Source organism: Musca autumnalis, unplaced genomic scaffold (assembly GCF_047663935.1).
Source record: "Musca autumnalis isolate F117 unplaced genomic scaffold, ASM4766393v1 scaffold_5, whole genome shotgun sequence".
NCBI lineage: Eukaryota > Metazoa > Arthropoda > Insecta > Diptera > Muscidae > Musca > Musca autumnalis.
In genome coordinates this window covers 77,134,953-77,207,041 of record NW_027412088.1, presented here as the reverse complement: position 1 = coordinate 77,207,041, position 72,089 = coordinate 77,134,953, and the positions used below count along the sequence as shown (strand labels likewise).

At 36.6% G+C, this 72,089-nt stretch overlaps 5 protein-coding genes and 1 long non-coding RNA gene across 10 annotated transcripts; 4 read left to right on the top strand and 2 right to left on the bottom strand.

The window, feature by feature from the left end:
* Positions 1-39,390: 39,390 nt before the first annotated feature.
* On the bottom strand, positions 39,391-48,332 carry Pabp2 (poly(A) binding protein nuclear 1). Of its 2 annotated transcripts, none has more exons than XM_073991378.1 (6): positions 48,203-48,332; positions 47,717-48,069; positions 43,116-43,514; positions 42,909-43,048; positions 42,771-42,835; positions 39,391-40,343 (listed from the first exon to the last, which is right to left on the bottom strand). In XM_073991378.1, the coding sequence occupies exons 2-5, from the start codon at positions 47,807-47,809 to the stop codon at positions 42,796-42,798; spliced, it is 672 nt and encodes a 223-aa protein (XP_073847479.1). In that variant the 5' UTR covers positions 47,810-48,069; positions 48,203-48,332; the 3' UTR covers positions 39,391-40,343; positions 42,771-42,795. The 2 variants fall into 2 exon arrangements, with proteins under 2 accessions (XP_073847479.1, XP_073847478.1); XM_073991377.1 differs by having other exon boundaries at positions 42,771-42,838; positions 48,203-48,327.
* LOC141406184 (uncharacterized) lies at positions 48,028-51,727 on the top strand. Its single transcript, XM_073991379.1, has 4 exons — positions 48,028-48,162; positions 48,324-48,578; positions 49,482-49,847; positions 51,711-51,727. Exons 2-3 carry the CDS (start codon positions 48,416-48,418, stop codon positions 49,799-49,801), a joined length of 483 nt encoding a protein of 160 aa, XP_073847480.1. The 5' UTR covers positions 48,028-48,162; positions 48,324-48,415; the 3' UTR covers positions 49,802-49,847; positions 51,711-51,727.
* Pbp49 (proximal sequence element A Pbp49) lies at positions 48,033-53,169 on the top strand. 2 transcript variants are annotated; one of them, XM_073991373.1, is made up of 2 exons: positions 48,033-48,162; positions 51,711-53,169. In XM_073991373.1, exon 2 carries the CDS (start codon positions 51,724-51,726, stop codon positions 53,008-53,010), a length of 1,287 nt encoding a protein of 428 aa, XP_073847474.1. In that variant the 5' UTR covers positions 48,033-48,162; positions 51,711-51,723; the 3' UTR covers positions 53,011-53,169. The 2 variants fall into 2 exon arrangements, with proteins under 2 accessions (XP_073847474.1, XP_073847477.1); XM_073991376.1 differs by lacking the exon at positions 48,033-48,162 and adding an exon at positions 49,797-49,847.
* Positions 53,170-56,597: 3,428 nt separating this feature from the next.
* LOC141405353 (uncharacterized) lies at positions 56,598-62,766 on the bottom strand. Its single transcript, XM_073989583.1, has 2 exons — positions 62,665-62,766; positions 56,598-57,299 (listed from the first exon to the last, which is right to left on the bottom strand). Exons 1-2 carry the CDS (start codon positions 62,731-62,733, stop codon positions 56,598-56,600), a joined length of 771 nt encoding a protein of 256 aa, XP_073845684.1. The 5' UTR covers positions 62,734-62,766.
* On the top strand, positions 62,118-63,278 carry LOC141405354 (uncharacterized). 3 transcript variants are annotated; one of them, XR_012413188.1, is made up of 5 exons: positions 62,118-62,265; positions 62,327-62,521; positions 62,708-62,945; positions 63,011-63,066; positions 63,143-63,278. It is a non-coding gene; the product is annotated as an uncharacterized lncRNA (long non-coding RNA). The 3 variants fall into 3 exon arrangements; XR_012413189.1 differs by having other exon boundaries at positions 62,118-62,521; positions 62,708-62,775; positions 62,848-62,945; XR_012413187.1 differs by having other exon boundaries at positions 62,118-62,521.
* Positions 63,279-68,681: 5,403 nt separating this feature from the next.
* LOC141387803 (SET and MYND domain-containing protein 4-like) lies at positions 68,682-71,661 on the top strand. The gene is made up of 5 exons (XM_073957996.1): positions 68,682-69,502; positions 69,630-70,112; positions 70,195-70,735; positions 70,805-71,135; positions 71,205-71,661. The coding sequence occupies exons 1-5, from the start codon at positions 68,811-68,813 to the stop codon at positions 71,465-71,467; spliced, it is 2,310 nt and encodes a 769-aa protein (XP_073814097.1). The 5' UTR covers positions 68,682-68,810; the 3' UTR covers positions 71,468-71,661.
* The last annotated feature ends 428 nt before the right edge of the window (positions 71,662-72,089 follow it).

Here is a 72,089-nt window from a genome sequence, read left to right as displayed (position 1 = left end):
CATATTGAAATACCTACATTCAGTATAAATTCAGTTTGATTTTGTGCATTAAGAATGTGGATAATGCACGAATTAATTCGGTGCAAATGTGAGCAAATATATAATTGATTATTCAACATATCGAACTTGGGCGGAGAGTTGCTTTCTCAATTATCTCAAACAGGGAGGAGTGTTTGACAGTGTCAAAGGCTTTTGATAAGTCGAGCGCCATCAACACTGTCCTATCGCACGGCTTGCTCTGGTTTAGTCCTCGACTAATATGAGTGGAGATGGCTTACAACGCTGTTGTCGTGCTGTGCTGCTTACGGAACCCATGCTGAATATGGGCAACTGAGAGGAGTAAACCCTCAAAAGTCTTTGCTACGGGCGAAAAGGGCAAAATCGGTCTCTACGATACACCTTTGCTGGCATCCTTGCCTGGTTGCAGTAGCGAGACCACCCTGCCCATTTTCAAGACTTCGGTTGGCTAGAGACAGGATGAGAACTTGGTGAGATATTCGACTCCCGGCTTATTCGGCTGTTGGAGATTGCATCAGGACCCAACGCTTTGGATGAATCAGCGTTTCTGATGACATTCGCAACATCATCCATTGTTAATTGTGGTGGGTCCTCCTCGGCCAGAAGAGATCTAATGCGACGTAGTATTATCTATTTGCCCTACTTCCGTCATGCTGCTCGACAAACTGTCTATTAAAATTAATTGACTGAGGTCCTGTCTTCCTTTTTCCAGGGTTCGAGAGTGACCTTACCGTTACCCACAATTCACTTACTTCGGCTTCAATGTTGCAAGTTGCAACTCATCGGATGGTTAAGCCATCTTTTCCGCTTATTCCCACCGACCAACCTGTTAACTTACAGTTTCAGCTAACTGACTCTGGAGTCACTGGGGTTGAATCGACGAAGCTCATTACGCTCATTTGTTGATCCCGTCGCCTTTGCTAGGAAATTTGGTCTTACTTTGGGTTTTCGACCATGCTCGCTATAGCAAGCGACTGCAACAGTGATAATCGGATATGTTCTGAGACACACCTTACCTCTCACTTTACGCCTCAAGCATTTTGGGCCTATAACATGGGGCGACGTAGGGGATGGAAGATACCAAGGAACGGTCCTGACCCGCTTTAACATGGCAACGCCCAGGATTTATCTTGGTCCCTCTTTCATCTCAAGTGGACACTGACCTCCCCGTGGTGTCACGTGGGGAACTGCCTTTAACACCCGTTAAAGGTAGTGAGCTAACATGTGCCGCACGTTCACCCAAAAGAACGTTAAAAACTTGGGTTTGGGCGTCGGGTTAGAAACCCTCCACTAGAAAAAACAGCCTACTATGAAAAAACGAAATAAAAGAAAAACAAACCCCTCTAAAGTTGACGAACCCGCAAACGTTTTAAGGACCATGATCTGCGTATCTGCACCGGGAATGTTCGCACTCTTTATAGAGAAGGTGCAGTTTACGCATTGGCAGATGTACTCGAAAAGTACAAGGCCGACATTACTGCCATACAGGAAATACGATGGAACGGTAAAGGCGTCACAACACCACCTAAAGGTGACGCACTGTATTATAGCTGCCATGACACAAAGCATGAGTTTGGTTGCGGATTTGTAGTTAGTCGGAGACTAAAACATCTGGTATCCAGCTTCACCCCAGTGAATGAAAGACTTGCTGCAATTCGAATAAAAGCTAAATTCTTCAACATCAGCTTTATTTGCGCTCTGAAGAAAAGGACGAACAGACCAAAGATATATTTTACGAGCGCTTAGAAGAAACATATGACCGTTGCCTTGCCCATGACATTAAAATCATTCTAGGCGATTTTAATGCCAAAATTGGAAAGGAGAATATCTTTGGCCCAACAGTCGGGAAATTCAGTCTCCACAGTGAAACATCTGACAATGGTATGAGGCTGATAGACTTTGCAGCTGCAAAAAACATGGTAGTTAGCAGTACCAGATTTAATCATCTCGATATTCATAAGGGCACCTGGCTGTCTTCAGATCAAAGAACAAGTAATCAAATTGATCATGTTGTGATAGATGGAAGACATTCATCCAGCGTGTTGGATGTACGATCGTTCCGAGGCGCAAACATTGATTCGGACCACTACCTTGTTGCAGGACCACTACCACGTTGCAAATAAAGCACGAACAGACACAACGCGGAAGTTGGACATCGATAGGCTGCAAACACAACAGATAGCCACAGCATATTCCACTCAACTAGCCCAATTGCTTAACGCGAGCACTCCTTGTCCCGATAACATAACAAAACAATGGCAAAATATTGCCCACTCCATGCAAACAGCCGCAAAATCCATACTTGGATTCCAGATACCTCCACAAAGGAATTCATGGTATGACCAGGACTGTCGTACTGCTACCGAAGAGAAAAATGCGGCATATAGAGCTACTTTACAATCAGTAGCAACGCGTAGCGCACGAGAGAGATATCGGGAGATAAGGAGAGAAGAGGAACGTCTTTTCCGCAAGAAAAAGAGAGAAATGGAAAAGCGGGAGTGTGAAAAAATCGAGATGTACAGGAGCCAGAATGAAGTCCGAAAATTCTACGAAAGAGTGAAACATCAAACAGATGGCTTTGGTACAGGCACATCCTCCTGTAGAGACCAGCAAGGTAATCTGGTAACAGATACAGATAGTGTGCAAAGGTTATGGAAAGAGCACTTTTCCAAACTGTTGGTATCCAATAGTACTGAAGACGACGAAGATACCACATATCCAATCCCAGAAGATGGTATTGAATGTATACCACCCGGCCAAGATGAGGTAAAAACAGCAATCAACCGACTGAAGAATAATAAAGCAGCAGGAGCCGATGGCTTACCAGCCGAGCTGTTTAAAACCGGAGGCGATACGCTGATAAGGTGTATGCATCAGCTAGTTAGCACCATCTGGCAGGAAGAACGCGTACCCGACGATTGGAACCTGAGCATCCTATGTCCCGTCCACAAGAAAGGAGATAAGACTGTATGCTCCAACTATAGGGGCATAAGTCTTCTCCCTATGCCTATAAGATAGTGTCAGGGATATTGTGCGAACGACTAAAGCCAATGGTCAACGAAATAATTGGACCATACCTATGTGGCTTTAGACCTGGCAAGTCCACCATTGACCAGATATTTACCCTGCGACAAATCCTAGAGAAGACCCAAGAGATGCAGATCGACACATATCACCTTTTTGTCGATTATAAAGCAGCATTCGACAGCCCGCTACATTCAAAGGTATTCAAAGCCATGTCTGAATTTGGTAACCCCGCAATGCTCATTCGGCTTTGTAAAATGACTCTAACTGACACAAGATCTTCAGTTAAAATAGGAAAGAACCTCTCCAAAGAGTTTTGTATCAAAAGAGGTTTCAGACAAGGAGACAACCTTTCGTGTGATCTTTTCAACATCCTGCTAGAAAAGGTTATACGTGAGGCAAACGTCAAAAGAAGTGGCACAATCTACACCAATAGCCACATGTTACTTGCTTATGCTGAAGATACAGACATCATGGGACGATCAGTAAAAGAAGTAACTGATACCTTTATGAAGGTCGAAGGAGAATCTGCTAAAGACCAAGTTGATGGTGTCGATGCGCCATGTGTCCATTGAGATCGGACCAACTGTTGAAGTTCGTTCCTATAATTTTGAGGTAGTAAAAGACTTCGTATACCTCGGCACCACCGCAAACACAACAAACGACATCAGTTCTGAAATAAAATGAATTGTATTTGTAGAACTTCAAAAACAAAGCCACACCTCAAACAAAAATAACGCTTTACAAAACACTGATACTACCCGTGCCGTATAAATTCGAGCCACATGGCGGTGCACGCAGAATTGGCAGGCCAAAGAATAGATGGCGCAAACAAGTGGATGAAGAGATGACAAGGCGCGGTATTTCAGAAAGCGAAGCAATAAACAGAGAGAATTGATCTTTTCTTAGTTCGGTCCATGGAACAAATATTCTGTAATGGGTCAGCTAAGTAAGTAAGTATTACATGGAGTACAGCCATTTATCGGCGTGATGCATATGTTAAGGAACTCTACCTCGGTAGTTCCAACCCAAATACATTCCATGTACAACACATTAGAGTCTAATAGAACAACTGGTGCACCGTCACCTCCACTTCTTCTGCGATGCATTTGTTGTTGAGCTTGGTTTCCTGCAGCGCCGCGATCCTGATATTCTTCCGCCTCATGAAAACCACATTTCCTATATCTTACCTTGGAGTCCATTGCAATTAAATTGCAAAAAGGATACATTTCCAGGGATTTGTACAACAACGGCTGTGTGTGTGTGGCTGCTGTTTGGGGTCTGCGAGGGAGTCGCGTAATCTGATGACAACGACGACTCACTTGGGGCTGTGTTCACGCAACATGCAGCAGCATAGTCCCTGTCCTAGTCTCTTGCAGAACAACACCTAAGATGCATCTACCACTAAAATTTGAGTGTGGTGAATGCTAAAGCCAGATGCCAGATGACCTATGTGGAATTATCTAGTTCACTACGCAGTTCCAATGACCCCCATCATTTGTATAAACAAAATGCGTATACGTAATAGTACACGCTATATTTTATGACGCTACTCATACTTTTGGAACTAGTACAGTGAACTAAGAACTAGATTACCCAACTCCAGTGAATACGTATGTGACAAACTGAGCACAAATAAATAGTCCTGGGTTTTCGTCCATCCCCGCCACGGTCCAAAATAGTACAGAGCAGGCATTTCGGGATATGCTGCTCCAAACACAGAAATCCGATACAAATACGAACATGTATACACTGAAGTTTCAGCCGCTGGCGGGAACACAGTTGTAATGTAGTTCCGGGTCAATCCAGTATCGAAGAACCCGCCGCCATGGGATTGCTACAAGTGGTGTTGTAAGACACACCGTTCGAACTTGGCTATAAAAAGTAGGTACCCACTTCATTGAACTAATGTGAATCGGTGTGCACCCCTATACCTTTGGAATGTTTGTGGGTACTTTTGAACGTACAATGAAATATGTCTCTATATTTGAAAAAATATAAAGAGCCTATAATAAAATCTAGGCATGTATTGAAAAACGTTTGTCACCCCTTAAGAACGATAAAAAAGAGTATATTTTGATACCGAGTTTGGTTAAAACCCCTGATATCTTTGGGCATCGTAAGTTCTAGTAACTAAAGTTTGAATTTGACTAAAACGTAGTATCTTATGAAAAACAAGTAAAAAAGTATCAATCGACATTGCCGACAGAGATAGGTAGCCTGTGTGGATTGAAATACTTTTTTCCAAAAAATAACTTACGTATTTAGGGGGGTTTTCAAAACAATATTAAAGCGTAAATATTTGCGGGTATATCGATAGATAGGGCTTTTTTAAACTGAGTTTCGACAATATTTAGAGTACCATTTTAGGGAATATTTTCGAACTTTTGTGGGGGAGGTATCGGAAGATCCACTCCTTCCACCTTCGAATTTCATCATTTCATCATTCATCTAATATTCGGAGAAATATTACGATATCCAAAGTGTGGACGAACGCAGTATTCGGTTCGAGCTCTCCAGTCACAACATATGGTGCCATAGGGGGTTTTTACAACTTTCGGACTTTTACTGTCGTAATTGAGGCAGCGAATGCAAGTTGCTTCAACAAAAATTAAAATGATTCGAGAGTAGGTCTTAAAGTGAATTTATCCAAAAATGTGTGTGGGAGGTACCCGTCGGAGTGGACAAATATAGTCCATATTCGAACCTGACCTATACCTGGTAGATATATTAGGATGTGTAAAGTATGGACCAAACCTGTCACTCCCATCAAGAGTTATCGTGCGCACAATTTTTCCGAACAGTTCTGAACTTTTGTGGGGGAGATACCTGGAGGAGTGGACCGACATAACCCATCTTCGAACTTAAACTAAGTTTTCACAAAATATTACGAAGACCACATTTTGGACCGAAACGGCAGATACGTTCGAGAATTATCTTACGCTCCAACCACTACACACGGTGTCATAGGGGTTTTTTGCACCATTCAGGCTATTTTCTCAGGAAGTAAGGACTTGCCCCTGATGAAACTTGTACTGTCGTATGGGGGGCAGTGAATATAAGTCGCTACAACAAAAATCAATGCGATTTGAGAGCTGTAGTGTGATTCTCTAACTCATTTTATGAGTTACCGACAAATGTCGGTAAAATTAAAGTGCTTATAATTTCGGTAATTAACGATATTATTCGGTAAGTTAGCGACCAATAAAATGTAGTCGTAAAGTTCAACCGATAGCAATAGTGTTGTCAACTTTTATTTGAACTTTTCACTCATAATTTTTTGTTTTAATGTTACCGAGTTTTGTCGGTAACTCGAAAAATTAGTTAGAGAATCGCACTACAGGCCCTAAACTGAACTTTTCCGAAAATTTGTGTGGGAGGTACCCGAAGGAGGGGACCGATTGAGTCCATATTGAAACCTTATCTAAGTCTGGTACACATTTCACGATGTGCAAAATATGGACCAAATCGGTCCAACCCTATAAATCTCCTGGACCGGATGGCATTATACCGGCTATGTTGCAAAATACAGCTGACTCGGTACTGGCAACCATAAAGGAAATTTACAGGGCCTGCCTGCGTCTGTCGTACATACCTAACTCATGGAAGAAGGTAACGGTGACTTACATTCCCAAAGCTGGGAAGCCTAGTCACACACTACCTAAGGACTATAGACCTATTAGTCTTTCTTCCTTCCTCCTTAAAACTCTAGAGAGACTACTCGACCACGACATGCGGTCTCATCTAGATTCCAATACTATAAGCAACTCGCAGCACGCCTATATTAAAGGCAAGTCGGTGGACACCGCCTTACACGAGGTGGTTGGATATATTGAGAGGAATATGGAGGGTTCGTGCTTCACACTTGCAGCCTTCCTCGATATAGAGGGAGCCTTCAACAATGTGAAGCTGGAATCCATTTATAATTCGCTCACTAACGCAGGAGTTTCCTCTAACCTTGTTAGGTGGGTTGATGAAATGCTGAAGAGCAGAATCATCAACTCCCATCTAGGTGAGAGTTCCGTAAGGAAAAAGGTTTGCAGGGGTACGCCTCAAGGAGGAGTTTTATCACCCCTCCTCTGGCTCCTTGTAATAAACGAAATTCTTGTGAATTTCAACCAACTAAGGACGAAGGTGGCAGCCTATGCTGACGATGTTGTTATCCTCATAAGCGGCAAATTCTTGTCGACCATATCAGACCTTATACTGCGTGCTTTAGTGCAGCTGTCTCGCTGGGCTCGCACCAATGGACTTGGTGTGAATCCAATGAAGACTGAGCTCGTTCTCTACACGAAGAAGCGCAAAATTCCCGATTGCCCGCTACCAGAGCTGGACGGTGTTGCCCTGAAACTCTCATCGGAAGCCAAATACCTCGGTGTTATCCTGGACCAACGCTTAAATTGGTAAAGGAATACTGAGGAGAGGGTTAAGAGGGGTTTTATGGCACTCTATTCCTGTAAGAACTCCATTGGTAAAAGTTGGGGTCTCAAACCAAAGATCATACACTGGTTGTATGATACCGTGGTTCTCCCAATTCTTACCTATGGTGGGCTTGTCTGGTGGCATGCACTCGGGAACAGTGCACTTCTGTCCAAATTATCTAGTGTTCATAGAGCCGCATCTCTGCTAATCTCTGGTGCCATTAGAAGTACAGCTCAAGCCGCCCTGAATGTGATACTTGATTTCCAAACTCTGGACATCACTATCAACTTTCAGGCGGCGAGGACGGCTTTCAGGCTTAGAGAGGCAGGTATGTGGCAGTGTTCACGATTTGGAAATGCAAAGGTCCACTTCCCCTTCACCGATTTACTTGAGTTCAGTGGATCCGATCACATCAGTGATTATATACCCACTGCACTCAACTTCAACCAAATCAACGTCACAATCCCAAGCAGAGATGCCTGGTGAAGTGGTAGCCCTCCTCTTGGTGGTCTGGCCATCTACACAGACGGTTCAAAGATGGAGGATGGCACAGGTGCCGGGGTCTTCTGCGAAAACTCACAAATTAAGCAATCCTTCAAACTCAACGATAACTGCAGCGTCTTTCAGGCAAAGATTTTTGCAATTAGGAAAGCAGCGGAGATGATCAAAGAACTTGGGAGTCTCCTTAAAGGACCGGTGACTATTTTTGTCGATAGTCAAGCGGCCCTTAAGGCTCTCAAGTCATGGACCATAAACTCAAAAACTATCCTCGACTGCAAAAACGCTCTGCTTGAAGTACGCGGCTTCGTTGGTCTTTGCTGGGTTCCAGGACACAGTGATATAAAGGGAAACGAAGAGGCGGATGAACTAGCACGGGGTGGCTCTCAGTCGACTGACTTACCAGTTGAGTCATCTATCAGACCACCAAAGTGCTACTACATCCGGAAACTTCGCGGTTACTTCCTTGAGAAGGCGGGGCAAAGATGGCAAATGGAAACTGGCTGTAAGGTATCCAAGGCAATCTGGCCCAGCTATTCTCAGCATAGAACCAACTCTCCTTTCTCACTAAATAAGTTAAGGATAAAGACCACTGTAGGTCTCATTACCGGTCACATCATGGTCAGGTCCCTAACTTCTAGATGGGACAACAGTAGTGTAGACTAGACAGAAGAAACAGAGACGGTCGAACATCTACTATGTAGGTGCCCCTCGTTACTCACGAGGAGACATCGATTCTTCGGTAGATATGAGATAAGTACTCTGACTTTCTTCTCCGACATAGAACCCATCTACTTGTACCAATTTGCCAAAAATCTCACAAGGCTGGCAAACAAAACTATTTAATCACTGTTTTTCTTTCTCCTTCACACAGGGGGATAGAAATCGGCTCAACTCTGAACAACACCCTCAGCGGCAACACACCCACATCACATCCACTACATCAACAGCTTTGCCACAATCACAGCAGCCGCGCATCCATATCCATTACTCATCGCACCCATCACACCAAACCACTCTACATCAACAAACCTGAAATAGACCAACCACCGTATATTACTTCAGAATAGACCAGTCACCACGTTCAACACCCATCTTATAAATCAGCATCCATAATTATCACATCCAACCCACCAAAACCACTCTACATCAACAAATCTGATGCTTACCAATCACCGTTTCATCTTTACTATAAACCGTCACCTGGTGTCTATCATCATCGCAACCTAAACAACAATACATGAATATCTCTATAATAGACCAACCACCGCACATCACTGCAGTATAAACAAGTCACCACACACAACAACTTGATTATAAACTTACATCCACCATCACAACCTCAGCAACAACCTATAAACTCACATCCATCATCACAGCATCACCTACACACTCAACTTCACAACAAATCCGCAATAGTCCAGCATCTATCATCATCACATATAGTCCAACCACAACACACAGTCTCTTTAAGGATGATCACAATGGACCTCATGGTCTCCGAGTGAAGTAGCTGCCAACAACGGTAGCTGCGCGTCCTAAAACCAAACCAAACCGAGAGTTTGCATATTCTTGCTGGACAATTTTCTTCTAGCAACAACTTGCAACTCTTCTTATGTTAATGCAAATTGAAAATAATTTTATTGTGGAAATAAGAAAATCAATTGTTTTGTTTTTTTGGAGAACCAAGATGCAAAATGGAAAATTTTTTTTTTCGGGTCATTTTCTGTTTTTATTTTTAATAAATAAATACAAAATTAAATAATACAAAATTTTTGCTTGTTGGGTTCCTCTAATGGCGAAAAAATTGTTCTGCTTTGGCAAATCAGATGATTGCTTTTATTGCAAAAGAGAATAACAACTCCTTACTCTCCGAGAAAGTTCTTGCTGGGAAAGTAACCAGACAGACCTAATGTGATGTGGTCTTAGCGAAAATCGAACCTTGGCACAACTATGCCACATAAATTTTGATATTTTATCAGATTTTTCTGATTATAAAAATCTTTGAAAGAAATTTCGATTGTTGTTTATATAAAGAAACAAAAAATATGTAAATGTTTATAACTTAATTTTTATTACTTTGTAATTGTTATACATATTTGTTTAATTTTAACTTAAAACTAAATGAGAATTATATTCTCATGATTAATCACATTTTCAATTTGATACTTAGTAAATTTTCCAACAATCAAATCTCATAAACAGGAAACCTGTTCAAAAAATCGCTAATACTTTCTTTTTCACATTTTGTACGACGTGAACGTTTTGCCCTTGAATCGACCAAATCTTCCAAATAATTTTCCCATTGCCGTGAACCACTGGGGATGCGATGTAAATAACTTGAAGTTAGGATGGTTAGACTAAATGTTTCCATAACATTGACGGCAGCTCTTTTGGGGGTAAACGCGTCCAAGTAGTCCTCATCCACAGCCATTGGTTCGCAACAAGGAGCTGAGGCATTTTCACTGCTTAGAATTTCGAAAGTTGTTGATTCGGGAAGCATTTTGCTATGTTTAAACAATAGACTTTGTAATTTTAAATATTTATAGATGTTCTTTAAGGAACGTTTTGCAAGTGAATGATGCTTTTGGCCAATTTCGCCAAGGTTTATATAATCCTAAAGAGTGGAGGGTTCTGATTTGTTTAGCATCTACCTGTTTAGTCGGTGTGTATTCTAAATGGTGCTTGCTCTTAGTACAGGTAATAAAGGGTGTCATAAGACATTAAATTGTGTTAATGTATATTCTTATAGCAGGCATAAAATCTTAGCAATTTTCCTAGAATTAGTTATTAAAATTACCAAAAGATTCGCTGGGATTTTCCCTGTCTTATTAGTCGTCATAAAACGTTTTCTTTTAATCTGCAGTTTCCCGTAATTTGTTGTAGATTTCTTCAAAAAAAAAATACTGCTAATAGGATTAAACATCTGTATTTTCCTGAACACATCTGCATTTACTGCATATGGTAAAGAAATAAATACAACTGTATTACTGCACATGTGACGTAAGGTCCGTGACGGTATAGAGAAGAATCTAGGGACATGGAACTGTCAACATCGGTGAGATGTAATGAATGCAGGGAATGGGTGCACTTCCGAGGCTACTCTGGTCTTAGTCACCTCTAGAACTACTGCGATAGGAGTTATGGCTGACTTTCGAACCAGTAGTTGCTTTGTAGTAGTGCATGGGTTTTTAGATTGAGTTCCACACTAAAGTAATTTTATGAACCTCAGGTTAATGCACGACTACAAAGCAATTGACGTTTCGGAAGTCAGCCTATTTTGCTGCTTGCTGCGCCAGCGCATCTTCTATCGGGTCTATAACTCCGTCATCGGAATTATCGCCGTCGTCGCAAAACGAGATACCCCGCACTCTCCCCAACAACAACAAACAAAGCATCGGACACCACATGTTGTTCATCTTTCCTGCAATTCAATTGCAATGGTCTTCACATTAAAGTAAGCGAAATTGTAGACTTTAATAGTGGGTGGATCATGGTAGCGATCTTGTAGCTGGTAAGTAAGGATCGTACAAGAAACGGAGGAGGACTTGGCTTCCTTATACACCAGTATGTCCAGTATAGGCCTATCTCGCTCGAGCTTGACACTAATGACCCATAAATAGATGTATGGGGATAGAAGTAAAGTGTGGGACTGCCGAGGTAGAGTTGCTTAATGTGTATATACCGCCTATGAATAGTTGCACCCTAAGTTATATGCCCGACATTGGTTCACTTTTAGAGGACAATAACGGTCTGGTGCTAGGGGACTTAAATGCATTCCATCCTAGGCTATGACCATAGAAATTCATCGCTGCCCGAGCTAATTGATAGCCTCTTATCCTCATAAGAAAGATTGCCACAGCTCGCCAGACATCACCCGGTGATACCCGGTCTGATAAATGACGTGTCCTGGTAACCCGTTATTTCCCTTAGCTCGGACCATCTTAAGATCATCGTCTCCGTAAACATACCAACCGACTTCATAAACTCTGACCGTCGTACTTTTCTGAACCGCTTCAGAGAGCTTCCCATTCTTGCAGATTCTCGGGAAGCTGAGAGAATTTTCCAGGACATAATCATTGCTGCAGCCGCTCCCTACATACCTGCTGGTCGAATACCCGAAATCAAAACCTCTGACCGTCGTACTTTTCTGAACCGCTTCAGAGAGCTGCCCATTCTTGCAGATTCTCGGAAAGCTGAGAGAATTTTCCAGGACATAATCATTGCTGCAGCCGCTCCCAACATAATACTTCACACATTTGCAGTCATTTGCCAAGCAACTGACTATACGGAAGTCAGCCTTACTTTCAACTGCGTGCCAATGCGCGCCATGAGTGCGCGTGTTGTTTTAACCGGCAGTTTATAAAGCAACCCAAAAGTGATAGGGCGAAGAGAAGTGTGCTTTTATACGCAATGTTGCATTTTTTCAAAGGAAAGTCCATGGTTCCCGACCTAATGAACCAAAAATCTTTGTTAACTAAAGTGGCTGGTGGGCACGATAACTAGCGAAAGGAGTGACTGACATTGGTCTAACCATTGCAATATTGTTCTCAAACTTAAATCAAGTTTCAAGATGGTCTACATATTGGAGAACTTCTTCCAGTATCTCCCCCACAATAGTTTGTTCATCGGTCCTATTTGCAACGATATAATGTGGGTTATTCTGAACGAAAATTCCCCTTTTATCTGCCGTTTTAACTTAAGGGAGAAAGTGAAAAAACTCAAGGGAAATTTTCGTTCAGAATAACCCCAACTTTTTTTCGTGGAAAACTTAAAATTCCAACAACTCCTTTGAAAATATTGAAATAACTAGAAAAAATATATGGAAGAATACTCTAAAATATTTTAAAAATCTTAATTTTAAAAAGATTAACAATTTAGAAATCCATACATAATTTTAGCTCTGACTAGCCTTCCACAAAGTTCGAAATTATTAATTATACCCTACACCACTATGTGGAGAGGGTATTATAAGTTGGTTTTGGCCAAAAAGTTTGTAACGCATCGAAATAATGGTCGTAGACCCATACATATGTACAGTTGAACCTCGATTATCCGTGAATCGATTATCCGGGAACCTCCATTATCCGTGATAGAAAAGAAATGTTGGACGTTTTTCCATTTCTTCTATTTTACGTTATAAACTGCATTGTCCGGAAGTAAAAACACACTTCCCAAATAATTTGATTAAGCAAACAAAAGGAAAACAAACGAAAACTGGAAATTCTCACGTATTACATAATTTTTGTATTTATGGTATCTCAAAAACCATGGGGGAAAGTCAATTCAGATGAATCTGATGATGATGATGATATTATGTATCCTTCTAAAATTTGGTGGATTAACTTAACACATTTAATAAAAATGGCAGATTTTCATATTATTGTACAATATTATGCCATTTTTACTTAAAAACATGTTCAAAAACTGCATAAAAGCATTGCCTCCATTATCCGGGAAAATCGATTATCCGTAATGCCTTCGGTCCCGACCATCACGGATAATCGAGGTCCGACTGTATATATACCAAAATGAATGTCTCGACGAGCTGAGTCGATTTGGCGATGTGTGTCCGCCCGTCTGTCCATCTATACATTGTAATCACGCTACTGGTCGCAATGGCCGACTTCCGTATTGTCAGTTGCTTTGTATTCGTGCATGAAACTAGGGGTTCTTAAATCGGTTTCCCCACTACTGAAATTTCATAAAATTACTCTAGTATGGAACTCGATTTAAGAACCCCTAGTTTCATGCACGAATACAAAGCAACTGACAATGCGGAAGTCGGCCAATTGTAATCCGATCGTCACCAAATTTTGGGTGTTGATGAAGGTCCCAGAGGGGAAGAAGCCTATTGATTTTGGCGATGGTCGGATAATATTCAGTGGTCGGAATGGGCAAAAAACTTATTTGGAGAAAAGGCCAACGCTTTATTTAAATCGAATATCTTCTGTAAGAGGTATATCGAAAGCAAAACCTGGCAAGGAAATTAGAAAATATCACCTTTACAACGATGTGAAGTAGGTTGTCATAGGTGGGCAAACAACAGAGATATCGCAATAGTCGGTAATGCATCCCTTTTTCCATTATTTGTGCAATCACACTACAGGTCGGAATTTTGATCGGATCCTCACCAAATTTTGGGGGTTGATGGGCGACTCACAGAGTAAGATACTTATTGATGGTTGGCGTACATCCCACTTTTCCATGTTTATACCCTCAGCATTTATGCTAACGAGGTTTTAGAACCCAAGTATGTTTGGACGAAATGTGTTTCAGACAATTTGAAGTCGATTTAGCAATGTCCGTCCGTCTGTCTGTCTGGCTGGCTGGTGCGCACGATATCTCTAGAACGGATGAATTTAGTCCAAAATTTTTACCAAACTTAGATGAGGTTCCAATATGGACTCCATAGGTCCACGCCTTCGGGTACCTCTCACACAAAATTTCGGATAAGTTCAGAATAGGACCTGCTCTCGAATCGCTTTGATTTTTGTTGTAGCAACTTGTATTCACTGCCCTCCATACGTAGGTACAAATTTCATCAGGGGCAAGTCCATACTTCCTGAGAAAATAGACTGAAAGATGCAAAAAGCCCCGTGTTTAGTGGTTGGAGCGCAAGATAATTCTCGAAGGGATCTGCCAATTCGATCCAACATTTTGCCTTCGTAATTTTTTGTCCAAACATAGTTTAAATTCGAAGTTATGCCATATCGGTCCACTCCTTCAGGTACCTCCCCCACAAAAGTTCAAAAATGTTCGGAAAAATTGTGCGCACGATAACTCTTGAAGGGAGTGACCGATGTAATCCATACTTTGCACATCCTAATATATCTACCAGATATAGATCAGGTTCGAATATGGACTATATTTGTCCACTCCTTCTGGTACCTCTCACACAAAATTTCGGATAAGTTCACTTTAAGACCTGCTCTCGAATCACTTTGATTTTTGTTGAAGCGATTTGCATTCGCTGCCTCCATTACGACGGTAAAAGTTTTTTCAGGGGCAAGTCCATATTTCTTGGGAAAACAGCCCGAAAGGTGTAAAAAAACCCCTATGTCACTATATGTGGCGGTCGGAAAGCACGATAACTCTCGAACTGTTCATCCGATTTGGTCCAACATTGGATCTTTGTCATATTACATCCAAACATAGTTTCATGGGGCAATACCGGTCCACAACTTTCGGTACTTCTCCCCAATATCTAAAAAATGCCACTAAAATGCTATGACGATATCACTTGAATGGCGCTACCAATTTGGTCCAAACTTTGGATCTCGTTATATTTTTTTCAAAATTTAGTTTAACTTCTAAAATGGCCCATATCGGCCCTCCCTAAGGGTACCTCCCACAAAAGTTCAACATTTGTGTCTTAGTGTAGTTAATTCCTAATCCATTTTTGTCGGCAAGCTCAAATATCCAAAAAGGGGCACAAAATTCTGAAGAGACCTTAAATACATTCGATCTGTCCGTAGGTGAAAGTTTCACTTCACATTGGCTCAGGGTAGGTTAGGTTAGGTTTCGGGATGTGTAGTCAATATATATATATTGACTACGCCACTCGGAGACCTTTCGGTCCATTGTGATCATCCATAAAAAGAGGTTCAGAATTACCTGAAAAGACAAGAGAAGAGAAAAGAGAGAAGAATAAAGAAAAGTGGGTGTGGTTTGGAAAGTAGTAATAAATGAATTATTAAAAAGAAAAAAAAATGAAGATATAATAAAGAAAGAGAGGGTGGTTTATTTGGTGATGGTAGAAAAAACTGTCAGAGAAGTAGTTACGCTTATGGGTCGAGCCGTCCCAGCCAATTCAAATTTTTGATGATGTTGTTTATGATTGTTGGTTCAATGTTTGAGTAGAAGGTTAAGCTTGGAGGAAAGCATATTGCTGTTAATCTATATCGCTTTCGAGTTAACATCGGGCAACGACATAAAATATGCTCAATCGTCTCCGTTGTCCCTCATCTTCACAGAGCCTGCAATAGTCCAGTCCAAGCTCGGATGTTGCAATGGCCGGTAATGACTCCCGTCAATACACTGATTTCTGACTTACTCAAACTTAAAAGTAAAGTTGTTCTCTTTGTTGAAATAGTCGGTCAAATGACCCTTGACACGTTGCACCTTGGTTCATTCTGCCATAGTTCCTTGGCTTGTTCTTCAAAGAACGTCTCCACCTTCCGAAAAACGGGACATATGGGTGCTTTGATAGAATCATTGATAGCTTGACTTGTTGATTGAGATCCATGTCTTGCCAGTTCATCTGCCTTCTCGTTTCCCACAATATCACAGTGTCCCGGTACCCAGCAGAGTCGGACAGCGTTAGTGAGGTTCGCCAAAGCAGTTCTACACTCAAGAACGGCCTCAGACTTGATACTGGGGGATTTGATGGCTTTAAGAGCCGGCTGACTATCAACGAAGATAGTCACCGGTTCAAAGATGTCAGCATCCAGACTTTTTATCAACTCTGCGGCCATTATGAGTATTCGAGACAAAGCTTTTCGCAGTAGACGCCAGCTCCGGTACCTTCTTCCACTTTGGAACCGTCTGTATAGAAAGCCAGACCGTCCAGAGGAGGGTTACTACGGATCCAGTCATCTCTACTAGGGATAACGACCTCAAAATCATCAAATCTATGGATTGGTGATAAGTAGTCGCTGAATTTCCCCTGCTGATTCAAGCTAAGGTTTGGCCCTAGCTCCCGAAGAATGCATGCATAACCATAGGTGCTGTCACGCCAACGATTCAATTCATGTAGCCTTAGGGCACTACGTGCTGCTTGACCTTTGATGCTAAGTCTCGTGGGCAAGAGGTTTAGCATCGCATTCAGAGCTGCTTGTGGTGTACTTCTAAAAGCTCCAGTTATCAGGATCGAGGCTGCCCTTTGCACCTTGTCTATGTTGCCAGAGTTCGATTTATGTCGAAGAGTATGCCACCAGACAAGGCATCCATAGGATAGGATGGGTCTCACAACAGTATTATACAACCAGTGTATAATAGCTGGATTTAATCCCCAACTTTTCCCAATCGAATTCTTACATGAATAGAGTGCGATCATACCTCTCTTCGTCCGTTCCTCGACCATCCTCCATCTCAATTGAGAATCCAGGATTGTACCTAGGTATTTGGCCTGTTATGTCACCCTGCTTTGTCCGCCACCATTTAAGGGTCACCCTAAAACAGAGTTGTATGTTGATCATATGGTTGATCCCAATTTTCGTTCATTTTAGCATGTGCCGGTTGGCAGCTCTGCCATTTAACGAAAAAAGGAGAACGAAACTGACGAACAACTTCGGCAGCTCAATTGCAATAATAAAAGTTCAACCGGCAACATCAAGTGTTCGTACAAAGAAATTTGCAAGTTGCAAATTTTCCACGTGTGTGCAAAAAAGTCAAAGTTAAGTGCTGTACGATAACTATATCACAACTTTCAGTAATTATTTTTAATATTGTGTGGCGCAAAAGAAAAGGTAATCTACGGGAAACAATCACCACTTATAAAATGCAATAAGCATTTTAAGGAGTCTTTCCAGAAATTGATGAATATATTTATTCTATTTCTAGACGAATCATCTGCCGCTAACGGTACCCAAAACAGCGTGGCGCGATACCTGGGTACACTTATCAGCATAGTCCAACACGTGTGGCTACCAATCATTGATTTGTAATAGCCAACCATTTGTGCAGAAATTAATTCGACCAAGAATTAATAGTGACTTCCAGCAAATTTATTTTGATTGGCGAAGTACCCAAGGCATTCGCCGTGTGCTGTTAAAATATTTGTCAGTTTTCCCCGCCAGAATTCCGTTGGCAAACAAGCACGTTGTTGCCGGTCATTTTTTTTTTGCCACCACACAATCACGTCTTCAGCGGATTGCTTTGTTTAATTATTGCAAAAACATAATTCGAATTAATGCAATATATTTGCATTAATCAACAAAACCACACAACCTTGTTCCAAGAAACAAAATTTTATTTGGGAAATTTCCACCAGACCCAACAATAAACTTTTGCACCCCAATCAGCCATAACGCTGAGGCGTCATTCATATAAACATTTCGAGCTTTCATGCCGGCCCCTTTATGGCGCAAAACACCTCAAGTTTTCCAAAGGGATTTGAATTCTGATGTCCGCAATATCGGAGACAGATGTTCAGAACAATTAGTGACCGTTTTTCCAGAAAATTTAACCACCACGTGGACCATACACTGCAGTGCACAATTGAATTTAGATGAGAATCCAATTCATATCAACTTTAGTCGCAGCCATCATTCATCACATCATGGCAATAGCCCATTTAACAGCAATAGCACAGATCATCATCATCAATAGACTGGACATTAAGTATTTTTCATCATTATACCCATCATTATCACAATCATAGTTCATCATCACCATCATAACATAGCCTAAATTCTCTGGATGTACTGTAAGTAGAACCGTGATTGAATTGAAGACCTAAGTGAAGCCGCAGTGCAGCAATCGAATTATTGAATGTTTTATGTGATTTTTTTTGTAGTTTGGTTATAATTTTCTTCACGGAATTATAATCAAACACATTTATACATAAACAGTTTGGCTTTGATTGAGCATATTAAATCTTTCATGTGATTTTACTAAGAACTGAGATAAGCTTGGTTATAATTTGGTTCACGGAATTATAATCAAACGCATTTACGTATAACAAATTTTGTATGTTTAAATTAAACACGTATGGATTTTAAAGTGTGTTATATTAGAATCAACATTCAATAATTGCGGTCACATACTATCCATCTGTATGAATATAATTATCTAGTATTTTATATTGGATCTCATCGTAATTATTAAGTACAATTATTGCCCAATATCATAACCTATAGATCAGTCACACCTTCTTTCTGAATATATGTATATATATTTATATATATGTGTACCGATCGAGTAACAGATTTGAATATAGAGAAAAATTGATGAATAATTTCATTTATACACCCGAGTGTAATTATTAACATACTTATAATTGTGCATGTGTTTAATTATACCATTAATTGTTGATTATACCCTCATGGATGCATTTATATACGGATTTTTTTATATGTGTTCAGAAAGGTGTTAATTGTTGATCAGATATATTGTTAATTTTTTTATTGTTGATAATACCAAAATATTGAATCTTTCCATCGATACGAAATTATATTTTTTTAATCTTGTACGATGCACCTCAGCGATACCCCTATTTAATTGATTTTTCCAAATTCATATATAAATCCATGGCTTCTCATGGACAAAAACCTATACCATTTCGAGCTCGATAGGGTTAAGAATTTAAATTGGCATTAGTCTTCACTTGATACTGTGCGTAATGGCACAGGATAATAGGGAGATCACCAGAGAGTGTATCCTTAACTTTTTTTAGAACCACATAGTTTATCATTTTTACATTAGTAATATTATTTCATAATATTACTTCTTCAATTCACTTAAACAAAAAAAAAATGGAATTAAAGTATTACTAGACTTAAGCATAATAGCCTTAAGTAATCATAAGCCTTAACCTGAATTGTTTTATACGTACATGAATAAATGTAGTGATGAATCTTGTATATAAGGAAAACGATCAAAATATGAATTAATTTGGAGAAAATAATAATAAGGTAATGTAAAGGTAACTGGGCAGTCATAATCTACGTTTGGGGGTCTTCATAGTCATGAGGCCCATTAGGGGGTTTATGCTAGGAACCCATAGGGAGGGCAGAGGGTACCCAAATTCCACCTAGGGGTACCAGCAACAACAACAACAACAACCAAATTCAATACAACAGCAAGGCTTTTCCTGGTTTTCTGATAAATTGATATATTTTTTTTTTGTATGTGCCCAAGTGCACCTCCTCGCCGCTAGAGCTTAAGCCGGAGCCAAAATAGTCAAATGCCATTGTCACCTTGGTAACCAATAGAGGTCATACTTCCCGGGTACATAACAAAATGGCGCCCAACGTGCAAGCCGATGTCTTAGGTTCAACTCCCATCAATGGGAATTGTTCCTGAACATTAGGTGTATGAATTTTTGTTTGATTGGTTTTCAGTATGTCTTGAGTTGTTGTTATATTACAACATACCAATTGCGACTTAAGGTCAATTAAATTTTAACATCATTTCTTGAATGTCAACTTAAAGGAAAAGAGTTTTAGTCGTCTTGCAAGCCTGAGTTTATGTCAAGCTGCAATTTTGCGACAAAACTTCTACATTATTGAATTCATACTTCGACTTTCTTTAAAGCTTTATAATATATTGTCATCTGCAGTTGATTATTTATGATCTTTTGTATGATTTGCTATATTATAGCTGCTTTAATATATTGATTTATTAGAATTGAAATTTTTGGGGAAAATTTTTGACTGCGCTTTTCAAAGATAATGAAGATTGTTTGTTGTTGTTTATAATTAATTATGACTGACCCAAACCTCTTTACATTAGCCTTCTTATTATATATGAATGATAAACATTTAAAGATTTGTTTTCCGAACATTATCTGATTTAATTTTCTGAAGAAGAAAATTGGGATAATCCTTCTTGATATTTTAAATCCTATATTCTTGATTCTTTGCGATTTGCTGTTGATGATTTGAGACTTCATGTTGATTGATTTTGGAAATTCGGTTAAAGCGAATATTTTGACGAAATTGCACTCAATGTTCGTCAGTGTAGTAAACATTGAATTTGGATTCAAAGCTTATTTTTGAAAAGAGTAATTTTTTTTGTTGAATACAGTTATTGACTTTAATTGTCGCACACTTTAAGACTTTGTATTTCGTTTTCTTTACTTTCTGGCACCTACACTAGAGGGAATTTTTGGCACAATTTTATTTCCTGTCTGGTTTGAAAATTGAATGTGAAGCATCGTCGTGGAACCTGGTGAAATTTTTTTTTGAGATTTCTGTGGGTGATCTGCAGTGCATTAGTCTTCTTAGATTTCTTCATTTTCTACTGTTACCATTCTTTTCCGATTGCGTGAGGCAAAGGGTCGTCGCCCTCAAGACATTTGTTTTTCTCTTTTTGATTAAAAGACTGCAGGAGGGGTTTAATAGGCTCAAACTACTGATTGCTAGTTCTTACTTTTTAAAATATACAGGCTTTAAGTAGTAGTATATTTTTGTTTGTTTTCACGTACACACAGGGTGTACACAGAACTGGACTAACTGTTTCCGAGGACTGGTCTTCAGTTCGACTCGAGGTCAGCTGAAGTACCTTAAGGTTGTAGGGGCGGTTAGTCTGGAGAGCCTTCGGACGGCAGCGCTCAACCTTGAGTTGGAGCATTTTCCGTAGGATTGGTTGTTGTCTGGTTGTCGATTTCTCAGTGTATCTTTAGAAAGCCGTTCTATGCTTAACTAAAGATACACTGAAGAGACCTCGAGAAACTCTTTGAGGAAATTCTAACCGGCAACAATCACTCCTACGTTTTGAACAGTTTACCTCATAGAACAATAGGGGTAGGCGAAGAGGACTGAAGAGCCTATCGAAGTCCTATATATATATTTTTTTTTCTTCACCAGCTAAGACCTTTCTTTTTCTGATTCGTATGTTATTCCAATTAATTTTACCCGGACTTACAAACTTTTACCCTGATCTACCACAGCCTAGATAATCTACTGTCTCAATTTATTCTGTTTTCAGGATTTTTGAGTTTTTTTTTTCTGCTTATGAGAAACTTTGCAAGATTTATTGTTTTTTTGGTTCGATCCTTTTTCGAAATACCTGACCTGTTGGAACCATTTAAATTTTCATATCGAGTTTTGTTGCGTATGAGATTTTCTATATTGGACTTTTCGGAACCTTAAGGCAGTAACCGTGATTGACTGTTTCATCTATATATCTTTGGTATTTTTGTTGAATTTGCGACATCATACCTACCTTTTGGATAACCTGTTGATCATTGGAGAAGACATACCATTGAATTTTGATTTCTTGAACTTTTATTGAGATTTTTATTCGGACTGGTCAGTACAATAACATTTTTGGAAAGTTTATTGTTTTTTTTTTTGGAGATTTCGTTTTGATTTGGACATCATGCAGCCTGCTACAGGGGCCAAGCCAAAAACTTACGGCATTATTACCAGGTCGACAAGCCAAGCAGTAGGAGAAGCTGCTGGAACAGAACAAGGTACTGAATCTGGTAACCCTGCTAGCGCTGATGGTAACGATCCGCCGACACCAAACGAATTTGCAAGTCCACCTACTCTTGCGCAGGTAAATGAGCAACCAAGTACCATTACTAGGCCTTCGTTTAGTCCTTTGACAATTCGAGGCAATGATGAAGATCAGGTTGATAGACTTAGTAGCACAGGGGTTCTTGACGTTGTTCAGTCCGCTTTAGAGGTCACCCAAGCATCAATGGTTGAAACCATGAAAAAAGAAATGCAGACAGCAATTGCTGCTGCAGTTAGAGAAGCTTTTTCTAAAACAGTCCCTCCAGGGAATCCAAATGATAGGCGTGAATTACCTTCTCCGAGCATTGATTGGCCCAGAGAGTTGCCACCTTTACGAACTGAAACAGCACATGCAGGTTCAGGTAGTCGTAGCAATGAAGTTCCAAATCGTTATAGGGAAGATTTTTGTAGACCCAGACATCCATACCTCAGCAAGTGGGGCATTAAGTTTGATGCTACCCCAAAGACACCGAATGTTGAAGATTTTATATTTCGCGTTGAACGACTTCGGCGAAGCTATGGTTGTCCCGAACAAGAATTAGTAGACGAATTTCACCACTTGTTAGAAGGCCGTCCTTGCCAATGGTATTGGGGAAAAATCCGACAGTATCCAAACATGAACTGGGAAAGTTTAAAGATCAGTATAGTCCAGGAATTTCAACGTTTTCAATCCAACTTAGATGTGATGCGGCAGATTATGGATAGAAAGCAGGGGAGAGATGAATCTGCTACTCAATATATAGATGCCATAAATAATCTGCGTACTCAATTAAGGGAACCTTTGAAAGATTTTGAAGTTATAGACATCCTCAAAGCTGGATTGAAACCCAAACTTGCCCATTTAACATTTAGTGGCACTTTTTATTCGGTGGAACAATTCCGAAATGAAGTTAGGAAAGCTGAGGAATTTCTGGAAAGGGAATCATCACTGAGATTTAGGACCAACCAACCCCCTCGAATGATAAATGAAATTAACGATTCTGATTTTGATGATTTAGTCCATGATGTTGAGGAGTTGCGTTTACGGCAGAAGCCAACTGGTGTTTCCAAAAATGAGCCTTCACGGTGTTGGAATTGCGGCAGCAATGGCCACATTTTTAAGAACTGCTCTAGTTCACATCGTTCAATATTTTGTTTCCGCTGTGGATCACCAGGGGTTACCACTCCACAATGCAAACAAATTAGTCGTCCTTCTAATGTTTCTAAATCCGAATCCATAGCTACTCAGACAGTGGATTGACTAGCCTCTACTGATGTTTCCACTCATACAGATCCAATTTTTTCTGATCCATGTAAAGTATTACCCAGACCTTCCAATAACTCAGCCAGAACCAAACCTGATTTGACATTACCTTTTCACGTCCGCATGGCCAATTATATGAAGACTCGTGATAGAATTTTCAATTCCGAAATAACGGCCGATACCACTGTTTTTGTTTCCAAACGTATTATGAAGACTCGTGAGCGATATAAACGTAGGCGACTTAAAAGGTTATCAATATCGTCTGCTCAATTTTCTGATTTTAGACCCAATGATCCTCGACCATTTAGAGAAGTTCTTGTTAATGGAGTATCAGTTTTAGCTCTTTTTGATAGTGGAGCCAGTGTCACCTGCTTAGGTAAAAATTGTTTTTCTTTGGTTGATAAATTAAATCTGAAGGTTAATCCTGTATATAAATGTAGCGTCGGTACAGCTAGTGGCCAGCGAGTTTCTTGTTCTGGTAAAGTTAGTGTTGAGCTCTCGTACGACGGTAAGACGAAGACCATGGATGTTTATCTTATTCCTGGTCTCGAGAATTCCATGTACTGCGGGGTAGACTTTTGGAAAGAGTTCAGTGTAGCACCAAAACTTATTAGCAGCTTAGAGATCCATTCCGATAAAGTAGATTCCGATATGCATATCTTGTCCGATGACCAATTAGCCATGCTTGAGAAAGCTAAGGAAAGTTTTAGAGATTTTGAGAAGCATGGTCTCGGCAAGACAGATCTGGAGGAACATGTCATCGACACTGGGGATGCTGTCCCCATAAAACAGCGACATTATCCAGTATCGCCAGCTGTCGAGTCTCTTATATATCAGGAATTGGATCGCATGTTGAGTCTAGGTGTTATAGAACCGAGTACAAGTCCATGGAATTCGCCAGTCACACTCGTACGTAGAGGCGAAAAGAACAGGCTTTGCTTGGATGCACGCAAGCTAAATGAAGTTACCGTAAAAGATGCGTATCCGCTACCATTTATAGATGCACTTTTAGGCAGGCTACAAGACACTTATTATATATCAAGCATAGACTTGAAGGATGCATTTTGGCAAGTGCCTCTGGCAACAGAAAGCCGTTCGAAGACTGCGTTTACAGTTCCGGGGAGACCACACTATCAATTTACTGTCATGCCGTTTTGGTTGTGCAATGCAGCCCAACGGTTATGCCGGTTAATGGATAGAGTGATCTCACCGGAACTGAAAAACAAGGTTTTCGTATACCTCGACGACTTGTTAGTAGTTTCTCCGGATTTTGACTCACATGTCGAACTACTTCGTCAGGTAGGTGAAATGTTGACCAAGGCAAACTTGACCATCAATCTCAAGAAATCCAAATTTTGTCGTCGAGAGCTTAAATACCTCGGGTATATTGTCGGGGCAGGAAAATTAAAGCCTGATCCATCAAAGATTAACTCAATCACTGATATTCCAATTCCAAAGTCCGCTAGAGATGTTCGTAGGTTCCTAGGGATGGCTTCTTGGTTTAGGCGCTTCATCAAAGATTATGCCGAAATAACCGCTCCTATGACTAGCACCTTGAAGAAGGGCAGAACTTTTTCATTCGGTGATTCCGCAATCGAGGCTTTCAATAAATTAAAAGTAGCTCTGACTACAAGTCCTGTTTTGAACCATCCTGTATTCGATAAAAGATTTTACGTCCAATGCGACGCCTCCAATCTTGGGTTAGGCGCAGTGCTGTTCCAGCTAGACGCTGAAGGTCTGGAACGCCCCATCGCCTTTCATTCCGCTCAGTTGACGAAAGCTGAACGGAATTATAGTGTCACTGAGCGGGAGTGCTTAGCCGTGATCAGTGCAATAAAGAAATTCCGTCCCTTTATTGAAATGATGCCTTTCACGGTTATCACTGATCACAGCGCTTTGAAATGGTTGATGGGGCAGAAAGATCTCAGTGGTCGGTTGGCGAGGTGGAGCTTGAAGCTTCAGGCTTTTAACTTCGATATACAGCACAGAAAGGGATCGCAAAATGTAGTCGCGGACACTTTATCTCGTTTACACATGGATGAAGTCAACATGCTCATTGATGAAAAGCCTTTGATTGATTTAGATTCGCCCGATTTCAAGAATGAAGAGTACACTCAGATGTTAGAAATGGTACGCGAGAACCAAGACAGTCTTCCGGACTTAAAAATTGTTGATTCATTTGTATATAAAAAGACGATTCCGTCTGATGGCACTCCCGTACACGAGAATTTCGTATGGAAACTATGGGTTCCCACTGTTTTAACCGAAAGTTTGATTGAAAACGCTCACAAGTCTATAGTAAAGAGTCACTGTGGTATTGGTAGGACGATAGCTGCTCTTCGACAATATTTTTACTGGCCGAAGATGGCAAAGCAAGTTCGCGATTATATTAACTGTTGTGTTTTGTGTAAGGAGACTAAAGCTCCAAACAAGGTGTTACGACCGAAAATGGGAAACGAAACCGTCACTGATAGACCATGGCAGAAAATTTTTATCGATTTTATAGGACCTTTTCCACGGTCTAAATTAGGCAAGGCGTATGTTTTCATTGTGTTAGATCACCTGACGAAATTTGTCCTTTTGAAGCCTTTAGCGAAGGCCAACTCGCGAAATGTTGTCCGATTTTTAGAAAGTGAAGTGTTTCACAAATTTGGTGTTCCGCAAACCGTTCACTCGGACAACGGGAAACAGTTTATTTCGTCCGAATTCACTTCCTTTCTAGATCGTTATGGTTGCACTCAAATCCGAAACGCGGTATATTCTCCACAGGCGAATGCATCGGAGAGAGTCAACCGAACAATTATCGCGGCGATTAGAACGTATGTGTCCGAAGATCAGAAAGATTGGGACCGATATTTATCAGCTATTGAATGTTCACTTCGGTCCACAATCCATACATCCATAGGATGTTCTCCATATTTTTCACTCTTCGGAACACACATGATCACACACGGTAGCGCGTATGCTTTAGCAAAAAAACTAGGCACTTTGGAAGATGGATCGGTCGAAATTCTACCGAAACACAACGTTCACGATTTAATTAAAACTTCGATTAAGGAAAAACTTCACGATTCGTACGAGAAGTCAGCGGCTCGTTATAATACACGGACACGCGAGGTTAACTTTCAGCCAGGACAGGAAATACTTAGGCGGAACTTCATTTTGAGTGACGCATCGCGCCATCTTAATTCAAAGCTCTGTCATAAGTTTGTCAAATGTAGGGTTGCCAGAAAGGTAGGAAACTCACTTTACGAAATCGAAGATCTAAAAGGACGGAAAGTAGGGGTCTATCATTCGAAAGACCTTCAACACATGGTTCCGATTAAGTAGATGCCCGGCGTTTGTTTTGATGTTTTCGGTTGTTTATCTCAGGGTCGCAGTTCTTCCCCACCTTTTCTTATTCAGGATGACTTCCCGAAACAGTAGCTTCCGGCAGGCCTTCACCGACATGTTCGGGTTTGTTATGTCACCCTGCTTTGTCCGCCACCATTTAAGGGTCACCCTAAAACAGAGTTGTATGTTGATCATATGGTTGATCCCAATTTTCGTTCATTTTAGCATGTGCCGGTTGGCAGCTCTGCCATTTAACGAAAAAAGGAGAACGAAACTGACGAACAACTTCGGCAGCTCAATTGCAATAATAAAAGTTCAACCGGCAACATCAAGTGTTCGTACAAAGAAATTTGCAAGTTGCAAATTTTCCACGTGTGTGCAAAAAAGTCAAAGTTAAGTGCTGTACGATAACTATATCACAACTTTCAGTAATTATTTTTAATATTGTGTGGCGCAAAAGAAAAGGTAATCTACGGGAAACAATCGCCACTTATAAAATGCAATAAGCATTTTAAGGAGTCTTTCCAGAAATTGATGAATATATTTATTCTATTTCTAGACGAATCATCTGCCGCTAACGGTACCCAAAACAGCGTGGCGCGATACCTGGGTACACTTATCAGCATAGTCCAACACGTGTGGCTACCAATCATTGATTTGTAATAGCCAACCATTTGTGCAGAAATTAATTCGACCAAGAATTAATAGTGACTTCCAGCAAATTTATTTTGATTGGCGAAGTACCCAAGGCATTCGCCGTGTGCTGTTAAAATATTTGTCAGTTTTCCCCGCCAGAATTCCGTTGGCAAACAAGCACGTTGTTGCCGGTCATTTTTTTTTTGCCACCACACAATCACGTCTTCAGCGGATTGCTTTGTTTAATTATTGCAAAAACATAATTCGAATTAATGCAATATATTTGCATTAATCAACAAAACCACACAACCTTGTTCCAAGAAACAAAATTTTATTTGGGAAATTTCCACCAGACCCAACAATAAACTTTTGCACCCCAATCAGCCATAACGCTGAGGCGTCATTCATATAAACATTTCGAGCTTTCATGCCGGCCCCTTTATGGCGCAAAACACCTCAAGTTTTCCAAAAGGATTTGAATTCTGATGTCCGCAATATCGGAGACAGATGTTCAGAACAATTAGTGACCGTTTTTCCAGAAAATTTAACCACCACGTGGACCATACACTGCAGTGCACAATTGAATTTAGATGAGAATCCAATTCATATCAACTTTAGTCGCAGCCATCATTCATCACATCATGGCAATAGCCCATTTAACAGCAATAGCACAGATCATCATCATCAATAGACTGGACATTAAGTATTTTTCATCATTATACCCATCATTATCACAATCATAGTTCATCATCACCATCATAACATAGCCTAAATTCTCTGGATGTACTGTAAGTAGAACCGTGATTGAATTGAAGACCTAAGTGAAGCCGCAGTGCAGCAATCGAATTATTGAATGTTTTATGTGATTTTTTTTGTAGTTTGGTTATAATTTTCTTCACGGAATTATAATCAAACACATTTATACATAAACAGTTTGGCTTTGATTGAGCATATTAAATCTTTCATGTGATTTTACTAAGAACTGAGATAAGCTTGGTTATAATTTGGTTCACGGAATTATAATCAAACGCATTTACGTATAACAAATTTTGTATGTTTAAATTAAACACGTATGGATTTTAAAGTGTGTTATATTAGAATCAACATTCAATAATTGCGGTCACATACTATCCATCTGTATGAATATAATTATCTAGTATTTTATATTGGATCTCATCGTAATTATTAAGTACAATTATTGCCCAATATCATAACCTATAGATCAGTCACACCTTCTTTCTGAATATATGTATATATATTTATATATATGTGTACCGATCGAGTAACAGATTTGAATATAGAGAAAAATTGATGAATAATTTCATTTATACACCCGAGTGTAATTACACTGTACAACACTAAAAAATTTACAAGATAATTCGACCAGATTATGAAAGAGGACCGAAAAAAAGAATACACGTGTATCGGCGTTTTGAAAGTTTACGTCGGGAAGTAACCTAAATAGGCGTGGCAAGTTCCGCCCATTTCTACAGGTTTTGAAATATTCGACATCAGATTTCGTGGAATCCTTGCATTTTCGGTATAAAGTGTCTTTGGCAATATTACTGACAACAATACGCGGTATCTTTTTATTAAAAAATGAACCCTCATGCGAGTCACCAAAGGGGTCTTTTTGGTCCATTTTTTCAGAAACGTTTAAAAACTCCTTTAAAGTGTGTTCGTATCAAATCAAAATATTCTACAAAATTATTTTTCATAAAATTTAACCATAGGTCCCCGAATACACCAAAACTCTAAATCGTACCTAAACGCCAGGAATCTGCCAAAAGTAAAATCACGTTTTAGGGTTAATGTTGTAGTTTAGCTGAGTTTATTAAGTTTTGTCCCACAAAACTTCATTCTAGATAGAACACGTCAAAGACAAAAAAAAATTTCCATCAACTTTCAATATAAGTCGCCGAATAAATGATATATGTATTTGCAATATATATCAATAAAATATATACATTAAGTTTGCCAACAAAACACCCAAATATTTTTTGAATAAATTTGTTTTGCTCTTTTTTCGAGTTGATGCATGAAAGTAATATGAAATTTAGTTTTAGACGAAAGTTGTTAAAAGAAGAAATATTCTACACAAAATTTCACTATAAGTCCCAAAACAAACTATATATCTAAGTAAAACACTTTGATAAGAAAATGACGTTACAAAATTAGATATTATAGATAGAAATTATTTGTTAAACTTTTAGACTCTTAATTAAAATTTATTCAATACTGAGTCAAAATCTCCTAAAATACTTCACTTTTTGCGGATTGTGTCAAAAGATAAAATATTCCAAATCAAATTTCATTATGAGTCTCTGAACAAAAGAAATTTGTAGCTATAATATTTAACATCTCCCGAAGCTTTCGCTTTTTATATACGATTTAGGACCATATTCTACCGTTTTTATTCACATTTTCGTTATCTGCGGCGACAAAATATATGTTATTGAAGTTTTTTGATAATAAATTCTTTCATAATATTATGTGTGCTCGATCCAAACTATTTTTGAAATATCTATGGTGAATATATATAGGGAAAATATTGATATCCCAGATCGGACTTTAGAAAATTACGTATTTTAGTACCATAAACTAAAATAACATCGTCAGGATAAGTCATATGTTCCTGATATTGTATGTGAAAATACTGGGATAGTCTACGGCTATTGTCCAGTGAATATATATCTGACATATGAGTCCTAACATCCATGGTCCTAAACACTATAGTGATGGCAGCTACTCCTGCTCTAACAAAATTGACTGAATTAACTCTAGGAACTGACATACATGTGTGTATAATGAACGATCACAAAAAATTAAGTTAAGATATGACTAGTTCCTTCGATTTCAAGGGTTAATTCAGTCAATTTTATCAGAGCAGGAGAAGCTGCCATCATTATAGTATTTGGGGCCATGCCAAAACCATGAATGTTAGGGCTCGTATGTCAGATATATATTCACTGGACAATAGCCGTAGACTATCCCAGTATTTTCACATACAATATCAGGAACCTATGACTTATCCTGATGATGTTATTTTAGTTTATGGTACTAAAATACGTAATTTTCTAAAGTCCGATTTGGGATATCAATATTTTCCCTATATATATTCACCATAGATATTTCAAAAATAGTTTGGATCGAGCACACATAATATTATGAAAGAATTTATTATCAAAAAACTTCAATAAAATATATTTTGTCGCCGCAGATAACGAAAATGTGAATAAAAACGGTAGAATATGGTCCTAAATCGTATATAAAAAGCGAAAGCTTCGGGAGATGTTAAATATTATAGCTACAAATTTCTTTTGTTCAGAGACTCATAATGAAATTTGATTTGGAATATTTTATCTTTTGACACAATCCGCAAAAAGTGAAGTATTTTAGGAGATTTTGACTCAGTATTGAATAAATTTTAATTAAGAGTCTAAAAGTTTAACAAATAATTTCTATCTATAATATCTAATTTTGTAACGTCATTTTCTTATCAAAGTGTTTTACTTAGATATATAGTTTGTTTTGGGACTTATAGTGAAATTTTGTGTAGAATATTTCTTCTTTTAACAACTTTCGTCTAAAACTAAATTTCATATTACTTTCATGCATCAACTCGAAAAAAGAGCAAAACAAATTTATTCAAAAAATATTTGGGTGTTTTGTTGGCAAATTTAATGTATATATTTTATTGATATATATTGCAAATACATATTTCATTTATTCGGCAACTTATATAGAAATTTGATGGAGAATATTTTTGTCTTTGACGTCTTCCATCTAGAATGAAGTTTTGTGGGACAAAACTTAATAAACTCAGCTAAAGTACAACATTAACCCTAAAACGTGATTTTACTTTTGGTAGATTCCTGGCGTTTAGGTACGATTTAGAGTTTTGGTGTATTCGGGGACCTATAGTAAAATTTAATGACAAATAATTTTGTAGAATATTTTGATTTGATTCGAACACATTTTAAAGGAGTTTTTAAACGTTTCTGAAAAAATGGACCAAAAAGACCCCTTTGGTGACTCGCATGATGGTTAATTTTTTTCATAAAAAGATACCCCGTATTGTTGTCAGTAATATTGCCAAAGACACTTTGTACCTAAAATGCAAGGATTCCACGAAATCTGACGTCGAATATTTCAAAACCTGTAGAAATGGGCGGAATTTGCCACGCCTATTTAGGTTACTTCCCGACGTAAACTTTCAAAACGCCGATACACGTGTCTTCTTTTTTTCGGTCTTCTTTCATAATCTGTGCGGGGTTTCTTGTAATTTTAAAAAAAGTTCGATTTTGTTGTACAGTGTTATTAACATACTTATAATTGTGCATGTGTTTAATTATACCATTAATTGTTGATTATACCCTCATGGATGCATTTATATACGGATTTTTTTATATGTGTTCAGAAAGGTGTTAATTGTTGATCAGATATATTGTTAATTTTTTTATTGTTGATAATACCAAAATATTGAATCTTTCCATCGATACGAAATTATATTTTTTTAATCTTGTACGATGCACCTCAGCGATACCCCTATTTAATTGATTTTTCCAAATTCATATATAAATCCATGGCTTCTCATGGACAAAAACCTATACCATTTCGAGCTCGATAGGGTTAAGAATTTAAATTGGCATTAGTCTTCACTTGATACTGTGCGTAATGGCACAGGATAATAGGGAGATCACCAGAGAGTGTATCCTTAACTTTTTTTAGAACCACATAGTTTATCATTTTTACATTAGTAATATTATTTCATAATATTACTTCTTCAATTCACTTAAACAAAAAAAAATGGAATTAAAGTATTACTAGACTTAAGCATAATAGCCTTAAGTAATCATAAGCCTTAACCTGAATTGTTTTATACGTACATGAATAAATGTAGTGATGAATCTTGTATATAAGGAAAACGATCAAAATATGAATTAATTTGGAGAAAATAATAATAAGGTAATGTAAAGGTAACTGGGCAGTCATAATCTACGTTTGGGGGTCTTCATAGTCATGAGGCCCATTAGGGGGTTTATGCTAGGAACCCATAGGGAGGGCAGAGGGTACCCAAATTCCACCTAGGGGTACCAGCAACAACAACAACAACAACCAAATTCAATACAACAGCAAGGCTTTTCCTGGTTTTCTGATAAATTGATATATTTTTTTTTGTATGTGCCCAAGTGCACCTCCTCGCCGCTAGAGCTTAAGCCGGAGCCAAAATAGTCAAATGCCATTGTCACCTTGGTAACCAATAGAGGTCATACTTCCCGGGTACATAACAGGCCTCAGGAGATAGATGTAACTGCACTCCATCCAATGTTGGTGGCATGAAGTCGCCGAGCTTACGCTTTCTGGTGAACAATACCAGTTCCGTTTTCGTTGGATTTACACCAAGGCCATTTGTGGTGGCCCAACGGGACAGCTTTGATAAGGCTCCTTGCATAAGCTCCGAAATTGTGGACAAGAATTTGCCAGTTATTAGTGAGGGTATATATCTGTCGGCAAAGCCGACTGACACTTTTTGACTTGTTTTATTTGAGTTGTACTGAAGATGCCCTTACAAAAAATCTAAATCTATTTTAAAATCTCCTCGTTTAAAAATTATTCTCTAATGTCATTTTCACACAAGCGTTTAAAGTACGTTGTTCGCCTCTCAAAATACGTACATGAATTAACCCGTTTCCACGACACCATTCGTAATTAAGAGAAACATATGCTCTGTTCCAGAACCTGCAAGAATCTACTATTTTTTACTACGATAACATATTTTTCTTTATGTTATCGGAAAAAACAGTAAAAATTAGTAGATTCTTGCAGTTCAAATGCTGAGGAATACATAGAAAACCAAGCAAAATTTTGTGGAAGTCGTTCCATGCGATGCCAATATCTCACTGGATCTTTTGTATTAGTTCAAATGAAGTTGTGAAAGATCCCATTTTCAGCATTTGGAAGGAATTTCAAGAATTGTAAATAAATACAATACGTGAAACATCCGATCCTTTCTCCAGCAATAGGACCAATTATAAGAACGCTAAGTACAATTCGGATCCTATTCAACATTTGAACCAATTTCATGGATTTTAAATACAATTTCTCAGTCTTGTTCACTTGTTACTCGACTACAGACGTGTGTTTTTCTTTCGCATTAACAAGTGACGTTTCTTTGCAAACATCATCACACAGTTATCTTTTGTTAATTCTTAAACAACTACAACATTAAGCGCTCTCACGGTGAAGGAGCCGTTACTCATGGCTCCAACATGAGCAAAAAAAACAAACCAAACTCTCTGCGAACAGAGAACCAAAACTATTATCATCCATTGCAAACAATCGATGACGACAATGATGACGTTAACGCTGGAGAAGAAATAATTATCGATAATGAGACGATTAAGAAGGTGAGAGTACCACCAATAACATTGCTCAAATGCAAAATCGAACAGTTGCATGAAATGTGCAGAATGTTAAATATAACCGAATATTCGGTCAAAAAAATTTCTATTGGACATAAATTGTATTGTACCAAGGAGGAAGATTACAAATTAGTTTGCGAGAAAGCAGCATCTCAATTTGAATTTCAGTATTTCTCATATGGAACGAAATACGATAGACCATACAAGGCAATCCTTTTGAATTTTGAGAAAAAGGACCCTAAAATAGTTAAAAATATGCTTATTGCTAAAGGGTTGAAATGTATAGATGTTAAAATCGTCATTAGACGCATAAATAATGAAGAACATATTATTTATGTCGTCTATTTCGAAAGGAAATCTATAACTCTGCGTGAACTTAGAGAAAATCATTCCGATATTGAACGTTCGAGAATTAAATGGGAATATCAAAAACCCAATAAGTCCAAACTTACACAATGCCATAATTGCCAAATGTATGGCCACGGATCGAGTAGGTGTAGAGTTAAAACGTTCTGCGCAAACTGCGCTGGAAATCATAATACCTCGGAATGTAAGGAAACCCTTTTGAAATGCGCCAATTGTGGTGGCGATCATAAATCTATATCTAATGAGTGTCCTAGTCGATTGAAATATATTGAAATAAGAGAACGATTCAAGCCGAAAAGAGTAATTAGAACTCAAGCTAATTATCAGAATCATCAGAATTATGAAAACCAATTTCCAAACAGGTTGAATCAAACATTGCCTAAAGTAAATGATTGGTCAAAATCAGGACAAACTGGAGAAGACCTATTTTCAATTGAGGAGTTGCAAAACTTAACATCTGAACTAATTTCCAAATTAAGAAATTGCAAGACAAAGCAAGAACAATTTGATGTTGTCACCAGTATTGCCTTCAAATTTTTAAAATGAGTCAATCAATCAAAATAATATCTTGGAATTCCAGAGGAATTCGAAATAAAAAAGATGAGTTCTTTAATTTTCTAAACTCAAATGCAGTTGATATATGCCTTTTATGTGAAACATGGCTTAATTCAAATATTTCCATCAAAAATCAAAACTTCATATGTTATCGAAATGATCGGCCTGAGAGAAGAGGGGGTGGAGTCGCAGTTATTATAAGAAAAGGCATACGTCATAAATTATTGAAACCGAAAAATACATCTGAAATTGAAAATGTTGGTGTTCAGATTTATATTAATAATTCTGAAATCAATATATATGCATGCTATTTTCCAGGTGGTGCTCGTAATGCACAAAGAAAACAAAACTTCTTGTATGATATTCATAAACTAACTAATAGTAAAAGCTATATTCTCGGCGGAGATTTTAACTGCAGGCATAATCATTGGGGTTGCCAAAGGAATAACTGTTGGGGAAATTTGCTCTACGATAAATATCAAACTAGTTCCTACGACATAATGTTCCCACCAACTAGCACTTACATACCGGCAGACGCAAGGCGACAGCCTTCTACTCTTGATTTATTGTTGACCGATGTGCCAACATATATACAAACAGTTAAGGCCGTCAATAATTTGGGATCAGATCATCTACCAATTTTAATCGAAGTCAATAGAAATGTTGATCAATCTGAAAATTTATTTTATGATTTCAGTAAAGCCAATTGGAATCGATTCAAATCACATATTAATAGAAATCCGTCTATAAATCATGATGTCGATACGTCTAACATTGATACTGATCATATTGACCATCTGGTAACCAATCTAACCAACAGCATCAAAGAAGCTGTTGAATTCAGTGTCCCCAAATGTAACTTTAAAAGTAAGAGTAATGAAATTCCCAGAAACGTAAAAGTAATGATTCTATTGCGAAATATCTATAAACGAAATTGGAAACGCTTTAGAGACCCAATTGATAGGCATCAAATGAACGTGCTAAACAGAAGAATAAATGCAGAGTTAACTGATTTTCGTAATAAAAATTGGAACCAAATGCTATCTAATTTGGATAAAGCATCTTCGCCTTTTTGGAAAATATCTCTGGTGCTGAAGAAAAAGACCAACGTTATTCCAGCCCTTAGAATGGAAAATGAAGTATTTTTTACTCCGGAAGAAAAGTGTGAAATTTTTGCAGAAACTTTTCTTAAAAATCATACAGTATCTACATCGCTTAGTGATAGTAATACTATCAGAGAGGTAATGAACGGTGTACATGATATAAATATTTCGATACCTGAACCATCAAGATTAAAATTCACAACAATAGATAAAGTAAAAAAATTAATTAAAAAACTAAAGAACAAGAAAGCACCAGGAGTTGACGAAATTAGCAATAAATGCTTAAAAATGCTTCCTAGGAATGCAATCAAATATCTGACAAAAATTCTCAATGCCTGTCTAAAACACTGCTATTTTCCTCGAGAATGGAAACTTTCTAAAGTTATACCAATCCGAAAAGTAAACAAATCTTGTGACGATCCGAAATCATACAGACCAATAAGTTTGCTATCATCCGTCAGTAAGATATACGAAAAAATTATACAGGAAATGCTGAATGAGTTTATCGAAAGAAATGATATTTTACCACATCAACAATTCGGTTTTCGAAGGCAGCATAACACTTGCCAACCACTTGTAAAAATCAGAAACATGGTTAAAAACAATTTCAATGAGTCATTGTCAACAGGCATGGTACTATTAGATATAAAAGCGGCGTTTGACGGAGTTTGGCATAACGGCCTTATATATAAGATGAAGAAATTTGGGTTTCCTCTTCAACTCATTAAAATTGTAAGCAGTTACCTTGATCGTCGACGATTTTGCGTACATATTGGAAAAACTAAATCTAGAATTGTGCATATACCAAATGGTTGCCCGCAAGGTTCCTGTATATCCCCAATTTTATATAATATATTTACTGCCGATATACCCCATATAGAAAACTGCACTGTTTCTGTATTTGCTGATGACACTTCATTATTAAGTGCTGGGCTTTATTCAAATATCATATCTCGTCATCTCCAACAAGGACTAAATACATTAAATGACTATTTTAAAAAATGGAAAATCATGGTAAATCCAGAAAAAACCCAAGCCATTTATTTTTCCCGCAAACGAAAACCATGCTTTTTGCCACAATCCCCACTTCTTTTCCTCGGTCACAACATAGAATGGAAAGTCAATGTGAAATATTTGGGAGTCATTCTTGACAGAAAACTAATCTTTGCTGATCATATATCTTATATCGTCAATAAAATAAATAAAATCATACGAATTATGTACCCATTAATAAATCGAAAATCGGACCTGAATATTGAAAACAAAAAACTTATTTTGAAATCAATATTTTTGCCAATAATTTTCTATTGCGCACCTCTTTTCTCACCAGCGGCAAATAATCACATAAAGAAATTTCAAGTGATTCAAAACAAGTTACTGAAATTAATTTTCAATCTCCCATGGCATTATTCAACACAACGGCTCCATGCACTGTCTGGATTCCATCTCGTCAAAGACAAAATCGAAATATACAGAACTAACTTTGATAATCGATGTATTTCTTCGTGTTATGTCCATATTAATGAACTTGTTTCATAAATGGATTTATATCCACCCCTTCTAGTCAACTAAATTTAAGGTTTTATTTTTTTTCCTTACATAAAAATTACAGTATGAATAATCATTGCTCATTATGTTATTAACTAAATATAATATTTAAGCAGAAAAGGAAATAGTATTTTCTAAACTCTTTGTATTCTTATTTGTAACACTGATTGTACTCGAAATGTCAAATAAATAAACAAACAAACAAACAAATACAATTTCTTAGCTGATGGCCTTTGTAGCCAAAGCTACTCTCTTATTAACTTTGTATTTACTACTAGTTAATGTAATAAATAAATAATAAATACAATTTCTCAATTTTCAAGAAGGTTAACCCTGCAAAAGGCTATAATATAAACATGACCTTTTTTATGAATTTAATCCTTTCTATTGTGGCTTGTTCGTGAAATATGCCATGCCAAGGTGGTGGTTAAGATACCATTCCACTGGGTTATTGAAGATGCCATCCAAAATGATTTAGATCTTTTAGGGGTCACAGTATTGTAAAAAGAATGGGCGAAGGTGGTAAAAAGGTGACATATAACTTGCACTGATGCTTGAATAGAATCTTTGGCATCGAATATTTTGCTGGGAACCTTAGCGAACAAAGAACAATACAAAGGCACTTAAGATATGTCACTTATCATCTTGAGTGGCCCCAAAGTTTTGAAGTACCTACAAAAAAAATTTAGAAAGGTGTTGCTCCTGATTGGATCCTCTTCCATTCCTGTTTTCATCATATGATTCTGAACCGCTTCCCATATCTGAAAAATTTTGGCCAACTTCAACTCCACCTCCAAATTACGCCAAACTCGATTGAGGTCTTCCTTGCTTCATTGATACACGTATAGTTGCCAAAAGAATTTCTAATTGTTTTTTATTTGTTACCTTTAACGTAAAACACAAATAAATACAATTGATTATCATTGCAAAAGATTCGTTTCTTGTCGATTTTTTCTATAAAAAATGTCTATAGATACATTTTTTTGTTCAACTCACCTTGATTTCTGTGGTGAGAGAAAATTGCCTCACATTCTCACTTTTTTGACATTTATGATAGCTACTTTTCTCACGAACGTAAGTTTTGTTCTCCCTTATGATGTTTGTAATAAGGGAGGAGGCGAGAGTGAGAAAACTCACGGTGAGATGATGTTCATGATTGGGCTGAATATTTAAGTATACAGACTTTCAGGCAGGTATTTGAATTTTGTTTCTAGATTTGTACGCGAATTTGAAACAATGGGCAAAAAATGTAACTGAAATGAAATAGAATGATAGAGAATAGAAAATTTGCTATGCTTTGAATGTATACTGATCGTTGAACCCTTTACTTTTCATTCATGTTTTGCAGTTTTTCTAAAAAAGCCCTGCATTTTTAAATTTTGTATTTTGTCTATCATCATTTATTTCGATAAATCGTCACCATAAATGCCCAAAGAGGTAACCCACAAAACCAAAATTTTACAGGAGATGCAAAAAACGTTATAAAATGAAAAACTGTTTTATAGAATATCAATCCTATGTGGGCGAGTATTTGGGGTATTATCAAGCCTGTACGAATGGGAGTAAGTAACGAAACTAAAACCGCGAAAACGCTTGGTTTTGTGATCCGTCATTACAACAATATCTGCAATGTTATCCCATTTTCCGAAATGCCATTTCTTGTATAGGATCATTATTTTTGAACGCAGAAGCTTGAAATTTTACCAAAGCATGTGTTTACCATTATTTATGTATGAGATTCCATCAAAAAACGACTTCGGGAATTTATGGTGACGAAATGCTCTCATTTGTTAAAGATGGGACATATTTTATCGTTGTTCGGAGAGTATTTCTACTTGAACAATGTAGAAAAATTGTCGTTCGTTCTCAGAATTTTGTATTGGGAATCAAGTAATTTATTCGCATTTGAGGGTGGAACAACGAATAGTGAACGAACGACGTACCGTGGAAGCGGGCTATAAGCAGCATTTAAACCACAAAAAATTATACTTACTTTATTTTGAAACCATAACTAAATGAAAATACGTTATTAATTGTTTTTCATAATATTTTAATTATATTATTTTAGATTTATTTTTGTTTTTTTTTTCTATTATTATAATGATTTCTTGTTTTAATTGGCTTTTTTATATTTTATAGCAATGTATATATTTTTTTTTTCTTCTTTTTGTTTTTGTTTTCTCATAAAAATGTTTGTTCAGTTTTTTATGTGTGCTCTTTCTTATTTTTTATTTTCTCCATATTTTTGCCTTATCTTCATTCTTCTTCAAGTCATCTTTTCTTCTTCATCTTGTTATTTTTTCAAGCATTCTCATTTTTTGTTAGGTTCTTCTTTCTATTATTCTTTTTTCATGAGGGCTCTCTTTTCTTGACATCTTTTTTCTTCTGGGATTTTCTCTTTTTTGATCCATTTTTTTCTGTGTGTATAAATCATTTTTTCGTATCCCTTTTTTCCATAAAAATTTTTTCGGCTTTTTTCATTTCTTATTTTTTCATTTTGGTCTTCTTTTTGTTATTTTTCTTTTTTAATGTATTTTGTTGTTTTTTATGGTTTTTTGGTTAAAATAAAAAGGATTTACAGTATATGGTTGGTATATAGGTTTGATGATCATTCAAAAAACATTATTAGCCACATTCATATTTAATCGGTTGTACTTATGGGATTTATTTTGAAAAGTTTTCATCTTTTTCTGTGTGTTTTTTCTAGCAAGAAGTTCGAAGAATGTCATTTGTCTTTTGCTTTTTTATTTGCTTCTTTTGAGATTTTTTCGGTAGAGTCTTGTTGTCTTCTTCTTTTGTTCTTGATTATATTTTTGTATCTTCTTCTTTTTTTGCATTATTTTGTCCCATCTTTTCTTTTGGCATATACACATTTCAATAAGTATTCTTTTTTGCTTATTTTCGGATCATTTTTTATTTAATATTTTTTTGAAGAATGGCAACAATTATAATGTTTTTTGAAATCATTATATATTGTAAAAAAAATCTGAAATCAAATTAATATTTTTTGAAAACGAAATTCAGTATACAAACAACATAAAAAATATACTATGAATATGTACATAATGTATTGTATGTATATAGAGGGGGATGCTTAAAGGTTTTAAAATATTATGGGCCACATTTGAAATGTTGCTGTGAAATGCAATAGAAAATTTATAGCAATGCAGTAGGCAATAATGGTATTAGTATGTGAATAATTAAATATTTGAAAATACGGGAATACATATTATTTAATAGTTAGATATCCCATAAATTGGAATTGTAAATTGTAAAATAGTATAAATAATAAAATAGTCATGAATAATTCTGTTCCTATAACAAGTTTATAAAGGCGCCTAAAAGTATGCTACACTTTAACGTTTTTAAAACATTTTTCTAAACGAATCTTTCTAATCAATACACGACGATGCTATGGAGTTGGTTGGGTTAGGTTGTGAAGAGGGGCGATGAAAATCGCCGCATATCCGTATGAACATACACTTAAACCATAATAGACCGGTTGTGCGCTCTAGTCTGGAGTAGGTTAAATGCCTATCATTTTAGAAACTCTGAGCCATTGACAAAATCCCTTAAGTTTTTAAAACTCGTTTGCTCTAATTTGGTTAAGTTACACTGTCTAACACTGAAAATGCAAACAACTTCTAGTCGGCATTTTCTGAAAGTACATATTGAGACTACAAAACCCCTAGTTGGGTTTCGTGTTTTTAGATCGGGTTCGGATTTTATGGCCTCATCTGTATGGGGCTAAAATTACCCTTTTTCTATTGATCCGGGCTTTATCTCAGAAACTAATAAGAATTTAGGTTTGCGGTCTTCAGCAATATTGTAGGCCTAAAGTAGTAGAACTTAAGTGTCAAATAGATTAACTAGGAAAAACCGCACCTAACGCATCAAAATTGATAAAATATTGGAAAATTTACACAATTTCTGGAGTTATGGTCAGTAACAGCCAAATTATTTAGAGTTGAACCATGTAACCTTTCACAAAATATTTCCAAATAATGTGCTCAGCAATTGTTCAGAACATTCTGAAACTGTAAAATACTTATTTCATGTTGATTAGGCGGTATTTCATATCATGCTTTGTACAATACATATTTCAAACAACGTCCACACAGCCTGTTTATTCTCATATTTGAGATTTCAATGCATTGTTGCTATATTTTTGAAATTGTCATTGAAAACTGTGCTAGAAACAACGCGATAGAGGCATTTTACTACAATAATATATATGTTCATAAGAGTTATGTATTACAGTCCGGCGAATATTTTTCCCAAAGATAACATTACGAAAAATTTAACCGTTAATAGTTCGTTCTTTGTTTTGTCCTCATCTGGGTTTCCCTATAGAATTTTGGTGTTTATCTCTATCTCCTCATTATTCCAAAGGGATAAAGTCATTATTTACCCATTTTTTAACTCTAAGAGTGCAACGTTTAAGTACCTGGGATTGCCTAGGCTATATGGTCTATGACCTGCTTCTAATCCCTTCCCTTTTAAAAGGGGTACACACGATCATTTTTGACTGTCAGTTTTGCTCAAATAATCGGTTGTTTGCCAGTGTGGCCGTTCATTTTTGTCAGTCATCAGGCAAACGCAAAATATTTTGTAGTTGCTGGACAGTTTGACATTTATCGATATTTCCGAAAAATCGACAGTCAAAACTGATCGTGTGTATCCCGCTTTACCTCTAATCTCTACCTGCGTAGAAGCATAGATTTGATGCTGGGTTGGCAGTCGCTGGCCGAAACACTTTGTTTTAGGGTCATTCCGGTACGAAAGAACCTCTGACATGATATTGTACAAGCCCTAACTGGTGTAGTCCTCATTACGCCGCTAATACTTAAGCACCACATTTTTTACTTTTTTGATGTATTTTCACATTACATGTTTGAAACTCATTTCCTTAGCGGCACCTAAGCTATATTTTTTTCTTAAATAGGCGGCCTTCGGCTTTCTACTATGGACAGGTGCTAATCTCGGCTAAACGAGCAGTATATAACTTCATTTTAAATCCCAGTATACATCAACTAAAATGCTTGAACTTCCGACCTAAATCATACAGCAAAGAGATCTTTCGTGAAAGCCGTTAACAATAACAGCATTGCCCACCATCATATATCACCAAGACATTACTAAATCATGGCTTGAACGTTTTGTGAGGTGAAAATTTTGGAATTACTTGAATTTACGTTAACATCGACACGGAATGCCTTAACTTGCTTTTTTGCTGCAATGGTACAGGGTCTCATTCGAATTTATCAGTAAAAGTATTTAGCTGTAATTTGTCTCTTCCTCACAAATATTTTCTTTATAAACTTCCCCCACAAACTTGTTCCCCGAATAAACAACATGCACAACACAACAAACAAAAGCCATGATAAACAACAAAAACAAATATATTACTCACCATTAAAAGTAGGTAAGAATATTAATCAGTAAGGAGCATAATAATTGACACGTCCACGATAACCTCTTCTAGAACCAATGATAAAAATGCATAAGAAAAGGTTTGAGGAAAAATAGATTTTTATATGCGATTACTTACATAGGGCGACGTGCACCACGGAAGGTAGTTGTGTGACAGCAGGCTCTTGAAATGCGTGAACCACCACGACCACGAAAACTGCCGCGTGGAAAACGATTGGTTGTTGATAAACCGGGACGGTTAGTACGCTTAGACATAACCTACAACAACAAAAATGCATTTAGAATTTTGGCATATAATATAAACAAAATTCAATTTCTTTCTTACCTTAATTTGTCGGCCACGAAACAGTGTCTCATTCATGGCCAGTGCAGTCTCAACAAATTCTTTGGAACCAAATTCAATATATGCAAATCCCTTGGGATGTCCATCAGCCTTATTACATAAAATCGTTACACGATTTATTGTACCACAACCATGGAAATGGGCTTCCAATTCCTCAGCCGAGGCACCATAATCAACATTGCCAACATACACCGAACGTGTATCAATCTCTTGTTTCTCTTCCAATGACAATGGCACCGTAGCCAAGCCTGTGGTAGACCCAGCCATTTGTTTGTCTACCTCTGTTTGCATTTGTTTAATTTTTTCTGCTTCTTCTTCCATTTCTTTGACACGAGCTTTTATAGCCTCTAATTCGGGATCAATTTGCATATTTGTATCGTCCTGTTGTAAGATATTGATGATGACCACAAATAAAATTAATGAACTGATTTAAAAAATCAATAAAGGCAAAACACAAATTTCCAAAAAAATAAAACTGAAAATTGTTTAAAACGAATTGCACAAAATTCTAGAGCGGTTGGCTGCTTGTTTTATGATTCACGCCCTTTAGTGAAAGAAGTATCTGTAGTGTCTTCTTGATGCAAGTTTAGTTTCAAATAAAAATCTATGTTAACAAATATTCAAACCAAGAAGAAAGAACAATGGAAATTGGGGTTTTATATGCTGCTTATGATTATGTCGCCGCAGCAGCAGAAGCAGCATACAGACACAAAATAGCAATATGGGAATTTGGCGTGTGGCGTCTCTCTTTTTGAAGAGTCGTCGTGTGTTGCCAGACAGAATATGCAATGTGGGGAAATATGAAAAATGTTGTGGGGGATGGGATTCTACAATGCGCAGTATAGAGCTTTAGATTTAACATTAAACATGGCTAATGCCTAAATTTGCCTCAGAATTGCTTGGTTTTAGCGAACTATTTGACAATTAATTGATTGGTTATCCTAAATGAGCCCCAACATATGCCAGAAAGAACACTTCTTTTGTTTGGTGAATAAAAAAGTGAAACAGAATTTATTAGAAAATCTTACTTGTCATTGTTTGGTAGGATGATAAGTAAAGGTTTCATATTAGCCCCAACTATCTCTCCTACAAACCGCATGTACAATTGTCAGTTGTAAATATGGACTTAGTATACCCTATTAACATGTTGAATGAAGTCCATGGTTCCGAAATTCTGGTGAGGCAACATCACATTTTAAGCCTCGAAAACTTCATGTGAGTACCATTTGGCCTAACTTCACAATGCGCTAATCAATGCCCCCACTACGAAGTGTGTAGTATACCAATTCGTTCACATGTATTTGAACAAGTCTGGCCTACGCGCGACCTGTCGTTTTTTGTATTTTCATTACCCATATCCCGGGAAGTATGGACTTCCCTTAGATAAAAAAAATCTGGGGTAAAAATTTCAAAGAAATCCTTCTTAACCCCAACATTTTCGTATAAATGGTAATATTTCCACATTAGCCGACCTTCGACCAGGGATTTAAGACTTTCTCCTATGGACGGGCGCAAAAATCAGCTACGGGAACTAGATTTTGTATTCCGCAAGAATATTCATGATTGGGCTGCTTATACATTATGAGTTTGTCCCAAAAATAGCCGGCCTTCTGAAAGGAATTTAAGACTTGCACGGCTACGAGATTTTTTGGAACATTGAAGTCCTTATCTGGGGATGTATGGACTTCTCAAAGATGAAATAATTATTCAGGACACTAAAATTTCAGAAGAATCGTTGGGTCGTAAAAACGATTATGCTACTGTTTGATTCCTAATAGTTCGGGACTTGTGATTCTTGGTGGGAATTGGTTATTTACATTAGTCCATGTGTACTAGAAACTTTGGAGGTAATTCTGAACGTAAATTTAAATACGGCAGAAAGACTAAACTCACCGGGGAGTTTTCATTCAGAATAACCCCATTTTAGTAGGTGTCAGCCAAAAATACAAACCCTTAGAATATAAATGGCCGGCGATAAGCCTACTCTTATTACATTTTTCCTCCCTGCTGTCAACACTGTTGGGGTGCATGGCGGTGGAGCCCATTTTTCTGGAATTCCCTTTGACACAGTCAATCAATATACCTTCAACAGATGTTAAAGGGTCTATCAAAGAACCCTCTTATCATTTATAGCGAACAAATTGGAGAATTTTGGTATTCCTCTCTCTCTCTTTCATGGAAAATAAAAAAAGACATCACTACAAGATTGAGGAACATTCCTAGTCTGACTATAATCGCCGATCGATTTGAAAATTTCACCATAGATAGATCTCGAGGCATTGATTATGAAAATAAAAAAATTTGCCGGCGGTCATAACCGGTTATCAGATTATTTGAACCGAAATTTCGGGTAAAAAAACGGATATATAACCGGGTATTCTGGGCCGATATGGGTATCAAAAGAAAGCTTAGGAAAACACCTATCCAGAAATGTAATATTTCCAGCTGTATGTAAACCGGTTACAATGCTAGAGCAAATTTTGGGAACGCAGGCAAAAGTTTCTTTAAAATTGTAAGTTTTCTTAAGAAGGCGGCCTTCGGCCGGGGATTTCAGACTTTCTCCTATGGTGCAAATTTCGGCTACGCTGACAACAGTTTCTTTAAAATTGTAAGTTTTTTCCTTAATAATTTAATAATTAACAGAATTTTTAAGAAAAAATATAGTAAAAATACAAACCGGGTTTAGTATCTTAACAGAAAATAAATCATTAAAAATGTGATATTTTAAGCTTTCATTTGATACACATATCATAAAACCCGGTTTTTACGCGTAATTTCGTTTCAAATAATCGGATAACCGGTAAAGACCACCGATAAAATTTTATATTTTCGTAATCAAGACATCGAGATCAATCTTTGGTAAAAATTTCAGATTTATTCGACAGTTATAGCTAAATTAGGAATAAGCCAAGATTGATATCCCAGGATTATAAGAAGGTAATTACCCAATATGTTCCTGAAAATATAACACCGGTAATGCATATTTCTTTTGCACTGAGCCTAAATCTTCTTTTAACAGTTTAAACGTCTTTGACGTTGTAAAAACTATCTGCCACGTGGAATGACAGAAACAGAAATTTCTGCATGCTAGGTCCAACCAAGTGGCTCTAAAAATAATAAACTCAAGACAGCAACTTCATGTCGTTTTGGTCTGATGGAATTATACTCAATGATCAGCATTAGGATATTAATCTAAACTTCAGCTACCATTCTTAACCCAGACAATTGTTTCCACTTTTTGTACCATAAATGAAACAAGTCTATTTTAAGCGCTCCAATTTTTAAGAATTCCATCAATTGTCAGTAACATTTTCAGAAATTGAAGGACCATAACTTCAGAATTTTTTTCCTGTCAGCACATCAGGAACAATTTGAATACTCTACCAGCTGACGGAAAAAATCGGAAATTTTTTTTAAATTGTAAGTTTTTTCTAAGTAGCCGGCCTTTGGCCTGGGATTTAATGGGCCGATTCCGTACAGCGAGGCGAGTCGTGTCGCGTCGCCAAATGCAATTTTTCGATTCCGTATGGCAATATCGCCTGACGTCGTCAAATTTTGTCGCCGAAATGTTCATTTTCCGGCGACAACAAATTAGCTGTCGCCGTACATTTTTACTAACGAATAAAAATAAAATAAAAATAACTTGTTATCGACGATTATTTTCTATCGCTGTACGTAGTACATTTTTTAAATTTTGTCACAGAGACGATAGACGACGCGACATGACTCGCCTCGCTGTACGGAATCGGCCCATAAGACTTTCTCCTATGGACAGTAGCCAATTTAGGGCACGAAAACAACATTTCTTTTAATTTAAATTTTTTTTTCTTACTTTAACAAGGGAATTTTCGGAACTTCAGGGAGCCCATATCTCGGGAAGTATGGACTTCCCCCCAACAAACTTTACATTTTTGTAATCAGGACATAAATATCTACCTGTGGTAAACATTTCAGATTTTTCCGCCAGCTGGTAGAGTATTCTATTTATGCCGCACGTCAAATACTACCTTTAGTGAAATTCAGAACAATTCGTGTGGAGTCGCTATGCTGAATACACTATGCCTTATCTTAATTTTATTCTGAGTATTTTAAGACATTGAGCAACCTTAACAATATTTCAAATAAGTACAAAAACGTGTTCCTTTTCCAACCTAAATAAATGTCTAACAATTATTACTATTCTCCCGCCATTTTCATCCCAGCAATAAAAGAAATAAAATTCCCTCAAAGAAAAACCTAACCTCATTTTCATTCGCCCAAACACACTTCACGCCAAAACAGGCATGTACCCGAAAGACCAAATGACCGCCTGCTGCATGCTGATTTCATTCAACCAAGGGAAAAAAGCAACAAATCGTCATCTGGTAACTCCAAAAGTTTTAACAACAGATACATCAATTTATGGGATACACGTAAAAGCGGTGACTTTTTTTTCGTTGTGCAGCTTAAAACTTGTTTAGTTCCTTTCATTTCTTGTTTTTCTTCTTCGTCATTCATGTGTGTGGCGATGCTGCTCCTGTTTGTCAACTTCTTTTGCTCTGTTTTTAAGAACTAGTTTTTTGGCGTTTTTCCAATTCTCTTACCTCGTTTATCAGTTCCGATTCATTTTCGCCATTAGCTTCATCCAAATTCTCCAATAGTTGATCTTCATTCAAGGATAAATCTTCATCGGCCATTTTGCTAGTGTTTCTTGTTAAATTTATTTTTCTAAAAAGTTAGTATTTTATTAAATTTCTTGTTTTAGATGAACGGCGCGTCCCTCCCGTCGTCTTTCGCTTTTTGTTTTATTACAAATGACGTTGTACTTTTTTTTTTCCTTCAAGTCTTCTCTTATTTCTTCTTTTCTTTTTGTCTTTTCTATTCTACACCGATTTTCACAAAATGGTGGTAGTAGTGGTGGTAGTTGACGTTTGTAAAAGGTTGGCAATAATAAAAACTGTGTGTGGGGTAAAAGTGAGAAAAACACAGAAATTATAGATTAAATTTGAATAAAATATTTCAACTTTTTCACAAAATATTGGTATCAACGGTAAGCTATGTACAATATAGTTTTTGATGCACTCATTTACCAATTATAAAAAAGTATTTTTTTATTATTTTTCTCCAAAAATATTTTATTCCGCCTTTCCAACGACAAACGCACACAAACGTAAATTAATCTCGTTGTCCTATTGTTGTTTGCTTCGACAGTTCGTGTGTGGCATATCTGTATATACAACTCTGTGCAACAGTGAAACCTGAATATACTCTCTCAAAAAAGCATAAGTGATTAAACGTACAAAATGAGTGATGATTCGGATTACGAAGAAGAAGAGTATTTAGTGTTTGCTGATTTTAAAAACCAAATTTTACCAAAAGAATTATCTGATGAGAATTCAGCAATAAAGATAATTGGAATAGAAACAAAAAACCCTGTGGCAGAAATAAATGGCAATATTTTTAAAGGTTTGTATAAAGTGCAACAACATAATTCCATTTTATATTAACCTTAAATTTGGTTTATGAAACTTTTAAGAAATCAACTAGATTTAAACTGTCAATTCCTTTGCGTATACGTCAAATAAAAACTCATTTGAAATCCATTGGATTTCATTTGACGTTTAAGCAATGGAATTGGCAGTGGAAATCGAGTGTATTTCGTAAATGTAAACTTACTATTGGTTTAGACTATACACTTATACGATGACTAATGGGTACTTTACACGATATGTATTTTACATATGGGTTGTCACTTTGCGTATACATTTTGTATATAAAAAGTGACAACCCATATGTAAAATACATATCGTGTAAAGTACCCATAATGGGTACTTTACACGATATGTTATTTTACATATGTGCTGTCACTTTGCATGCACATTTTGTATATACAAAGTGACAACCCATATGTAAAAAACATGTCGTGTAATATACCCATGAGTGCATTATCTCGATTTATTTGGCATTTATTGTATGAAAAAAGACAACTTAAATCCACTGGATTTGCTAAAACAAGCATAGTCCAAATGGGGAATAATATAAGCATGGTTTAAACTCGATATAGTAAATCCCCAGGGGCCTATACAAGGTCGGCCAGTTAGACTACTTTTGACAATAAACATATGGTCTGTTCCAGTACTGCAGGAATCTACTAATTTTTACTATTTTTTCCGATAACATAAAGGGAAAAAATGTTATCGTAGTAAAAATAGTAGCTTCTTGCAGGTTCTGGAACAGAGCAATAATAGATATTACATTATTTTGACAACTATATAGTCAGCACGGCTTACTGCCCTACCTTATATGGACCTTTGTAATACTTTTAACAATTTTACAAAAATCATAATTAACAATTTAAAATTCCAATAGGTACTTACGATTTTGTGATGGGAACGGATGTATTTTTCGAAAAAGACGATGACGCCCCACCTGAAGATCCCCTATACGAAGCTACATGTCGACAAAAATATAAAATTTTTGGTAAAACTAATAAAGTTATAAATTTCGAAAGAATGTACGTTGAAAGTTTAAAAGAAACAGATCAACAGATGGCCGATGCAGAGGCGGACACATCTACAGAAGCTCAATCAGATGATAATGGCATGAAATTAAATATAACTTATGATGACGCAATTAAACAATTTCCTAGTGTCAACGATCCTCAGTGGAAGGAAAAAGATTTATTTTGAAGCTGTGTCTGTAATAAACGCAAGCAATTATCAATAAAATCGTAAAGTACAAATAAAATTTCAGTTATTTTTTTTATTTCATAATATAATAGTGGGAGAGTTTCGCAAATAAGAACTACTAGTGCTCATAGTGGTATCAGAGTTATATTGCAGATTCTCTAACACTTTTTTTAGTTACCGACAAAAATCGGTATTTGTACTTTTAATTCATAATTTCGCGTTTTAATTTTAACGATTGTTGTCGGTAACTCAGAAAATGAGTTAGAGAATCACAATATTGATGGCAATCTGTAATATAACTCTGATATCACAAAAATGAGCTTACAATGGAATCCACAAGGTCGGCGGAACAGAGGGCGCCCTCGGTGGAAGTAGAACTCCAATCAAAGGGAAAAAACATGGTCCGAAAACATACGAATGACACAAGACCGCTAATACAAAAAAAGATTTTCGCATTGGCGTGAGACAAATTCAACCAATAAAGTATGCTCTGTTCCAGAATCTACTAATTTTTACTATAATAACAATTTTCCTTTATGTTATCGGAAAAATTATTAGATTATTGCACTTATGGAACAGATGAATAACACTGTGCAACATTTATGAGCCAATCGCGTGCAAACAACTTCTGTCCAGAATTTTCTGAAAGTAGAGGACCAATAGGCAAAAACCATATTTGGGTTTTGTTTTCTTAGATCGGGTTCGGTTTTTATGGTCTCATCTAAACATGGTTAAAGATCGAATTTTTAAAACAAATCGGGGCTGTACCTCTGAAACCAGTACGAATCTTGTTTTGACATCTACAGCAAACTTGAAAATAAGAGCAAGAAGAAAATATTTGGAGGAATAGTGAACTCGAAAACTGCATTTATTGCCTTAAATTTTATAATATATCTAAAAATTCTATATTTCGCAGCGTATCTCCCAAAATGTTTTTCTTAATGTTACCTTTTGGGAAAATATTCTCTGGAATGTAATACACAACTCCTCAGAACATTATATTTTTGTAAAATGCCTCTATTGCCTTGTTTATAGCAACTTTTTCAACAACAATTTGGTAAATATTTCAATAACTCATAGAAATCCCCAACATGAGAATAAACAGCCTGTGTGAACATTGTTTGAAATAAGTTTTGTAAAAGTTATGTTATGAAATACCATTTAAACAACGTGAAATAACAATTTTAGAGTTTCAGAATGTTCTGAAAAATTTATGGTCACATTATTTGGAAAATTTTTAGAATGCTTACTTGTTTCAACTTCCAACAGTTTAGTTGTTACTGACCAGAGTTTCAGAAATTATGTAAACTTTTCTATATTTTAACGAGTTTGATGCGCTAGATGCAGCTTTTCCTAGTTCATCTGTTTGACACATAATTTGTACTACTTTAGGGCTACAATATTGCTGAAGACGGCAAAGCAAAATTCTTATTAGTTTCGGAGTTAAGGGTCCAATCACTGGAAAAAAGGCTCATTTTAGGTCGGTTTAGATGAGGCCATAAAATCTAAACCCGATCTAAGAACACAAAACCCAATTAAGGTTTTTGTAGTCTCAATATGTACTATCAGAAAATGCCCATTAGAAGTTGTTTGCATTTCCAGTGTTGCACAGTGTAATTTAACTTGATAACCTTTTAAACAGGTTGGAAGTCCGTTGCTTTCCAAAGCCAAATTATATAAAAGGAAATTGCAATAGAATGCCTTAGAGGATCTAATATTCGATTATTTTGCATTGCCGAAACAAATTTTTTTTTTGTTTGATCTATGCATCTTAAAAGCTTAATTTAAAAAATAACTTTTCCTTATTAACCTGTCTTATCTATTTGGCAGCATTAAAAATAACTTTAAAAGTATAAACAAAAGACATCTAATTTTTTCACGTTTTTATTTATTTATTTTTTTTTTGCAGTTACAAATTCAACATGGACGAAATACTTGGCCAGGTTATGTTACCACCTACAAATTTTAAAAAGTTCCTATCTGAATATAAGAAAATGTTTAAAAAGCCTTATTACCTACCATGTGCAGATATTGATCTACAAAATGTTCTAAATTTCAATGATAAACGTTTTAAAAGTGTGGAAGAAAAGTGTTCTCTGACACATTTGGAACATGAAGATGATGCTAGAGTCGCCGAATTTGTACCCGGATTTTCAGAGGTTAAACGTGCACCTAATGTTGATATTCCAATGACTGAAATTACATTGAAATCGTATGCAATAGCCACAACGCTAAAAAAACCTCGAAGATATAACAATCCATTTAAAAGAAGTCCTGAACTATACTTTAACTATAGAAAATCCCTCAAAGAAAATATATCCGACTCAGTAGTTCTTCTACCAGAACAGCAACTTAAAATAATAATACGTCTATATAGGCCGCCACGTGTAACACATGCTGGCCGTAAAATAGAGAAGCCAGTTTTCTCACAAGAATTTGAATGTTTGGGAACGAATACCCTAGCTGAACTAAGAGATAAAATCTATTGTATTTGCAATAACAAACGTTTTTTTGACATCAGTGAAAATCCTGAAGCAGCTTTACCCACAAAAGAAACCGATCCAGGATATTTCTTTATAACCGATACATTTTATAATGACAAGAGAAATCCTTTAAATGCCGACTATTCGGAAACAATACGCAATTGGGCAAAGAAGGCAAAAGGTTTATCTAATTTAAAGTTCAAAGTGGCTCGTATGGAGGAAACTCGATTGATAGATTTAACAGTTAGTATGGGATTTCCGCAGCTGTATCAACATCATGGCAATTGTGAACATGTATTTGTCTTTTCCCAATTGGAAGTTGTAACCAATCCAACAAAACAATTAATAGAACTACACCATTATCCTCACATCAAATCGGTGAATCGTTTTACAGCCAGAGCATGTCATGTATGCAGTAAAGTGAATTATGTTTTTGTGGTGGTTGGAAGTACTCGTCTACTAAATGATCCGGCCTATTTATGCCGCAAATGTTTTATGTCCTATCATTATGTTGATGGAAAAAAAGTTGGAGAATTTCGTGCATATCGTTTAAATGATGATGCATGGCTCAATGCAGCTGAAGCTGAGGAACATAGTTTCCAGGGCGAAATGAACAGTGATGATGAGGCCAACGCTATGGATAGCATGTTAAATTCTGATTCAGATGGAGATATGGAAAATGAGATCTCTGTGAAAAAAGAAGTTGTACACTTTAAGGAAGAGTAAATTGGCTTATGCTCTGTTCCAGGACACTAAACTCTTAGTGTTCTTGAGATTTTGAAATTTTTTTCCTTTTAGCGTTAGAGCATTAATTGACCGAAAAATGTCCACGTTATAGTGACATGAAGAATGAAATAAAGGTAGTTTCTTATTAATTTTCAGAAATGTATTCGATTATGGATAGCAACCCAACTCCAGTTGCGTTGCCCACAGCAAATTTAGTAATAGAATTTTCTACTTCCGCATAAAAATTTATAATTTTTACAATTAAATTAATAGCTGAAGGTTCAAAACATCGATATTGATTGAATTTGCCAAAAATTTCCGTCTTTTTGCCCATTTTAATTGCATGAGTTTCTCTTCTGGCAACGCAACCACAGTTGAGTTGCCATCCATAATCGACCCATAAGCTTTAATTTAGTCTTAGGTTTGAGGGGATGTGCCGTATTCAATTTGACGTAAAACTGTATATATTTATGAAATGCATTGTACTATAACTGCCACTTCAAATTAAAACTCGTCTGAAATCCAATAGAATTCATATTGATTTCGTAAATGTGAACGTAGTTGGTCTGTTACAGAACATGCTCTGTTCCAGAACCTGCAAGAAGCTACTATTTCATACTACGATAACAATTTTTCCTTTATGATATCGAAAAAATAGTAAAAATTAGTAGATTCTTGTAGTTTTTGAACAGGCCAACTATTATGGTGCAAAAATCAAGTGGTGTTTATTTACTTTTGAAAATGGTCATAGTACGTTAGACTAGAGCTTTGTTCCTTTACTTTTTTAATGGTATGGGTGGTAAAAGAGAAAAGTGTCAAAATTGCTCTCTCATGAACATTTTTACCAGAAAAGTAAAGGAACGGAAAAATGGTAGATATGGCAGCAATGTCAAAAAGAAACATAAAAAAATCAATTTTCGTCTTTTATTTCAAGTTTTTAATTTAGTTGTGTCAGCGTTCGACTTTTTCTTCTGTTTTTCGTCTTGAAATAATCGTTTCTTGAAATAATCGTCAAACAAAAGTCGAAAAATCACTTCTGCCACTCTCACTCACTCTCTTAAAAATTGCTTCCAGTTTTGCCACTTTTCGGGGTTAAGGAACGCTTTGCAGGTTAAAAATGGTAACAAACGGTAAAAATGGTAACCTCAGGTAAGTAAAGGAACACAGCTTAGTATAGTACGTTAGTAGACTATGTTCGATTTAGTAAATCCAGTCGATTTAAGATGTCAATGTCATACAATATACATATGTCAAAAAAAAATGCTGCACTTAAACATGTTATAAGTGTATAGTCTAATAACACTGTGCAACATTTTTAAGGTGATCTTGTGCAAACAATTCGAACTGAGGATTTTTTGAAAGTACAGACCCAAACGATAAGAAACCCTAGTTGCGTTTTGTTGTGTCAGATCCAGCTCGGGTTTTATGGCCCCATCTAAACATGGTTAAATATTGAGTTTTTAAAGAAATTCGGGGCTATATCTCTGAAACCAATGCGAATCTTCTTCTGACCTCTGAAGCAAATTTGTAGATAAGGACAAGAATACAATATTTGGAGAAATAATGAACTCGAAAAACTACATTTATTGCCTCAAATTTCAAACTATATGCAAAAATACCACAATTTTTATACATTTCGCACCGTATCTCCCAAACCGTTAATTTTTTCTGAATATTTTTTGGAAAAATATTCCCTGGAATGTAATAAACAACTCTTCAGAACATGTCATTGTTGTAAAATGCCTCTATCCTGTTGTTTTCAGTACATTTTTCAACGACGATTTAATAAAAATGTCAATAATGTAGTGAAATCCGAAATGCGAGAATAAACTGTTGGTGTGAACTGTGTTTGAAATACGTGTTATAAAAGATATGATGCGAAATACCGCTAAAACAATATGATGTAAGCATTTTAGAGTTTCAGAATGTTCTAAAGAATTGTTGAGAACTTTATTTAGAAGATTTTTGCAAAAGGTTACTTGGTTCAACTCCCAATAGTTTAGCCAATACTGACAAGAATTTCAGCAAATATGTAAAATTTTCTATATTTTATTGATTTTGATCCTCTAGATGTACTTTTTCTTATGTGGTTTCTTCAAAATATCCGTTCTACTAGTTTAGGGCTACAATATTGCTAAAGACAGCAGGCCAAATTCCTATTCGTTTCTGAGATAAAGGTCAGATAAATGCAAAAAAGTGTAGATTTAGGCCGGTTTAGATTAGGCCATAAAATACGAATTGGATCTGGCAGGACAAAACCCAACTACGGTTTTTGTAGTCTAAATATGTACTTTCAAAAAATCCAAACTAGAATTTGTTTGCATTTTCAGTGTTGCATAGTGTAATAGTACGTTTAGACTTATAAATCCACTCGATTTCAAATGTCAATTCCATAGTATATACGTCAAATAAATCGTAGTTCTAAATCCACTGGATTTTATTTGACGTATATTGTATGGTATTGACAGTTTAAATTATAGTATAAGTTCATAGTCTAACAGGCGTTTAAAAGTGGCAAAAATGGCAATAGCTGTAAACTGCTCTCATATAAGTTGTATGCTTTTTGAAGTAAGGGAACATTCTTCGGGGGGAAACTGAAAGTCAGGCACTGAAAGGAACAGAGCTTAAGCAAAACAGTAACTGCAACAACACGCATGTTGCGTGTTCCAGGACTCCAAAAATCTACTAATTTTAACTATTTTTTTCGATATCATAAAAAAATTGTAATCGTAGCAAAAAACAAGTAAGAAAAGCGTTAAGTTCGGTCGGGCCGAACATTTTATACCCTCCACCACAAATTTCAGCCATTTCGGTGGATTAATGTGGCCACAACCTTCAAAATACCGAAATGCGGAAGGTACCGTTCTATGGGGGCTATACGATGGCGTGGACCTATACCTAAAAATTTCTGGGGGAAAGTTTTATACGCCTAAAGAAGACTAAATATCAAATTTCAGCCATCTCGGTGTGATAATGAGGCTAAAACGTTCAAAATATCGAAAATCGGGAGATATTGTATTATGGGGGGCTATATCAACACGTGGACTTATATAAACATTTTATGGTAGATGATCACTCTTTAATTTAAGGTGAGTATAAATTATAGAATCAAATTATTTATAAGTTTTAATTAATTATTTTTCTTTATTTTCAGGTTACGGATTCTTTGGACGGTGAGAGGAAGACGAGAGAAACGCTTGTAGTTGGCGGGTAAGTATCAACACAACTAATTCATTTTATTATTTCATTTTCTTAATTCTATTTTCTTTTTCATCTTTTCTTACAGCTAACTTCATTAAGGATTACATACTATTTATACTAAAATTTACAACTAAGGAAGAATTCATGAAATTAAACTACATTTACATTATAAAAAATTCAAATTTAAATAAAAACGAAATCAAAATAAAAGGAAATTTAAAAATGAATATTAAAAAAAACAAAAAGCAAAGAATATAAAAAAAGTTGAAATTAAACAAAAACAGACAGCGCATTAAAAATGTTTTACTGCTCCAACATTCTGGCCCCATTGAAGGGCCGCAGGCCTTCAACCCATTGGCAGTGGAGCTAGCTTCGCAATTGGTCTTCTATAAATCCCTCTCTTTGTTTTGATGTCCGCCACCCTGACTCTTCCGTCCTTGCCCTCGACGACGCTGACTACTCTCCCGGTTAGCCACTCCTGAGGAGGCAGATTGTCCTCGTGGACCAGAACCAGACGCCCGACCTCTAGATTGGCCTGAGGATGACTCCACTTCGCCTTGTCCTGCAGCTCTAGGATATAATCCCTGGACCAGGCCCGCCAGAACCTCTGCTTGAGAGCGCAGAGCATCTGCCAACGCTTGGAGAACCTCACCTTGTTGACGCTGTCTTCGTCGACGAATTCTGGCGGCAGCGAACGCAGACCCGCTCCGACTAGTAGATGCCCGGGAGTCAGAGCTTCCTCGTCGTTGGGGTCTGGAGACAGCGGTGCTATGGGGCGACTGTTTAGCACCGCCTCTACTTCTGCGAGCATCGTCACCATCTCTTCTTGTGTCAGCAGCACTCTGCCGACAGCTCGCAGAAGCAGGAACTTCGCCTGTTTTACAGCTGCTTCCCACAGGCCCCCGAAATGAGGAGCCCTCGGAGGAATGAAGTTGAACTGCACGCTGCACGAGGCTGCGTATTCCTCCACGGCTTTGTGGCTTGCAAGGAACCTCTCTTGCAGTTCCCTCAGCTCTCGGCTGGCCCCGACGAAATTTGTCGCATTGTCGCACCATATCTTCCATGGGAGCCCACGCCTTGCGGCAAACCTTTTAAAAGAAAGAATAAAAGCATCAGATGACAAATCAGATACTAATTCAAGGTGAACCGCTTTGGACGTAAAACAAACGAAGACGGCAATATACATTTTGGTAGGTGGTCGCCCGCGTATTTTTAATGTAATATCAACGGGACCACAAAAGTCTACGCCTACTATTAAGAAAGGACGTAAAGCTCTCACTCTATCAGTGGGTAGATTTCCCATTACTTGGGTCATCAGCTTTGGCTTATATTTATAGCAATGAATACAATTCCGAACTATTCTGTTACATTCTTCACGGGCATTTATTAGCCAAATTCTTTCACGCGACAAAGCTACTAGGGCCTTTGTACCAGCGTGACAATTTTTGAAATGTAAATCTCTCAAATATATTGAAACAAAATGATGCTTCTTTGGGAGTAAAAGGGGAAATTTCGTGTTATGCGGTAACTTAGCATTAAGCAACCTTCCACCCACTCTTAAGAGGGAAAATGTTCTTTTACACTCAGAGAAATCGTGTATAAAGGGCGTTAATTTTTGAAGATTTGATTTCAGGCAGATTGATCTCTTTATTTTAGAAATATCCTCTGAAAAACTGGAATTTTGAACAACTTCGACCAATTTCAGGAAAGACCAATTCAATTCTTGAGCTGTAAGACAGATAGAATTCGGTATCTTTCGCTTCTTTACTCGATCAACGAATCGAAAGATATATGAAACCACTCTAAGAAGCTTTTTGTAAGACGAGTGATCATTTATTAATTTTAAAAGAATGCTCTCAGAACATTCCTTATCTGTCTTACTATCTGACGCCAATAAAACTTTGGATTTTCTTACTTCCAATGATTTTTCTTCCTCAGTCAATTCAAAGTGTTTATTGACTGGCCATTTAGACATATCGTCTAATAGAAATTTAGGTCCTTCGAACCATATTGAAGACTTAAGTTCTTCAACACTGCATCCTCTCGACACTATGTCGGCTGGATTTTGTTTGGTGGGCACATGGCGCCAAATCCCGCTCTCTGACCACTCTTGAATTTCTGCGACTCTATTCGAGACGAAAGTGGCCAGAGTCGAAGGATGGGTTTTTAACCAATACAGTACAATTTCTGAATCGGACCAAAAGTATATATTTTCGACTTCAAAGTTCATCATTGGGTTAATTCGTAACCACATATTCGCCATTAAATGTGCTGCTGATAGCTCCAACCTCGGAAGAGACATTGTTTTGAGCGGTGCTACTTTAGATTTGGCCGTCAAAAGTCGACAAGAAACTCCACTGGAGTCCAAAGCACGCACATAAAAACAGCAGCCATAGGCTCGCATCGAAGCGTCTGAGAATCCGTGAATTTGGATCCTCGAGGAAGTGGTCGTGTTTACGAATCTTGGGATTTGAATCGTATCTAACTTTGAAAGGTTAAATTTGAAGTCTTCCCATGCTGAATTCAAACGCATAGGAATCGATTCATCCCAGTCTAATTTGTTTATCCAAAGTTCTTGCAAGAGCATTTTGGATTTGGTTATTATAGGGCACAAGAGACCGAGGGGATCGAATAATCTTGACGAAATGGACAAAATGTGTCTTTTTGTAGCCTTCATATCTTGAAAGCCTCCCTCAATATAAAATTTGAACACATCATTTCTTGGAGCCCAATGTATTCCTAAAGCTCTTGCAGTTTCTGAATCTGAGTGCAATAATTTTTCACTGCAACTTGTCTCATTAAAGTCAGGATGATTTGAGAACCATTTGGTCAGTTTGAACCCTGCAGAACTAAGAATGTTAGTCACTTGGTCACGAATTGTGATCAGACTACTCAAATCAGCAGCACCAGTCAATAAATCATCCACATAAAAATCGTTGCGAATAACTTTAGCCCCAATTGGCAAAGTCTCTTTGGATAAATCGCTTAAATGGCTAAGACAACGTATCGCCAAAAATGGCGCAGAAGATGTGCCATAAGTGACCGTTTTCAATTTGAAAATTTGTAACGGATCACTATCGTTTGCTCTCCAAAGGATTAAATGAAAATCTCTATCTTTCTCGTCAAGTAAAACTTGACGGTACATTTTCTCAATGTCTGCAGTAATTACATATTTATGTAGACGAAAACGAAGTAGAGTGGAGTACAACTCTTCTTGAATGGTAGGACCAACCATCAAGAGATCGTTGAGCGAAACATGAGAAGAGGTTTTGCTCGAAGCATCAAAAACGACTCGAAGTTTAGTAGTTGTACTTTGCGGTCGGAAAACACATTGATGTGGAATAAAATAATGTGGCGCATTAGGAACTTTATTATTTGTCATTTCCATGTGACCTAAGTCAAGATACTCTTTCATAAAGGAATTATACATTTCCTTGGATGTGTCGTCATGAGAAAGTCTCCTTTCTAAAGAAAGAAACCGCCTTTTTGCAGTTTCAAATGACGAACCTAAACGTTTCACATCTTCCTTGAAAGGTAAAGACACTTGAAAGCGTCCTGACGGTAAACGTCGAACATATTTTTGGAAATGTTCCTCACATTTATTTTGTTCATCAGACCACATCTTTAACGAATTATTTGGAATCTCTTCCAACTCCCAGAATTTTCTAACAATTGCATCAATCGTTTCACTATTCCCTATTGAACTATTTAAATGGCATACACTTGAAGTGGACCCCTTTGACTCATCGTATTTTCCAGCTACGATCCAGCCAAGCGAAGTTTTTTGTAAAACTGGACGACTCGGATTTGGTTTGATTTGGCCTACACAAAGAAGTTCGAAGAAAACTTCAGCGCCAATTAATAAGTCAACTTTCCGAGGTTCATTAAAACTAGGGTCGGCCAGTTCAATATTTTTGGGAATGTTCCATTCAGAAATAGATATTTTCTTATCAGGCTGAATATTCGTAATAGAACTCAATACCCAGAACTTGGATGAAAATTGGGTTGAATTGAGTCTCGACATCACAGACAATTGAACACTATTCTTTGAGAAAGATGATATCTCAGAAATGCCAGTTAAATTTAATCTGTCACTTTCTCGTTTTACCTTAAGCCTCTGTACCAGGTCCTCAGTAATCAAATTAGGTTGAGAACCGGAATCCAAAAGAGCTCTAGCCAAAATAAATTTCCCAGAACTACTTCTTACTTGAACTAGTGCTGTGGCCAAAATTACGCCTTCATTCGACGCCGAATGGTTGACCGAAGCACTGGAAGTAGAGGGCAGCTCTTGATACGTATTTGAATTTGGATTGTCAGAAGCATATCGATGCAGTAAGAAATGGTGTGCACCACCGCATACTCTACACTTCACTCCTGAATTGCATTTGGCCACCGTATGACCTTTTTTCAAACAATTAATGCAAGCAGGGACGGCTTTAATAAATTCAAATCGTTGGAGAACTGGTACAGCAGTAAAAGATGTACAATTTGTTACGTTATGTTGCAAAGATCTACAGAAGATACACTTTTCGGGAGATTGTTTCTGTTTAGAAACCGAAAGTGAAGTCTTGAAATTCCTTTTAGGCTGATTATCGAATTTAGGTTTGTTTAATTTGGGTCTTGCACCAGAAGACTCCTCAGCAGAAATATGCTGGTATCTTTTATTTAATACAGCCTCGCAATCAGACCATAATGGGAGCTTTTCGAAGTCAAGCTGTTCTTCCCATTTGGACTTAGTGATTGGATCGACCTTTGACATAACTAAGTGGATTAAAATTGCATTCGTAATCTTTTTGTCATCACCAATTGACAACAATGAATCGTATATGGCAGAAACAGTATCGATCATGCTTCGCAAAGCAGAAGCCGAAGGTTTGGTGATCTCAGGAAGATCGAAAAGCTTAGCAATATTATCAAAAAATATCAAGCAATCATTATCATAAACCTTCTTTAAGCTGGCTAATGCTTTGGGGTAATTTTCTTCAGAAATCTGAAAAGCTTTTACAGTACCAAGTGCTTCGTCAGATAAGCATGAAATCAAATGGTTGAATTTTTCTATGTCTGTCAATGTCGGATCTGTGTGAACTAAATTTTCGAAAAGACTTATGAAATTCTTATATTCGGAATATTTTCCGCTGAATTTTGGCAATTTCATGTTTGGCAATCTAGATTGATGCGATTGAGCACAAAAAGAAGTCTCAGGCATACTACTCCTCCTATTTTTAGATAAAACTCCTAAAAATAGGGACTTTGCCGATACACATAAGTCTTCCAATTCACCACGATCATCATTATCGGGATCTAGAATATCTAGTTCGGATTGCAAATGCATTGCCTCATCAATATATTTGTTTAAAATGTCTAATCGACATTCTAATTCAAATGAATTGAAGGATATTTTCTTTTCTCGGAAAGAAGTCTTAATTCTTTCAATATTTTTTATTATTTTTTCCTGTTGTTGCTTCAAATTGGCTATTTCCGTATCAGGATTACTTTGGTGTTTCTTACCACCAGCCATTTTGATATTAATCAATAAGTTTACAGGAGTTTCAAACAACAGAAAAACTCTACACACTTTAATATTTGTTAGTGGTAGGAAATGTCAAGTTTATTATCAAATAAACTCTCGCTTTTTTAATAAAAATATAATTGTCAGCTTTAAAATAGTATATTAATACTATCTCAGTTAATTAATTTTAGTTCGACAATTGAAAACACAAAAATTTCAGTAAATTAGAAATTTTGGAAAATTGCGTAGTCTAAAGCACCCTTAAGTATTTTGTGTATATCGATAACACCGATAACACAATTGATCAAATTGAATAACCGAATATGGGTACTCAATTACTCACAAAGTATGTGGCACTAATGAAGTTAAAATCAAAACAAAGGAATAATATGAATGGTCTGTTCCAGAACTGCAAGAATCTACTAATTTTTACAATATTTTCCGATAACATAAAGGGGAAAATGCTATCGTAGTAAAAAATAGTAGCTTCTCGCAGGTTCTGGAACAAGCATGAATTTAGTGGAAAATTGCAACAAATTAAAAGTGTAAATTAAATAATTTGTGAATAGGCAAAAGACCAAAAATGAAATGTATATTTTTTGTTAGTTTAACTTCACTCGCGTAATATGAACTTAAACGCGGATTAGTGTGGTGCAATAAAAACAACAAAAACAATTGGAACGGCTGACAAAGTGAAAAGCAAAGCGGAATAAGAAAAGAAAAGCAAACTTAATTTAAATGTAATAATTAAGTTTGTGTTATTTTGCCGCGAATAACTATTGCCAAAGCGTTTCACAAAATGTAAATATGTTTCAATGATGAAGCGTATAGTGATAATTTGTGTGAAGTGTATATATTACAGACAAATTTGAACAATTTACAAATTCTCTAAACCTGAACAATTTACAGGTTAGGATTCACACAAATTATTACAACGCTTTTACCTGTGAATCAGAATCACTCTCCTGATTATGTTTGGATTTGCAGAGACGGCAGTCACAGAATCGGGGCATTGATGAGGATCTGCAACACAGCAACAGGCAATAATGCGGGAAGTATATTTTTGTGTAAAAAGTCTTTATTTTAAACACAGTTTTTTTATGAACGTTCTTCTTCTTCTTTTGCAGCAATTTAGCAAAATTTGGTTTTGTAGAATCTTAACAAAACACAACCGACACTTTATATCCCGGGTTTCGGCACCAAAATGATCACTCTTTAATTTAAGGTGAGTATAAATTATAGAATCAAATTATTTATAAGTTTTAATTAATTATTTTTCTTTATTTTCAGGTTACGGATTCTTTGGACGGTGAGAGGAAGACGAGAGAAACGCTTGTAGTTGGCGGGTAAGTATCAACACAACTAATTCATTTTATTATTTCATTTTCTTAATTCTATTTTCTTTTTCATCTTTTCTTACAGCTAACTTCATTAAGGATTACATACTATTTATACTAAAATTTACAACTAAGGAAGAATTCATGAAATTAAACTACATTTACATTATAAAAAATTCAAATTTAAATAAAAACGAAATCAAAATAAAAGGAAATTTAAAAATGAATATTAAAAAAAACAAAAAGCAAAGAATATAAAAAAAGTTGAAATTAAACAAAAACAGACAGCGCATTAAAAATGTTTTACTGCTCCAACAGTAGAAATGTTTCTTAGCCTCTGGAAACACAAAATACAAAGTTACAACCCATTCTTCGGTCAAATGGGTATAATACATTCAAAATATATTCAAATGACGCGTACTTTATAAGGGGCCTTATGTGGGGGCTATACCAAAACGTGGACCTATATAACCCAACTTTGGTAGGAATGTTTTCTGGCCTCTGAAGACACAAAATACCAAATTACAACCAATTCTGTGGTCAAATGGGTCTAATACATTCAAAATATATTCAAATGACGCGTACTTTATATGGGGCCTTATATGGGGGCTATACCAAAACGTGGACCTATATAACCCAACTTTGGTAGGAATATTTTTTGGCCTCTGAAGACACAAAGTACCAAATTACAACCAATTCGGTGGTAAAATGGGCCAAATATCTTAAAAATTCCTTAAAACGACGACGCGTCACGCGTCATTTTGTATGGGGGCTATACGAAAGCGTGGACCTACATAGCCCGCTTTCAATACCAAAAGTCCTACGTAAAAATAACATATTTTCCCAAAATTTCATCAACCTACGTCAATCCGTTCGGACGCTAGAGTGATTTCCACAGACGGACAGACGGACGGACATGGCTATATCGATGTAGAATTGCACGCTGATCAAGAATATATATACTTTGTGTGGTCTACAATGATTATTTCGAGTAGTTACAAACGTAGTGACAAACTTAATATACCCCCATCCTATGGTGGAGGGTATAAAAATCGGAGTAGTAACTTTACTTTTGTATTTGGAACCTGCAGGTTCTAGAACAGGCACTTCTCAAGGGCGCCATATATATTTACCTTTGTTCTCTCCTTGACCATCCGCGGATGCTTGTAGCTTTTTGGAAGTCTGTTCTACAGTAATTTTCACATAGCTACTTTGATATTCGATTTAAAACGCCGTATGCATTAAGCGGCCCATACACTATCAAATTTTCTTGTCAATATTTGTGATTGTATGTGTACATTTTTAAAAATTTTGAAATGTGCATGGTACAAATACACAGGTAGCCGCATCGGCAATTGTTGGCAACATAATGCTTGGTTTACATTTGGCGTCGTTTCGTGATTTCGAAGGCGTTTCGTGATTTCGCGCGGAATCAAGCAAAATTTATCATGATTTCGCATACAAAAATGAAATCATCTCATTTCGTGATTTCATCGAAATCACAGTACACATGATATACAACCTTGCTTTTGCCTAAAAAAGTACCAAAAGTTGCAACACTTTTCACGTATCACAATAAACAAGGTAGATGTGCGAATTGCTGGAACAAAAAATGTTAATATCGAAATTTGTAAACAATGTGAAAAAATATTAAATTACATTGTTACAATGCTATTTTTCATTGTGCTCCCGTACTTTTTTAATGGTAATGTTAGAAAATAGACCGAATTGTCAAAAATTGCTTCCCCATACAAATTTCGTAAAAAATACGGGGACGGAAAATGACGGAAATTGCAAAAACTCCAGCAGAAATGTCAAAATCAACGTATCAGCTATAATATTAGATACCATTGAACATATGAACATGCTTGCTGCTAGTTTCTACAAGGCCAAAATTTGATGGCAGAAAACAGGAGAAGAGGGTGTTAAGGCCTGCGTACATAAGCTGCTCTGCCTGATTGCCTTGCTATCCTGCTTCATTTTTGACATAATAAAAATAAAAGAATAAAAAGGCCTAGGAAATTTCGAACTGGGTTGCCCTTTTCTTTTTTATTCTTTTATCAGAAGTAAGCAAGGTAAGCAGGCAAGGCAGCTTATGTACGCAGGCCTTTATTCGGAGCTATTTTTGTTTAAGGAGAAGTGCAAGTCTTGCTAGATTTCGGAGTACGGGAACGCATTTTTAGCACTAAATGGAAAAACTACTGCAAGTTCTAATATTTTGCAGGTTCTGAGCAAAACTTTTATCTATCAAAATTTATTATTATGATGTCTCAACGATAAATTTTTTTTTATTTTATCATTTGTTAGTACTATACACAATTAATACGATATATAGATAATTTTACGATAATTTTCCAAATAAAAGCTGTGTCTGGTTACCCTAAAATTTGTAACAATTTGTACCAATTGTTGCTGGAAGTCGTCTGTTAACACAAAAAACCAGCAAAAGAGAGCGATTCGAGAGAGACATTTTGACAGTTCTTTCACTGAGAGCTTGCAAATTCTTGCTGGACAAATTTCTTCTAGCAAACACCTGCAAGCTCTTCTTCTTCCTGAAAACAATCAATCAGCTGCTTTTAGTTTTTTGTTGATTTATGTTTGTGAACATTAAAAACAATTTTATTGTGGAAATAACATAGTCTAATTGTATTGTTTTATGGAGAACAAATTTGTAAAGTCGAAAAATGCTTTTTTGTTTCATTTTCTTTTTTATTTTTAATAAAATACAACGTGTTTGCTTCCTTTGTTGGTGGACAAATTGTTCTACTTTGGCAAGTCAGCTGATTGCTTGCTGGTTTTTGCTGGGAAGGTGTCTGTTTACTTTTTACAATTTTCTAGCAAAAGAGAATAAAAACCCCTTACTCCCTGAGAAAGTTCTTGCTGGGAAAGTAACCAGACAGACTTAAAGTTGTAAAGTTCTATATTGTCGTATATTTTTAACGATTAAATCAATTTACAATAAATTGTTTTTGAAAAGTCATGTTCGATCAGCTGCGCATATGCATCTACCTTTACCATTGTGATATGTTTGAAATCAACAAAAAATAAGTGTAAACACCGGGGTGTATTTCAGCATTTCGTGAAATCCAGTGGATTTTGGAGCGCAAGTGTAAACTTGGCATAAGATGTCAAAATTTGACATCAATTCAATGTAATTGACAAATTATAGCTCTGTTCCTTTACGAAACTGAGGTTACCATTTCTTACCATTTTTAACCTGCAAAGTGTTCCTTTACTTTAAAAAGCATAGAATTTATATGATACCAGTTCACCACTTTTACCATTTTTTGCCACTGTTACCATTTTTAAAAGTAAAGGAACAGACCATATGTTACCATCAGCTGGCATGATAATGCTACCTGTATTATTGTACCATGGAAATGTGTTAACCATGGTACAATAATACAGGTAGCATTATCATGCCAGCTGATGGTAACATAATAGCTTCGTTCCCGTTCTTTTTAATGGTAAAACTCGTAAAAGAGAGAGGCAAAAAATTTGTTCTCACACACACGTTTTTTGAAATAGTTCGGGAACGGAAATATGGAAAATACGTCAAAAAAGCTGGAACAAATGTCAAAGTCGGCGTATTAGCCAATCAGACGCCGGCAACCATGTTACTATTTTTTTACTCGTCCAAATTTGTCGTGTAAAAAGTTTTTAAAGAGAGCGTCATTCAGCGCCATTTTTGTTTAAAGAGAAGTGAACATTTTACAACTTTTTTGTGTACGGGAACGCTTTTTCGAGTAAAATGTGTAAAAGTCGTAAAAATTGTAAAAACTTTGTAGTTCTGGAACACAGCTAATGTGTCAATTGCATTCAATTGATGTCAAATGTTGTAATAATTATTACGAAATGTTACTAAATGCAGTCTTTTTACACAAAAGTTCAGTAAAAGAGAGCGAAGTGAGAGAACAATTTTGACAGTTGCTTGCTGAGAAATTGCTAAAAGTTGCTGAAAGAATTTTTCCCAGCAACATTTAGCAAGTTCGATCAGCTGTTTTTTAATCATCTGCTAATGGTCAGCTGCTCAATGTTTACCTTATTTTTGTGGAAAATACTATAAATATTAAGATTCGGCTATATTTATTGGTTAATTTATTAATATATTAATTATTTTTTATTTATTTAGCTTAAAATTGAAGAACTTTTTCATTGCTTTGGAGTTAGTTTTTCTTTCATGCATTGGCACCAATGTTTTTGTTTTGGCTATCAACTGTTATCTTGCCAAAGTTTACTAAATGCTGTCTTTTTACTTTTTTCTCTATTTTCGTATCAAAGAGTAAAATCTCTGTTACTCTCCGGTAAAATGCTTATAATTTCGGTAATTACCGATGTTTTTCGGTAAGTTAGCGACGAATAAAAAGCTGTCGCAAAGTCCTACCGATATCAAGAGTGTTGTCAACTTTTATTTGAACTTTTCATTAATAATTTTGCGTTTTAATTTTACCGATTTTTGTCGGTAACTCAAAAAATGAGTTAGTCGAAGGACACACTAGAGCGGTTTCATTGAAACTTTTAGGCATTTATAGATCGAGTTCCCCACTACAGCAACTTTATGATATCACTCTACTGTGAAACTCGACCTAGGAACCCTTGTTTTCATGAAATTGTTTCAATGAAATACAGTGTTATAACACACAAATTTCTCGGGAAAGTAAATTGAGTTTTTTGGCAGAGAGCGGAGAGGAAAGAGCTCCTCAATACTCTTTCCTATCCCCTATTGCCTAAAAACTCAATTTACTTTCCCGAGAAATTTGTGTGTCTAAACACGGACAAATGCTATGTTTACATTTACGAAATCCACTCGATTTCAACAGTCAATTCCTTTGCTTATACGTCAAATGAAAACTCATTTGAAATCGATTGGATTTCATTTGACGTTTGGGCTATGGAATTGACATTTGAAATCGAGTGGATTTCGTAAATGTAAACATAGTAAAACACTCTAGTGTGACCTTCGACTTAGAGAATCGCACTACTGATCCGTTTTGAAAATGATGTAAACGTAGCATTACATACGACCGTTACGAATCATAACCTAAAATGGTACTTAATTCAATTCAATTTTTGCCTAAGAAATCTTTGATCATTTGATCAATAAATGCATATATAGAAGAAATTAACGTGAAAATAAAACCTGGAATTTTATGTACATAACAGATGTGCCGTTAAGCTGGGTACACATTGTCAGTTTTGAATGTCGATATTTCGCAATTATCGATAACTGTCAAACCGTCCAGCAACCACATAACATTTTGCGGTTGCATGATGAATGACAAAAATAAGCGGCCACATTAGCAAGCAACAACAAAGCTGTCATTCAAAACTGACAATGTGTACCCAGCTTTACTCAATGAACCTCTGCGTGAAAACTGAAATTAGTTCTGTTCCTTTACGTGCAAGAATCTTCAAGTTTTACCACTTTTTACTCGAAAAGCGTTCCTTTACTTCTGACACCATACAATTCATATGAGAGCAGTTCACAACTTTTGCTACTTTTGCCGGTTTTACCATTTTCAAAGCAAAGGAACAGACCAATTGTTAATTTCCTACGTTCCTGGAAAACCCATTTCTCAGTGAGTGTATTTATTTTTTTGTTTTGCCGCGAGAACCCACTCTTCAGTGAGTGAATTTTATTTAATTTCTCCCGAGTCACACTTCTCAGTGAGTGTGCAGCTGCTCCAGTTTTTACAAATCAATACAAATGAAATTTTAATTTATTTGTTTTGATCCATTTCCTCTCCTTCTCCATGGACTCCAGTTTGTGTTCCTTATTTTCTACGCAGAGCGTGTTTATACGCCTTGAGAAATATGAAAATGAATTCGAAACAATGCGACATCTTTTTGAACTTCCCGAAAAATTGCAACAATTTTGTGAAGACACATCTCTGGAATGGATTAAGTTGCTGCAGAAGAATGAGGACACGGAATTTGCTATGAAAGATGATGCTGAAAGAATACAGGAGTCCAACGAATTGAGGAAGCAAGGAAATCAAATTTTTACAGCAAAAGGCGACAGAAACATTCTGGCAGCGTGTCGTCTATACAATGATGCAATTTTTGCAGCTCTCGATTGTAAAGGTTGTGAAGAAGTAGCTTTAGGATTTGCTAACCGTGCCATGGCATTGCAGGCATTCGGTTATTACAGACAAGCGTATGATGACTGTGTTTGTGCTCTTCAGATGGGTTATCCTCTTGCTATGCGACATAAAATAATTACACGACAAGCATATTGTGCGGTAAAGCTTAAAGATGGGGAAGCGTTGAAAAGTCATCTTTCGGAATTAGAGGGATTGACGTTAAATGAAAGTTTCCAGAAACAGTTTGAAGAACTAAAGGAATCTTTAAAGCAATTGAGTGGCCATGGAGAGGATGAGTGTTCAACATTGAATAAAAAGCAAGATGAGAATAATCTCATGCAGACTAGAGAGTCACAAGAAATGTAAGTAAAAAACGCAAGATAAAAAGCAAAAGATACTCCGTCCCCGATTGACAATATTTTGATACTTAATAGATCTTATAATGTGTCCCTATCAAACACTGTAAAAAGGTATTTCAATATTTTTCAGCATTGATACTGGCACCGAATTAGGCCGCGTTATGAAAGCCAAATGTTTTATATCAAAGAATGAAGTTATCTTTCGTGAAAGAGCTCCAGCATTTACTCCAGTGGGTGATGCACGTCGAATTTGCCATCAATGTGCCATAACAGGTTTTATACCATATCCCTGTTTTAATTGTCGTGGTCGTGTGGTTTATTGTTCCCTCAAATGTCAGGAGGAACATGAAGAAATACATCGCTATGAATGCGCTGGATATCGCTTTCAATTATTTGCTCATGCTGGAATTGCACACTTGGCATTAAGAACAATTTTAGACCGAGGAGGTATATTCTCAATAATCGATGAGCTGAAGACCAAAACGACAGATGCAGAAATATGGCAATCATTAACAAAAGGTGGAGATGTTTGGGAAAATAGTGCATCAGTATATGCTGAATCACTACGTATGGTTTCCAACTTGGAAATTATGACTATTATGGATATTAAATGGTAAGAGGCTAACAACGATCTGTTAGTGGGAACTTCAAATTGTTTTTCTTGAATAACTTTCTGACAAAATTATCCTTTTCAGGTTTGCTTTGGTATCCTATCTATTGGTTGTATATTTAAAACACTATACCAAATTCTTCGATAAACTAAAGGAATACAACTCAAAATGTAATTGGGAGCTAATAGTGGGTACATTAATACTACGACACGTTGGCCAATTAATATCAAATGCTCATATGTTAACGACAATAATCGCCAAGCCATTATATTTTACAATGACCGATTTTTATTTACTTAACGATCGTATCTGGTTGAAACCGGGTCACTTAAAACGTGGTTATTTACATACCTTTAGCAATTATGAAGATGTTGCTGCCGTAAATTTACCCTATCTTAGTATTTGTAATCATTCCTGTGTCCAATCATTTCAACCGAGATTTTCTGGTCGTTGTATTAGCACGTATGCACTGCGTGATTTTAAGCCAGGTGATGAAATTACCAATTGTTATGATTTGGACTATCGCAAAGCAAAAAGGGCAGCGCGTCGCCAACGTTTAAAATCTACGTATAATTTTGATTGTAAGTGTGAGAATTGTTTGCAGCCAATAGAAGATGCTGATTTTGTAAGTATATAGTTAGAATTATATTAATGTTTTACTATTGTGATCATATTTTCATTTACCCCTTTCAAGAATCAATATCATCGTTATCGTTGTGATAATAAAGACTGTGGTGAAATATTTATTCCTATTATTCCCCAAAGACGTTCGTTGAACTGGTGGCAGAATACCGAAGAAGGTTCTTCAACAGATATAACTCTATATTGTACAAAATGTGGTTGTGAGCAGCGTCTCGATTGGTTTCATCAAATAAAACGTTTACTCGATAAAGTACGCCAAAGCGACACCAGACGTCGTCTCTATCAAATATTTAAATCTCTCGAAAATATTTTGTTGGATCTCAACGATGTCCGTTCTTATGTGGCATTAAAGTTTTGCTCAGAATGGTTTAAATTACCATATCGTAAGTTGCAGTTGTTTTCTTTCTAAATCATTTAAAATTAATACATTTACCAATCTTCTTTACATTTAGATGGTATACAATTAAATGACCAAGACTACACAGAACTCATTGATATGACAAAATATCTCTTAGAGTGCACCAAAAATCAATCGTCCATAAATTCCATTGAATATGTTGCGGAAATGATATATTTATGGGATATGGCTGCAATGGGAAAATACAAATGTACAACAAGTGAAAAGGAAGAAATGTTATTCGCTCTAAGCATAATATCTGACCATACTAAAGAAATATTTCTTAATTATTATAATGACTATGTCAAGGATATATAAAAAACAGTTTTATTGTTGTGTTATAGCTGCATTTAATGCTGCTTTAATCGTAACTCTTTTTTCCTCTCTTTTTTTATAAAAATGCAATATGATATATATAATCATATAATTAAATAGTTTCAAATTACTCTTTACTTTACAGTTGTATCTTTTGCATTTTTCCTAATAAATAAATACTTAGCTGACCCATTACAGAACATTTGTTTCATAGACCGAACTAAGAAAAGATCTTCAATTCTCTCTGTTTAGTGCTTCGCTTTTTGTTCAACTTGTTTGAGCCCTCTATTCTTTGGCCTGCCAATTCTGCGTGCACCACTATGCGGCTCGAATTTATACGCCTTTTTAGCGGCTTCATCATCCCTCATTCTTATGATATGGCCTAGCCAACGCAATCGCTGCATCTCGATACGTTTATCTATACTGATGTCGTTGTATAGCTGATACAGCTCGAGGTTCATATGACGTCGATATTCACCGTTAGCGCAGATTGGTCCGTAGATCTTCTGAAGAATTTTTCTCTCAAACGCGCCAAGTACTGTCTTATCTGCTTGCACAAGTACCCAGGCTTCGGAACCATACATCAGCACGGGTAGTCTGTTTTTTTTTTTAAAGCGTTATTTTT

Coding starts and splice junctions, on each gene's coding strand:
- Pbp49 (XM_073991373.1), top strand. CDS start 51,724: ATGGACGAAATACTTGGCCAGGTTATGTTACCACCTACAAATTTTAAA.
- LOC141406184 (XM_073991379.1), top strand. CDS start 48,416: ATGAGTGATGATTCGGATTACGAAGAAGAAGAGTATTTAGTGTTTGCT. Junction 48,579..49,481: donor AAATGGCAATATTTTTAAAG/GTTTGTATAAAG, acceptor AAATTCCAATAG/GTACTTACGATTTTGTGATG.
- Pabp2 (XM_073991377.1), bottom strand. CDS start 47,809: ATGGCCGATGAAGATTTATCCTTGAATGAAGATCAACTATTGGAGAAT. Junction 43,515..47,716: donor AATCGGAACTGATAAACGAG/GTAAGAGAATTG, acceptor ATCTTACAACAG/GACGATACAAATATGCAAAT. Junction 43,049..43,115: donor TTCGTGGCCGACAAATTAAG/GTAAGAAAGAAA, acceptor TTGTTGTTGTAG/GTTATGTCTAAGCGTACTAA.
- LOC141387803 (XM_073957996.1), top strand. CDS start 68,811: ATGGACTCCAGTTTGTGTTCCTTATTTTCTACGCAGAGCGTGTTTATA. Junction 69,503..69,629: donor ACTAGAGAGTCACAAGAAAT/GTAAGTAAAAAA, acceptor AATATTTTTCAG/CATTGATACTGGCACCGAAT. Junction 70,113..70,194: donor ACTATTATGGATATTAAATG/GTAAGAGGCTAA, acceptor TATCCTTTTCAG/GTTTGCTTTGGTATCCTATC.
- LOC141405353 (XM_073989583.1), bottom strand. CDS start 62,733: ATGCCCCGATTCTGTGACTGCCGTCTCTGCAAATCCAAACATAATCAG. Junction 57,300..62,664: donor AGAGTGATTCTGATTCACAG/GTAAAAGCGTTG, acceptor TTCTTTTAAAAG/GTTTGCCGCAAGGCGTGGGC.